The sequence below is a fragment of the Geotrypetes seraphini genome, chromosome 6 (genome assembly GCF_902459505.1).
Source record: "Geotrypetes seraphini chromosome 6, aGeoSer1.1, whole genome shotgun sequence".
Taxonomy (NCBI): Eukaryota; Metazoa; Chordata; class Amphibia; order Gymnophiona; family Dermophiidae; genus Geotrypetes; species Geotrypetes seraphini.
The window spans coordinates 30254712-30326800 of record NC_047089.1 but is presented as its reverse complement, the minus strand read 5'-3'; the positions used below and the strand labels follow the sequence as shown (position 1 = coordinate 30326800).

Genomic DNA, 72089 nt, shown 5'->3' with positions numbered 1-72089 from the left:
TTACCGGTGCCTAACTATAATGCCTAGTGAGGCCTAAGTTAATCAAACCTCTTCTCCACCCCTAACCATGCCTAATTTTCAGGTAGGTGCTCTTAGGTGTTGGAGGGTGCCTCCGCTTACCCCCTATTTTACAAAGCCGCGCGGTAATGGCCCTGAAGCCCATAGAGATTTAAAGGGCTTTGGGGCTGTTGCCGTTCGGCAGACGCACGCGCGGCTTTGTAAAAGAGGGGGTTAGTCATCGCTAGGCATCCTAAGAGTTCAGTGCCAAACTCTTAATTGCTCATTTTAATTTTAATTTTTCATTTTGTTTTTGATTGGCGGAAAACTGGCATGGACCAATTAAGCCAATGAAAAAAAACAAAAAAAAACAGCTGCGCACAGATTCTGAAGTTAGGCATCATTAGGCATCCTTGATTAGGGCACCTAAGGGTCACACACGCAAATTTGAACGTGCTTCCAATTCGTGCATGCAATTTAATTCAATAATGAGCCAATTAGCACCGATAGCCGGGATTTTGGAACAAGAAATTCTTAGTGCTAATTGGAATAAAAATTTACACACATATTTTTAGATGCAAGTCCAAAAAAGGGGCGTGACCATGGGAAATTCATGGGAGGATTAGGGGTGTTCCTGTAATTTACACACAGTGTTATAGAATAAGAGGGAGGGGGATTTGTGCTTAATTTAGGCCTAAGGATTTACACCACATTTCAGTTGGTGTAAGTCAGGAGTGTCCATCCTGCGGCCCAAGGGCCACATACAGCCCCGTGAAGTATTTTGTGTGGCCCCTGTTGAGGGTGATGCAGTGTTTTTCTCTGCTGCCCCCGGGTGTTAACCGTCTTGCCGGCTCCCTCCTCTCTCTTGCTGCAGCATTTGTGCGGCCCCAGAATAATGTTTTGGGGCCATTGCGGCCCAGGGAAGCCAAAAGGTTGGACACCCCTGGTGTAAGTGATCGCGCCTAATGATAGGTGTGATTCCCGTAGCCAAGTGCTATTCTATAGAAAGCGCCTAATTATGAGCGCCATTTATAGAACAGCGCTGAGCAGGAAAATGGACCTCAAACACCAAACACTACCAATAGGTTAGTGTCTTAACAGGGTATGAATCTTATCATTGGTCCAATAAACCTTATTAGATTTATAATTTTGCAATTTTTTTTCTTTTGTTTCTTATTTCAGTTTCTTATTATATATTATTTATAATACAACTCTACATTGTGCAAAAAAAACAAACCCCACTTATTGTTGCTTCTTCAAGGACTCATCTTTACTATGAAATGTGATCTAATCTACAATTTGTGAGTCGCTCTATGCCCATAGAGGTTCAAGGCAATATAAAATTCAAATGATGGTACAAGGAAAGAAGAATTAAGGAGTGAGGAGATGGTAAACAGGAGGAGGAGAGGAAGATGGTGAAGAGACTTCTACAGGGAAGAGATGTGTAGACATTGGAAGTACAGATTACTTTGGATGAGGGGGAGATCTTTGAGTTGGAACAAGCTACTGATTGTCAATGGAGAAAATTGTCTCAAAGAGAAGAGTCTTTCATTTCTTTAAAAATCTGAGATAACAAAATCTGAGATTTTGATTAGCTCAATGACGTTGACATATGTTTAATTGGCTGACGCCATCGCATTTTGAACTGCACTCCAGAAAGCAACACACATCGCCATTTGCTATCTTTTGAGATCTAAGATGGATGCTTTAATGTGACTAAACTAGACAACTGACCCACTCGTCTTCTTTCTCCTCCATAGTGATTCCTCTGTCCTATTAATCTCTTTCTCCTCAACAACACATTTCCGGTCCTATTAACTCTCCTCTTCCCCCCTCTTAAATTCAATCAATTTGTACCTCGCTTAATCTATTATAAACCGCATAGAACTTAACGGTATTGCGGTATATAAGCTGTTATTATTATTATTATTAATAAACTATCACAATGCTTAAAATGGATAAAGATGGCTTCCAAGTGAAGATTCATAATATTAAGAACCTTTATTGCCTTTCTCCTCATCATTTGTGCCTTCTTGCATATATATTTTTGAAGGGGCCATTAAAGAGTTAGTGCTGATGATTCCATGTTGTTTGAAGATTTCCTAGTATAGATGAGTCCCTGAAGAAGCAGCAATTTGTGAAACGGTTGAGCCTCCATCGAACAAGTTAAGTGCTTTTTTTTGCACAATATGGAGTTGTATTATAAATAATATACTGTATAATTATAAATTGAAATAAGAAGCAAAAATAAAAATATTGCAAAATTATAAATCCAACAAGGTTTTTTGGACCAATGCTAAGATTCATACCCCATTAAGACACTCACTCTTCCTTGTAACAATATTTGCTTAAAGGTTGAAACACTAAGGGCTCCTTTTACGAAGGTGTGCTACGGGTTTTACCGCACGCACCGGATTAGTGCGCGCTAGCCAAAAATCTGCCACCTGCTGAAGAGGAGGCGGTAGCGGCTAGCACGCGCCGCATTTCAGCACACGCTATTCCACACGTTAAGGCCCTAATTCTCAGTATTGGTTCACATTTGTGTTTTTTTGAGTGGGTTTTGATCTTCACCTTTAGGTTGGCCTGATATTATAGGCAGATTTTATAGAATGTAGTCCTTAGCGGCAACCTTGGGGGTATTTCATAGTGTTCTCAGAAACCCTTATCCGTGTCCTGTATAAGTTCATCCATTGTGTAACTGACTCAGGTAGGGAATTGCACAGGGCAGATAGGGTAGGGGACTATAAAGGGAATAACAAACAGATATGGGTGTTTTACAAGTGGGTTGTAGTTACGACTTAAAAGCAGCTTCAAAAAAGTAGGCTTTTAGCATGGATTTGAATATGGAGTCTGATGTACCGAGTCAGGCAGTTCGTTCCAGGCATACGGTGCAGCAAAGTAGAAAAGACAGAGTTGGCAGTTGGCAGTAGAGGAGAAGGGTACAGACAAGAAAGACCTACCCGATAAACAGAGTTCCCGGGGGCGAGTATAAGGAGAGACAAGAGAGGAGAGATACTGAGGAGCTGCAGCGTGAATACATATGTATGTCAATAAGAGAAGTTTGAACTGCTTGCGGAAACAGGGAGCCAATGAACTGATTTGAGGACAGGGGGCAACGTGAGCATAACGACACTGGCAGAATATGAGGCATAGTGCAGTATATCATATAATGCAAAAACTGGGGATTGCCAAGGCATCGTTAGCATCAAAATTGTCAAGTATAATGATCTTTGACAGAGCCTTAGGGCCATAATCATCCATAAATAACTCTGGGGCCCTTTTACTAAGATTCGCTAAGCCCTAAAGCAGGCTTAGAGAGTCAGAAAAGGAAACTAGCATGACGAAGTAGGAAAATTACTGCAAGACACTTTAATCTTGTGCTATTTATATTTTGAATTATTTGTGGGGAAGGGATGTGGCGTGGGTTAACCCGGGAGTCCTTAGCACCTCTTAAACAGCTCATTAGACTTAATAGCACCTCCAAGATGACGACCTAAGTTATGCATTCCAAGGTAGTCTGTCATATCCAATTATTTTTGATACCCTCGACAGTGATGTTCTGCAGTTCAAAAATATTTGTCCTGTCATAGAGCAAATGTCTTCTAATAAATCTATTAAAAAAAAAAAATCTGTTTCAGGTTGGGTCAGAAATTAAAGCATTCCAAACCTGAAACCACCACTCCTGAGAAAATGGCAACTGGGAGGGGGGAGCACAAGCCATTTTTATCTTAAATATGCTACAGAAAATGAATAATACCCAGCGGCTCAGTTTGAAACTGCTCGAGAAAATAAAGATGACATGAAGAGTTGGACTGAGCAGCTGCTTACAATGCAGACATGCATAGATGCATGGAGTGAAAAATTGGTATTCTGGAGACTTCAACACAACAGGCTTTTGCTAATGCAAAGCATACTGATTCTCTGTACAGAGAAATGGAAGACCTTGCAAACAGAAATAAATAAATTACAACAGGACTATAGATAGGGCTACAAGAGGGCTGCAAAGGTGCTAATATGAGCAATTATTTAGAAACCTTCTTGCCACATTTGAAATTGAGGGGCTTTTTTTTTTAAAAAAAAACAACTTTATTAATTTTTCAAGCCAACAAAAGTGCAGAACAATATATATACAATTATTAATCCACCACAGTAAGCACTTATAATCTGTCAATAATAATACATAAAGAATAACCCCCCCCTCCCTTCCCTTCTATAACCTGTAGACATAGAACATAACAAAGCAAAGATATACCCCACCCCTCCCAACCTCCCACCCTACCCTGGATGTGTGTGTAATTCCACAAAAAACTAAAGATAAAAGACAATTATAACGAAGTAATAAAAGACGTCAATGGGCCCCAAATGAAATTAAATAACGTGCTATGCCCCAACATATCAGCATTCATTTTCTCGTACCTGTAGCAGAGGCATAAATTTGCCCACCAAAAAGGAAAATTAAGGCGATCACAATTTTTCCAATTACGAGTAACCATCTGTATGGCTGCCCCGGTCCTAATAAGGCGTAGCCGGCTTTCATATCGGTCCAAAGGGGGTTTAAGATGTAATAATGTCCCACATATGACCACATCATATATCAGTGGGATCGATGACTCCAGTACAGTGTTAATCTGTCCTTACCATAAGAACATAAGAATAGTCATATTGTGTCAGACCAGTGGTCCATCTAGCCCAATATCATGTTTCCAACAGTGGCCAAGCCAGGTCACAAGTACCTGTCAGAAACCTCCCTAATCCTTTTTCTTTCTTACAAGCTCTGTCTATTAACCTTTCTTACCTCCTCTTATAAACTTGTCAATTCTTATTCTATAGACCCTAGACAACCCCTCATATATTCCCCTCACTCTCTGCCCCCTCCCCAATAAATATTACCAGCAGGTGACATCAGCTCAACTAGTGTTAGATCACACCAGATGAATCTGGTGTTCTTCTAAATAAAACAAACAAATAAAAAAAACAAACCAAAGGAAATAAGTATTTTATGATGTGCTTTCAAAGGTAACCCTTCTTCAGATCAGAAATAAGCAAATGTTGACAAATATCAGTATATATAAGGAAAGCATTTCAGGAATAGTTTCACAGGAAGAGGGATGGGTGGGTGGGTGGGTGACCAGGAGGCAGAGAGATAGCAAAACAGTTTAAAATGTCTTTGTAATGGGAAAGAAAGCTCTTTGTAAAGTCCTGTTTGGTAGGTGTCAAAATATTTCATCAGTTTAATTTCAGAGGTCTTACATTCTTGGATTATCTTAAAGTTCCCTTTTAGAATTCTTACCATAAAATCATTGGTGCAGTGGTCAATTTTTCCAAAAGTGTCGTCCAACAGAGGTGACATCCTGGTTGGTAGGTAGTTGTTGAAAACGGATTTATTTGGCAAATTTGTAAATTGATATTCTGTCTTAATGTAAAGTTATAATTTTGACCTTTCTTTTTAAAAAAAAAATTATTTATTTATCACATTTTCCATAAACATACCAAGTATCCACTTGTACAGAAAGATGGAGTTATCTAAAGAACACAAACAAAACACAAAATTTTTGTTTAGTTTAACCACAATCAAAAAGAAATATAACTTAACTCCAGCTCAAGTCCAGAAATCATAGATCCAAGAAGTAAAAACAGCGAGCACTAAACGTGAATCATTAGAATATAAAGAAAGGAAAACAGGAAATACAATCAGCTGAAAAGTATCCAACTTAAATAAATGAGCTCTCATGATGTCCCTGCATTCAGGTGCGCAGCCGACAAAAAGGTTGTCAGTTGAGTAGGGTCAAAGAAAACATATTTTTGCTTTTGATATAGTATCACACATTTGCATGGGTGTCGTAAGAAGAAAGAAGCTCCAAGAGCAATAACACCCAGCTTTAAAATCAAAAATTCACGACGTCGCTTTTGGGTATCTCGTGCCAGGTCAGGAAACATTTGTCTTTTGTGTCCCAAGAATTCTTTTAATTTATTTTTAAAGTAAAGTCTTAATAACCATTGTTTATCTGGTGCCAGGGCAACTGTAAGGAGTAAAGCTGCTGGTGTCGCCATTTCCCTGTCTGACTGATCCAAGATTGTCGAAATGTCTAATGACTTTTGGTCCTTTGGTAATTCCTGTGATTTTGAATGTTGTCCTTCTTCCCTTTGTATAGGCAAATAGTAGTCCTGGGTAAACGGCGGCAGCAGTTCCTCTGAAATTCCCAATATTTCTACCATATATTGTTTCAACATATCTCGCGGAGATATTGTAGCCACTCTGGGAAAATTGATTAGTCTGAGATTATTATTGCGAGAAATATTATCCAATGCTTCCAATTTCCTTCTCAAATTTATATTGTCTTTCATCAACGTTTCTGTAAGCTGTTTGGTGACTGTATTTGAGTTTTTTAGTTCTTGCATATCAGTCTGTAAGCTTGTAATGTGTACTTCAAGGGTATTTAATTTTTGTTCGACTTGGCACAATTGAGGCTTAATAGATTTTGCCAGATCTGCCACTAGATCCCAAATTGCTTCTAGGGTTATTTCTTGGGGCTTATCTATAGTGGTATATTTTTCAGGCACAATTTTACTCAATTCAACTGACCTCTCCTCTTGTAGGTGTCCCTCCTGCATGCTGTAATCCCTCTTGTTGGTAACAACCTCAGGCACCTTAGGGCTCTCCAAACAGGAGTCCTGCTCCAACTCCAAGCTCCCCTCTCTGATATCCAAAGCCTCACAGGAGGGGAGCTCACCGCCTTCCGATAGCTCCTCCTCTCGTGGGGAGCTGGCAGTCCGAGGTAGAGGAGGAGGTGCTCTAGCGTCGGGGCTAAGGGAGATCTCAAGTCCCTGGGAGACCACCTGCAGCTCGCCACCAAGTGCTTCCATCGGGTGTGCCGACACCACAACGGATACTGCCTGCATCCGGCGGAGAAGTTCATCGATGCTGCCGACTCTGACAGGGTCGGGGCGCCACGAGGCTGCAGCGGCGCTTCGGCCCCTTCTTTTCGGCATACTGGCAGAAAGAAAAGTTCGTCGAGGAAACAGGTAACTCCTGTGCTCTCCCGAAAATCTGAGCCAGGACGCTCAGCTAACCGTCCCTGCGGCCATCTTGGATCCAATTTTGACCTTTCCTGAATGTATTTCTATGTTGTTGTTTTTTCCATTGATTATAGAGTCCTCTTTGTTGTGAACCGCCTAGAACTATGTGGTGTGGCGGTATATAAAAATAAAGTTATTATTATTATATCTATGTAAATTGATTCTGGTCTTTAGCATCTGGCCTGCTTCACCAATATAGCATCCCTCTTTGCACTTTTTGCACTGAATGATGTATACCTCATTAGTAGATGAATCCCTTTATGCTGAATGCTTTTCCCATATGAGTGACTGTGGGATCCTTTGAGGTGTGCTCGCACAGTTTGCAGTTTGCCACACCGTAAGGATGCGTGCCATTCTCTTCTTTGTGGGTTTAGGTGGGGGAGCTTGCTTTTTACCAATATTTGTTTAAGATTAGATGGCTGACAGAAGGCCTTATAATAATTCTTCTTGTTCACTGTAACTTTTGTAAACTCTTTTGCACCAATTGTTGGGATTAAGCGGTTTATAAGCAAATAAATTCCAATACAACAGAGACACAGCCAGTCTGGTTTTCAGGATACCCGCAATGATTATGCACAGTGACGTAGAAAGGGTGAGTGAAAAGCTGTCTGGACCCCCCGGACATGTCTGGAGAAAATCCAGACATCTGGTAACCCTAGTTAGTACCATCTTTGAATATTGTGAAGCTGTTAGTCGCAAAACAATGTTTTCAGTGCAGCGACCAGCGTGCCGGAATACCCTTTCCTTGGAATTAAGACAAGTGTCCACTTTATGGCAGCTCAAGAAGGGATTAAAAACGGCATTGTTTGAGCGTCGTTTTGTCAAGTAAAGCGAGCTGCAAGCAGTTTGAGGACAGGTTTTCTGTTGAGTTGTTAGTTTTAAGGCATTTTGTGTGTTTTGTCGTTGACTGTTTGTGTTTGTTGTTAAGGGGGGAGGGGTTTGCTCTATAAATTTGTGTGTTCTTTTTGTGCCTTTATCATGTTTTATTATGTATGTAAGATTTTTGTTACCTGCTTGGAATTGTGGATTTGCAGGTTATAAGTATTTAAATAAAGCATAGAAATCTGATTAACACCTGCAATATGCAAACTCCCATAAAACGTTTTATGCGGAGAAACAGCTCACGCTATTTCTCAGGCAGCGTGGCGTGTGCTGGAGTGAGTAACTGTATCTTGGCACGGTGGGAATTGTGATGCTCTTTTGAACTACGGGGAACAGTGGTAGATCTATCATCTCCATTCAGTTTCCCGTTGGTAGCAATGCATCAATTGAATGAGTTTTCTTGTGTAGTAAAATAGATGTTATCTGGGTGTCATTTGCTGGGCATTTTAACAGCAACCATCTTTGACTTTGTATTAGCAGGCATAGATGCTTCTTTGGAGTATGCATACAGTTTAATAACATAGACTGAATATCAGTAAAAAATAAAAAAGAGGAAACTAACTTTTTAATAACTGTCTGCTTTACTCTGTACATGCATTTAGAAGAGCGAATTGATTTTCCGTGGTATAAATTGTCATTCAAAATACTGTCATTGTCAGGAGATTCTATTTTTTTATTTGCCAACTAACTGTCTGCAGTGAAGATAATCACTTTAGAAAGAAATATTAAAACTTGGAACCTTTTCCAAAAGTATGTCACCTAACCAACCATGCTATTGTGTGAAGATGTGAAATTTAAAAGATGTGTACTGATACTAATTTTTCTCAACTTATATAATTTTATCAGCCGGAACGCTTCTTGCGATCTGCTGACAGGAAATGGTTGCTAATACTAGGGTTGCCGGATTTTACTATAGTAAAATCCGGGCCCCCCTAGACCCGCCCCCTAGACCCACCCAGTTCTACCCATCCCCGCCCATTTATGATCTAGTCCCGCCCCCAATCTCACCCTAGCCCCTCACTATCTATTCTTATTGGGTAGGAGGAAATCTGCGCATGCACGGATTTCCTCCTGCCCGATACAATTTAGGGCTCCTTTTATGAAGGCGCGTAATACCGCACGCTAAACTGACGGCCGCGCTAACCGCTACCGCCTCCTCTTGAGCAGGTGGTAGTTTTTAGGCTAGCACGGGGGTTAACGCGTGATGAAAAATCGCGAGCGCTGAAGCTGCTAACGTGGCTTCATAAAAGGAGCCCATAGAGGAGATTTTTCAAAACCCGGACAAAGTGTAATGTTTTATCAGCCGGAACGCATCTTGCGATAAAATGTAAAATGTGAGTCCTCAGGAGATTTTTTTGTAGTAATTTCATTTTACCCCTTTGAAGTAAATGGTTGCTGGCTACCTATTTGCAGATTATGTTTAATTAATTTCTGCATCTAATGTCGATCAGCTATCAGTTATTAAGATTACAGTTTGCACCAGTAACCACTAAAAACAATGACTCAGGACTTGAGTAGATGATGCAGACAAACAGACAGAAAGGATGTCTTGGTTTCCAATTTGAGTCAGTGGTTACCTCACTTCTGGATCGCTTATGCCTACTGTATGCACATATAGTATGATACTATTGCGATGTACACTCTCGTAACCTCGTGCTTAGACCACTGCAATCTACTTCTAACAGGTCTCCCGCTGAACTGCATCTCCCCCCTCACCTCAAATCACTTCACAGACTCCCTATCTGCTTTCACAGTTCAGGCTACTGGCGTCAATATTTTAAAAAGAGATAGAGCAGCTTTTAAACTAGAAACTGAGAGAAGGCTGACAGTCATTCAAAAGAGCATGATTCGGGAAAATGTATCTTTAAAAGATATCATCATAAAAGGGAAGACAGAGCATCCTAATAGTGAAATTGCAATACAGGCCACAGTGGGCCAGGTTTCCTTAAGTGCAGAGTAGGCTGATTTTAAAGATTGCAAATTATCTATGCCAACTGCTAAGCAAATTGTAGATAGATATGACAAGCACTGTTTGAAATGTCTATATGTAAATGCCAGAAGTCTAAGAAAAGAGATGGGAGAGTTAGGATATATTGTACTGAATGAAAAGATAGATATAATAGGCATCTCTGAGACCTGGTGAAAGGAAGATAACCAATGGGACAGTATCATACTGGGTTACAAGTTATATTGTAGTGTTAGGGTGGATTGAATTGGTGGAGGCATAGCGTTATATGTTGAGGGCCTTGAATCAAACAGACTAAAAATTATACAGAAACAGAAACACATTTTGGAATTCCTATGGGTAGAAATTCCATGAGAGATCACTGGAGAAGGACATCATGTTTATGAAGATCAAAGGAACCAGGTGAAGAGGGCAACCTGCAATCAGATGGCTGGACACATTGAAAACAACCATGGGGATAACGCTGGAGGACCTTTCCGGACTAGTACAAAACTGATTTCTTTTTAAATCTGTAATTCATCAAGTTGCCAGAACTCGACCATGAGTCGATGGCATCTAATAACAACAAGGGGGGAAAGGGATAGTGATAGGAATGTACTTCTGTCCACCTGACTAGGATGAAGAGAGAAATGCTAAAATGTTATCAAAAAAATTAGGGAGGCTAACAAAATAATAATGGGTACCACAGTAATAATGGGTGATTTCAATTACTATATCTAGTTAGAGAGGCATATATCTCCAATCATATACAATAAAGGTCTTTATATATGCTGAATCTTTAAACTCAGACTATCAGGACAACATTGACCCTAATAGTCCCTTAACAGTGAGGAGCACCCAAAACCCAAATTTATTTTGGAGAAAAAAGGGGGCTTCAGTTAAAGGGCTTCATGGGTCCCCCAAAAAACTTCAATATGGTGCTTCTACTCACAAAATTCCATTTGTTCAATATCAAACAGTTCCACAACAGGTCAGTTTTCCAACAGCCTGATGTTTTTTTCAATATTGGTGTGCTCATGTGTTATCACAAAAACACCAACACTATTTATGGCAAAAATAAGGAAAGGTACCTAGCTTCACACGCCAATGTCAGCAATCAGCTGGTAGATCTATTTCTTATTCAGTACCGTGTAGGCTTACCCCAATATTGACTAGGTAAATGTATCATCAGGACATGCTAGGGAAATAAAATTCCTTGATGTAATCAAGGATGCTTTATGGAGCATCTGGTTCAGAAATCGACAAGAGGTGAAGCAATTCTAGATCTACTATAGTTCTTAGTGGAGCACATGATTTGGTGAGGGAGGTAATGGTGCTGGGGCCCCTTGATAACAGTGATCATAAAATGATCAGATTTGATATAATCCCTGGAATAAGTTTACACAGGAAATCTAATACAACAGCACTTAACTTTAAAAAGGAGACTATGATAACAAGAGGCGAATGGTAAAAAAGAAGCATAGAGGTGCAGCTACAAAGGTCAAAAATATACATCAGGCATGGCTGTTATTTAAAAAAAAAAAAAAAAATACCATCCTGGAAGCCCAGACTAGATAAATTCCATGTATTAAAAAATGAGGAAGGAAGACCAAACGGCAGCCAGTGTGGTTAACGAGTGAGGTGAAGGAAGCTATTAGAGCTGAAAAAGAATCCTTCAGATAGTGGAAGAAGGATTCGACTGAAAATAATTGTAAACAACACAAGGAATGTCAAGTCAAATGCAAGGCACTAATAAAGAAGGTGAAGAGAGATCTTGAAAAGAAGATTGCACCAAAAGCAAAAACAAACAGTAAAAATGTTTTTAGATATATTAAAAGCAAGAAACCGGGAAGAGAATCATTTGTACTGCTAGATCAATGTTTCTCAACCTGTGGTACACATACCCCAGGGGGTACGCGGGCCACCTGTTGGGGGTACATGTGCTAGCTGCCACCTCAGATCTCTCCCTGCCTGCCCGCCCCCCCCCCCACTGGCTACCGCCACCGCTTCCTCCCTGAACCACCCCCGAAGCCAACCTTGCCACCCGACATGCTCCATTCACGCCCCCTCCCCCACCACTGCAGCAACAACAAGAACAGGATGGGCCAGGCGTGTGCAGTGACTTCACACGACCAGCCCACAAGCCTTCCACCCGACATCAATTCTGATATCGGAGAGAAGGTTCCGGGCTAGCCAATTACTGCATGGCCTTCTCTCCGAAGTCAGAATTGACAACAAGGGGGAAGGCTTGTGGGCTGGCCGCGTGCAGTCGCTGCATGCGCCTGGCCCATCCCATTCCTGTTGTTGCAGCAGCAGCAGCAGAGGGAGGGGTGGGAATGAAGTGTGTCAGGTGGCAGGATTGGCTTCAGGGGTGGGACAGGGAGGAATCGGCGGTGGTGGTGGCTTCAGGGGGGCAGGGAGGGAGAGAGGAAGAAAACATTTGACTCATGGAGGGACAGAGATGTTGGTTGGGGAAAGGAATGAGGTCTGGAGGAGAGGAAGCATGCAGGAGGCAGAAAGAAATAAATAAATATTGAATGCACAGTCAAAAGGAAATGCAACCAGAGACTCATGAAATCACCAAACAAAGGTAGAAAAATGATTTTATTTTCAATTTAGTGATCAAAATGTGTCAGTTTTGAGAATTTTTATCTGCTGTCTATATTTTGCTGTATATTTGTCTATTTTTTCTATAGTTGTTACTGATTGAATATTTTAAAGTCATCTGCTTTGACCTCTTTGATAAAACCCCGAATATAAATGATAATTAACATTTTCTCTGCTTACAGTGTGCTTTGTATTTTTTTAAATTTGGGGGTTAACCATTATTACATTACATTAGAGATTTCTATTCCGCCATTGCCTTGCAGTTCAAGACGGATTACAAAAGAATTACAATAAAGGTATTACATGAAGAAGATATCTGGTAATTTCTAGAGGAGATACGAACTAGCTGAGATTGCTTTGGGGAATCGGGAAGGTATTAGGGTACTAGAAATTCCAGGTAGGTAAATAGCAAATTACACAAAATTTAAAGGTAGTTGTTGATTTTTACACATGAAATTGTACCATTTTTTCACTAGAGCTTTTAAAAATTATGACATCTCCAAAATTGACATATCCTAGTACTTTATTCTCAGTGTTATCTTGCTTTAAGTATTTGAGCAAATTAGTTTAACTCGTGCATTCTCAGGATCTTGAGTTCCAAAAAGCTGCTGCTATTTAGTCTGACAGATGAACAATATAGACACAAAGTCAACTAATGCAATTAAAAGCAGGAAAAAGCAAAGCAAATAATGTAATCAAGGGATCAATAACAATGTATTACCTTAATGAAGATCTCAAAATCCCAAACCATAAGTGCAGAGTTTCAAAGTACAGAAATCTTTTTGAATATAAAGTATTGTTTAATGGAACACTTGTCTCTGTCTCTACTGCGAACCGTGTAGTGTTTTTCACTGAATACTTCTTAACTCTAAGAAAATGCAGAATCTCCCAAAATACTAAGGATGGGCACAATTCCCCCAAAGCATTTGGAACCAGCTGAAAAGTGCCTTCTTCAAATGCAGCTAAAAGAACACATGTAGGAACTAGGACTGTACCGAACATATATATTCAATTGAATTTGGCCCTGAATATGTTGGAGTCCTTTTACTAAGGTGCACTAACCCATTTAGCGCGCACTAAATGCTAAGGAGCTCATTATATTAATTATATTCACCTGGCTTTTCTCCAAAACGTAAAGCTATCTATTTAAACTGTAAAGCTAGCTATCCTCTTCATAACCTCTAATTTCTTATTATGTCCTTCCCTCATTTATTGAATTTACCTGTAAACCATGCCAAGCTCTATCTTTATGGAGATGATGCGGTATACAAACTTAAGGTTTAGTGTAGTTTAGTTTCTCTTCCTCTCTCTCTCTCTCTTTTTTCTCTCTCTCTCTTCCTCTCTCTCTCTTTGTCTCTCTTTTTTTCTCTCTCTCTTTTCTTTTTTCTCTCTTCCTCTCTTTTTTTCTCTCTCTTACTCTCTCTCTTTTTTCTCTCGCTCTCTTCTTCTCTTTTTTCTCTCTCTCTCTTCCTCTTTTTTTCTCTCTCTCTCTTCCTCTCTTTATTTTCTCTCTCTCTTTTCTATCTCTCTCTCCCTCTTCTCTTTTTTCTCTCTCTTCCTCTCTTTTTTTCTCTCCCTTCCTCTCTTTTTTTTCTCTCTCTTCTCTTTTTTTTCTCTCTCTTCCTCTTTTTTTTTCTCTCTCTCTCTCTCTCTTTTTTTCTCTTTCTCATTCTCATTAAAAGGCGTCATGTATGCAGGTAAATTAGGAAAATCCCTTTTCTTCAAATTCACTGAGCTTTGGCATAACCTCCCTGCCCTGCTGCGGAACCTAGGCTCATTCCAATTATTCCGAAAGCATCTGAAAACCTGGCTTTTCTCCAAAACGTAAAGCTATCTATTTAAAACGTAAAGCTATCTATCCTCTTCATAACCTCTAATTTCTTATTATGTCCTTCCCTCATTTATTGAATTACCTGTAAACCGTGTCGAGCTCTATCTTTATGGAGATGATGCGGTATACAAACTTAAGGTTTAGTTTAGTTTAGCATTTAGTGCGCGCTAATCTTTAGCACGTGCTAAATCAGTTTGCGCGCCTTTAAGAACATAAGAACATAAGATTTGCCGCTGCTGGGTCAAACCAGTGGTCCATCGTGCCCAGCAGTCTGCTCACGCGGCAGCCCTTAGGTCAAAGACCAGTGCCCTATTGAGTCTAGCCCTGCCTGCGTATGTTCTGTTCCAGCAGGAATTTATCCAACCTTTTCTTGAATCCCTGAAGGGTGCTTTCCCATATAACTGCCTCTGGAAGAGCGCTCCAGATTTCTACCACTCTCTGGGTGAAGAAGAACTTCCTTACGTTTGTACGGAGTCTATCCCCCTTGGCCAAATAATGATTTAAATTTGAATTTGAATAATCCGGGACTGTGCTAAATTCTGTTGAAATAAAGTTGATTTCTGATTTCACATTTTTTTTTATAATTTATTATGTTAAATTTCAATGCCCGTTATGCATATTCAGTATTTGTATCCGGTTGTATCCAGTTAGTGAAGAACCTTCAACTGTGCATTATGAGAAAATAAGGTCTTCTATTATCTCAGTGGCAGGAGTACTTAACCTGAAAGGATCCCTTCGATTGTTACCTGAACAACAAAAATTTAAGAAAGTTTTAAAAACAACTTTATTTGTAGAGGCCTTTTGTATTTGTAGAGGCCCAGGTACATAAGATAGATTGTGAGCCTGCTGGGACAGACAGGGGAAAATGCTTGAGTGCCTGCAAAATTAATGTAAAACCGTTCTGAACTCTCCTGGGAGAATGATATAGAAAATCAAAATAAATAAATGATTTAAGCATGAATTTTATGATTGTAATATATACTGTATTTATGTTTTATGTTATTTGATAGTTAAGCATGTATCTTTGTGAACCGCTTAGGTGTAAGCAGGTTAAAAGAATTTTTAAATAAATAAATAACCCCTCCTTTTTCAAAACTGCGATGGTGTTTGTTAGCGCAGGCCAGCGTGCTGAATGCTCTGCATTGCTACTGACGCTCCTAGGAACTTTATGAGTGTCGGGAGTAGCGGGGGGGAAGTAAATAAATATTATTTTTCATTATTCATATTCAGCCGAATAGTAAAATGTGTTACTCAGTACAGCTCTGCAAGGAATTATTTCTGCAGGATCTCTGCAAGTAGTACTTTATAAAAATTCAGAAAAGAGGAAGAAAAGCCAAGCCAGAAGTTGGACTTAAGCTTCAATTCTTAGGGCAAAGGTCCAGGGTCCCTAAAGTTAAAAAAAAAAAAAAAAAATTAAGTTCAATGTTTTTTTATTGGTTTTGTTAATAAACAGTAGTACAAATATTTGCCAGAGTCTGTAAAAGATAATGAGCCATTATCAAAAGAAAAGAAAAAAGAACGAGGATAAACAAGAGATGACAATCAAAAACAAGAAATTTGAGTCTTACAATTTTCCGATATACTATACATTGCAAACATATCAGTATATATACATACAGAAATCATGTGTGTTTAAGCATATTTTCACAATAAAAAGAAAATTAAAAAAGCCAGAAGATGAATTGGACATTCAGGCCCTCTTTTACTAAGGTGTGCTAATCAATTAGCATGCACTAATAGATTTAGTGTGCTAAACGCTAATGCATATATGTTAGTCTATGGAGTGGAGATAGGTTATAGAGCTAGTCAGGCACTTCCTCTCTCTCTCTTTTTTTTCTCTCTCTCTCTTCCTCTCTCTCTCTTTGTCTCTCTTTTTTTCTCTCTCTCTTTTCTTTTTTCTCTCTTCCTCTCTTTTTTTCTCTCTCTTTCTCTCTCTTTTTTCTCTCGCTCTCTTCTTCTCTTTTTTCTCTCTCTCTTCCTCTTTTTTTTTCTCTCTCTTCCTCTCTTTATTTTCTCTCTCTCTTTTCTATCTCTCTCTCCCTCTTCTCTTTTTTCTCTCTCTTCCTCTCTTTTTTTTTCTCCCTTCCTCTCTTTTTTTTTCTCTCTCTTCTTCTCTTTTTTTTTCTCTCTCTTCCTCTTTTTTTTCTCTCTCTCTTTCTCTCTCTCTCTTTTTTTGTCTCTTTCTCATTCTCATTAAAAGGCGGCACTGCTCAGGCAATGGGCCTGATGGGCCGCCGCGGGAGCGGACCGCTGGGTGAGATGGACCTCTGGTCTGCCTCAGCGGAGGCAACTCCTTATGTTCTTATGTTTAGCGTGCGTTAATTTGATTAGCGCGTGCTAATCAGTTAGCGCACCTTAGTAAAAGAGGGGGTCAGACTTAAGCATAAGAATGAGCCTTGGGAAGACTGTCCGGTGTTTTGTTTGATTTGGAAGGTCTATTGTGAGTTAGAAAGGATATGAGCGGCCTCTTGGCGGTCTCCGGCTCCCTCTTGAAGGTGAAGAGGAGGAGGGGGCTGGGGAGGGAAGATGTCGGCCGCCGCCTACCTTACGCACCGTCAGAAAGTGCTGCGGCTCTACAAGAAGGCCCAGCGGCACCTGGAGTCCTGGGTGATTTTCAAGGATCAATATCGCTTCGAGGCCTGTTTGTTGCGAGCTCGATTTGATGAGCATAAAAATGAAAAAGATATGGTTAAAGCCACTATGCTGTTGAAAGCAGCGGAGGAAGAATTCTGGGACCGTCAACATCCTCAGCCCTACATCTTCCCCGATTCTCCAGGAGGCACGTCCTATGAGAGATACGATTGCTACAAGGCGCCTGAATGGTGTTTGGATCTCTGGCACCCTTCTGAGAAAGCAATGTATCCTGATTATTTTGCTAAAAGGGAGCAATGGAAAAAACTGCGAGCTGCGAGCTGGGACAGGGAGATTCAGCAGCTTCAGGAAGAAACTCCAGCAGATGGACCTAAAACAGAAGTTTTACCTCCTGCTCGCAGGAAGGAGGATTTACCTCCACTCTGGTGGGAATATGTGACTCGTCCTCGTGAACGTCCATCTTAGAACCAATCCACCATACAGAATTTGGACTCTGAGCTGCACTGTGTTTATAAGCAGTAGAAAAAGTACCCCTTACATGTTCAATGTGCTAATGTATAAGATGGCTGGAGATATTGCCAAAGGATGTATACTGTACAATAAAGCACACTATCTATTAAGTCAAAAAAAAAAAAATAAAAAAAAAAAAAAGAAAGGATATGAGACCATAAATATATAAAAATGAAGGTAGAGAAAGACCATATCAAGGGACAAGGGATATTGTTTCAAATGAATACGCATCAGTAGTTATACCCTGTACTTTTCAGAACACTAGCAAACCTCTCTATTCCCCAGTTTTATATTATCATGGTGCAATTTAACTGACCAGGGTTAGCGTGAAACATAAAGGCTGGTTTAATTTTAACACGTAATCTCTTCTGGGGTCTTTTACAAAACCGCGGTAGCAATGCTGCTGCTGCTGCTGTAAATGCACCGAAACCCATTCAATTCCTATTGGGTTTTTAGTGCGTTTACTGCGGCAGCATCGCTCCCACAGCTTCGTAAAAGCGGCCTTTTGTTAGTAAAGTTCATTGGCTTAGGTTAAAATTCCAGATACAGTTTGTTGTTTGGTGTGGACATTCCTCGAGAGAGAAAACCAACTCTCCAAATATCTCCCAAAATGATTAGGTAAGTATCCAGTACAAAGGTGGTCGAAAACAGGATTAGTCAACTCTAATAACCTTCAATTTTACTGTTGGAAAAGATGATCCTTCCAATACACTTGGGATCTGGCTAGGTACCTGGGTCCTGGGTTGGCCCTGTTGGAAACAGGATACTGGATTTGATGGACCTTTAGTCTGTCCCAGTATGGCAATTCATATGTTTTTATGTGAGCCAAGTATAGGCCAATCAAGGCATTGTGACATCACTGATGAGTTTGACTCTTAGGCATTGGTGGAATGAGCCTTTATGACATCACAATCTCAGGTCTGGAATGTTGCTACTCTTTGGGTTTCTGCCAGGTACTTGGGACCTGGGTTGGCCACTGTTGGAAACAGGATACTGGGCTTGATGGACCCAGTATGGCAATGCTTATGTTCTTAAATACCTCATGTACGTAGTAAAGAGTAATTTTGATGAATAGCTGGGGGATACAACTTCAAACAATTGAAAAAGGGGTACATTGAATTTTCTGTTCCACTAAGAGCCAATATAGACCTTGGGATATACCCAGAAAGTCAAGTTTTCAGGATATCCCCAATGAAGGGGGTGGGACTTGCATACTTCTTTTTTTGTGTGGTTTGCACAGTTAAAGCAGTTTCCATATTTTAGACAGGTACTTATTTTGTACCTGGGGAAATGAAGTGTTAAGTGACTTGCCCAGGGTTACGAGGAGCTGCGGTGGGAACTGAACTCACAACCTCACGGTGCTGAGGCAGCTGCTCTAACCACTAGGCCACTTCTCCAATAAATCTATATGAGATCAATTTGCATACCGTGGAGGTAGTCCATGCATATCTATCTCATGCATATTCATTGTGGATAGCCAGAAAACCTGGCTGACTGGGTGTGCCCCGAGGACCGGTGAGAAACCCTGCCCCTGAGAACTGGCATAACTGGTAGTTCCTTCCTATTTCTCCTACTGTAAACCGCGTCGAGCTCTACGAACGTGGAGATGATGCGGTATACAAACCTAAGGTTTAGTGTAGTTTAGTTTCTCTTCCTCTCTCTCTCTCTTTTTTCTCTCTCTCTCTTCCTCTCTCTCTCTTTGTCTCTCTTTTTTTCTCTCTCTCTTTTCTTTTTTCTCTCTTCCTCTCTTTTTTTCTCTCTCTTCCTCTCTCTCTTTTTTCTCTCGCTCTCTTCTTCTCTTTTTTCTCTCTCTCTCTTCCTCTTTTTTTCTCTCTCTCTCTTCTTCTCTTTATTTTCTCTCTCTCTTTTCTATCTCTCTCTCCCTCTTCTCTTTTTTCTCTCTCTTCCTCTCTTTTTTTCTCTCCCTTCCTCTCTTTTTTTTCTCTCTCTTCTCTTTTTTTTTCTCTCTCTTCCTCTTTTTTTTTCTCTCTCTCTCTCTCTTTTTTTCTCTTTCTCATTCTCATTAAAAGGCGTCATGTATGCAGGTAAATTAGGAAAATCCCTTTTCTTCAAATTCACTGAGCTTTGGCATAACCTCCCTGCCCTGCTGCGGAACCTAGGCTCATTCCAATTATTCCGAAAGCATCTGAAAACCTGGCTTTTCTCCAAAACGTAAAGCTATCTATTTAAAACGTAAAGCTATCTATCCTCTTCATAACCTCTAATTTCTTATTATGTCCTTCCCTCATTTATTGAATTACCTGTAAACCGTGTTGAGCTCTACGAATGTGGAGATGATGCGGTATACAAACCTAAGGATTAGATTAGATTAGAACATAATCTAGGACGCATGGAGATATATTTTGAAAAGCTAAAACGATCTTAATTTTATTTTCCCCTATGATTCCTCTTCTCTCACCACTAGTCTGTCTTCCTGACGTCTCATTTTTATGATAGGTAAAAGGACCCCATAATAAATATGGTGCACCTGTTCAGATCAAAGGGAATCTGTTTTTCTGTATAACAGGTGGTGTCATTTCAAGTTTTTATGGGTCTCTGTTTGCAATGGGTGCTATAAATGTACTATAAAATCAATGGTTTGATGAATTAATACTTGCATACTTTCATTATTTTATAAATATTAATATATAAGCATGACTGTACAACTATATTTGCTTCATAGGCAATATTGTTCATATAAGCATACTTTTGCATAGATTTGCTAATAAAGCATTTGATGGACATAACGCACACAAAGAAGACAGCTGTGCTGTGATAAAGCTTTTTGCTGTAGAGAGAAACCGATGCTATCATGTGCCTTTGTCTTAACGAAAGAACCCATACTATTTTTAATCATGTTGGCAGTGTTCTTACAAAAATTGGGCTAATTACAAGTTACATTTTCTTCTTTTAATGAAATATGCTGCAGAGACATTTTGTGAGTAGTCATGTTTGATGGAAATACATTTTTTTGTTGCTAGGGGTGATATGTACAAATGACTCCAGTATGTTTGGTGTAGGCTTCCCTTTAACAACTGCACCATTTATAAATGTGGGATTTATAAATGTGGAGATTTATAAATGTGAGATGGACATAATATCTGCAAAAAAAAAAAGAGGAAAATCTTGACAGGTTAATTTTTGTAAGACAATTTTGAAAATATACTTTCACTTTCGAGGCACGTGTGAAATTCAAGTTTGGTTGTTTTTGCTTCAAGGTACCTTATTGGCTTAGCCCCTAAATACATGACAGACCTCTTCTCTTTCACAACCAACAGACACAAGCGAAGCTCACACCCGAACTTTTGTTTCTCCACCGATTAGAGGTTGTAAATTTAAAAGTCATCACCAACATCTTTTCGCATATCAAGTAGCATCATGGGGTAAAGACCGTGCCTACTACCTATGGGGGATTCAGGAAACGCCTACAAACACATCTGTTCCTGAAATACTTAGGAAACCAACCTGTACAATCTTAGCCCTCAACAAACGATCTCTAGAACTATCAACCACTAAGTCTGTACTTGGTTTATTCCATTCAATCTGTAACATTTCTAATCATTGTAAACCGCATAGAACTTCACGGTCCTGCGGTATATAGTAACATAACATAGTAGATGACGGCAGATAAAGACCCGAATGGTCAATCCAGTCTGCCCAACCTGATTCAATTTAAATTTTTTTAATTTTTTCTTCTTAGCTATTTCTGGGCAAGAATCCAAAGCTCTACCCGGTACTGTGCTTGGGTTCCTACTGCCGAAATTTCCGTTAAAACTTACTCCAGCCCATCTACACCCTCCCAGCCATTGAAGCCCTCCCCAGCCCATCCCCCACCAAATGGCCATATACCAAATGGCCATATTGTTATTGATGCAAGGACTGTGCTGTAAAACCACTTGTAGATGTTTTAACAATGAGGACACTTTTGGAAAACTCCCATATTATTTTTTGATGACAGAGCTCATTAAAAGTTTCATAAGTAACAATAAAGTCTTACCCTCCCCACCCCCTTTTTATCAACTAAATGCTGATCTGCCTATCCTATTCCTATGAGTGGCTCGGCATTTAGCTCGCACTGCTTGGCGGCATAGCTTGATAAAAGGGGGGTTAGTTTAAAAAAAGTCACAATCTTCTAGCGAGATTCTGGTTTTAAAAAAAATGAAAATACAAATTACCAATCAAAACATTCAACTGAGGTGGTTTTTCACAACAAGAACGAATGAAGACCAGGCACGTGATTCGATTTCACTCACTGACGCGATGAAATGTGGGTCATTTATAAGTTGTCTGATCTGTGGACCTTTTGCAGTCCAATGTTTTGGATGTAAAACCACAGTTGGAAATATGTAAACACTCGGTGACGGGTCAAAAGCACGCGAGGACAAAGGCGTGCCGACAACCGAGCGTGGACAACTGAACGCAAGGCTTAATTGCGCTGAAGAAAACCCGTATTTTAAAGGGCTCTGAAGGAGGGTGTGGGGGGGAACCCCCCCACTCTACTTAATAGGGATCGCGCTGCCTCACGCTGCCATGATGGGGGGTGTAACCCCCACATTATACTGAAAACTTAACTTTTTCCCTTAAAAACAGGGAAAAAGTTAAGTTTCCAGTATAATGAGGGGGGTTACAACTCCCACACCCCCCACAACGCCAGCACGATCTTTATTAAGTAAAGTGGGGGTGGGGTTCCCCACCAACACCCCCGTCGGAGCCCTTTAAAATACGGTTTTTCTTCGGCACAATGAAGTCCTGCGCTCAGTTGTCCGCGCTCGGTTGTCAGCGTGCCTTTGTCCTCGCGCGCTTTAGACTATGAACCAAACACTCTCTCTATCCCCCTCTTTTACTAAGGTGCGCTAACCGATTAGCGCACGTGTAAAATGCTAACACGTCCGTAGACTAACATGCACGCGTTAGCGTTTAGCCTGCGCTAATCGGTTAGCACACCTTAGTAAAAGAGGGCCTATATGTGCTAACTTGTACACAAAAACATAAACTAGGTAACAGAAGACAACGTTGAAAAGCCCGTTAGAATTTAAATCTATGTGCAACTGTTTTAAACGGATCAGGTTGAGAAACCTACAAAATACAAATTTATGTCGTCTAAGGAAACCATTTATTTATTTATTTAATTTGTTTTCTATCCCGTTGACCCCCCCAAAAGCTCAGAACGGGTTACAGGTTAAACATACACAGAGGGGCATAATCACAACAAACGTCTCAAGTCCGTTTTGGGCCTTGGGTGCCAGTTACCCAAAGTCAGCAGCATCCAAAGCCTATTCTTGAAAAAGATGTCCCCCCAGTTTTGTTTTGTCCCTCCAGTTTTTAAATTCGTCTACTTCTGTGTCCAGCCATTTGATCGTCCAGACCACTGCTACGTCTATCTTTACACTACATTCTTGTCCAAAAAAGTCCCAAACGCCTAGAACAAGACCTTTTGGACGTGGGAGGGGGCCAGCAAAGTGATAGACTGGCCACCCAGACATGGCAACAGAGTAATGGGGCACTGTTGTGAACTTCGTAAAAAGGGTGGCACATAAACTTCTCACCATAACTCCCTTGCAAGTCATGGTGAGCCCCCCAAAACCTACTATACCCACCTGTCTACAACCCCAATAGCCCTTATGCCTGCAGGTTGGCGCTTATATGGCAGTTCAGTAGGGTTTTTGGTTTTTTTTTGGGTGGACTCACATTTTCCATCATGAATGCAGTGGTTAAAGTAGCTTATGGGCCTGGGTCCTCCTTTTTATGGTTCACTAGTCCCCTCCCCCCCACTGTCCCCTCCCTCCCCCCCCCCCCCCCCGACTACATAAGCCACCTCTGTGGAGCTCTGCTAGGCTTTCCTATGCTAGGTTCTGATGTTCTGGAGGCAGGTATATACGTTTTTATTCCACACTTCTTTAAATCTTCACCAGCTCGAGCAGCTTCTCTGGCCTGCTGCTCGTGCCAGCATTGGCATTCTCTCTGACGTCACTTCCTGGCCTCAGGACCAGGAAGTGATTTCAGAGGGGAGCCAGGCCGGCATGAGCAGCAGGTCTGAGAAGTTGCTACGCTAGTGAATATTTAAAGAGGTACCAAGATGGTGTCGAGGGTGGTCCGTCCCCCCTTACTATGCCCCTGTTCCCGGCATTTAGTTGTGATGTTATAGAATAATGTGACGTTATAGAATAATGTCATCGTTGGGCTCCAGCATTGCACTAGATTGTAGTACCGAAATTTAGGCGTGAAAATTGTGCTAAGTTAGCGTTCTACGAAGAGCACTCTTTGCAGCATAGTAGTTTAGCATGGATTATCCCGGTGCCTAAATTTTGGGTGCCATTTTACTGAATTTCCCTCTTATTGTATTATTTTAACAACACATATAAAATTGTCATGCTGAGAGTTACCTGAATCCAGATTATATAATAATCTGAACTGTAGTTGTCTAGCTATTCTGTCATTTCTCGTATTCATTACAGTTGACTTGGATTCTAACCATAAACCTGCCAAATCGTATTCAGATGATCCGAGATGAACCTAATCTCTCTTCCATCGCCTATTTGAGAAGAGAATTTACACATATCCTGGAGTCTTTTTCTTTCCCTGTGTAACTCATTGAAGCAAAGACTGCTGTAGTAAATAAATCTCTCTGTACTGTTCACTTGCAGTCATAGAATAGAAGGCCATTTAAATGAGTATGTCCCTTCAGACAAAACCTTCACCATCTGTTCCATTCTCTAATTACAAATGCAAAAAAAAATGAACATAACTCAAAATTGCACCATAACAAAATAAATGGCTTAATTTCTTGTTTTCTTCAGCCTATACTGAATGCATCTGTTATGTTTCTGGATATCCCAGATGTGGGGTGAGGAGGTTTCTTCTGCACGATATAGGGAAATTGCCAATAAGATGCAGTGATTTTAATTTAAGATAATTAGGATCCTGCCGTAATAGAGTTCTTTTATATTTGGTATAGACCAGGTGGTACAGAAGCTTTCGCTATCCTGTTCAAAATCCTGCGAACGTTAATTTCATGAAAGGATGCCTAGCTGTACCTCTAACCACTGACCGCGAGATGAGGAGGAATTGGAATAGACCACTGAAATCTCTTACACACTGAGAGACCCTTTTATTAATTCAAAAATGGCCTAACACAGGGGTGTCCAACCTTTTGGCTTCCCTGGGCCGCATTGGCCGAAAAAATGTTTCTGGGGCCGTGCAAACGCTGCAGCACGACAGAGGAGGGAGCCAGCAAGTCGGTAAACACCCAGGGACAGCAGAGGAAAACACTGCATTGCCCTTGACCGGAGCTGCACAAAATACTTCAGGGGGCCGCAAGCGGCCCTCGGGCCATAGGTTGGACACCCCTGGCCTAACACATGTATGTCATGCTAAAGCACTCTATGTTAGTTTGTCAAAAGATTGCAGCTAATTTATGTTTGCGTTTTGGAGGGGAGGGGGGGTGTCAACAGTGGAGAATGAGTACGGATGCGCTCATTAGCTAGCGGGTGTATTTCACTGAGGGCAGCAATGGGGGGGCATATGCGCAGGTATTATTCCTTGACGTATTTTAAATAACATACAGTAGAATCTCAGTTATCTGGTACCCAGGGGAATTGGTGGATACCGGATAACTATTTTTCTAGAAATAATATATTATTGTTGTTGAGTTGTATAGAGCAAGTCTACAAGCTATGCGCACCTTTTATAGAATCGTGCCAAGTGCCAGTGTGTCGCCTAATTTTTAGGCGCATCCATTTAGGTCAGCTAAAACAGGCCTAAGTGCCTGCTCTTAAGCTGTGCACAGACCAGGCATATTCTGTAACAGTGCGATGTGCCATGCCCCTCCCCTGTCCACCACCCCCCACCCCCGTTTTCTAATTTATGCACCAAAACTAGTGCATACTTTTTATCGCATCAGACTTTCAAAATTGTGCGCTGTATATAGCGTTTTCTCTCATAACCTCCCTCCAGCTCACTCTTCTACACTTCTCCCTCCGTATTCGCTGTGATAGGGGATTAACAGAACCGCAAATACAGAAAAAATGTGAATAACTTTTTCATATGTTATTCGCTGTTTTCTATGAAAAACCATCGTGAATATGGTGAAACCGCAAATAACATGGTGGGAGATCTGGCCTGTTCCTGATGGAGAGGCAAAACAAGGTGAAGAAGGTGCTGGGAATCGGTGATTTTTTTTACTGTAAACGCTTGGAATCAGCGATTTCTTTATGCAAGCTAGTGTAATTTGGGGGGAGGAGCCAGCAAGCTAAAAACCACGAATAAACGAAACCGCGATTGCTGAATCTGTGAATACGGAGGGAGAAGTGTACATTTTTTCAACATACTCATGTCCCCTCACTGTAAACACATACCACCCCACAGTGGCTTAGTAAAGGGGGGCAATCCATCCCGTGTGCCATGTTGGCAGGGGTGCTGACACCCCAGCTCCTCTCCATCCCCCCACCTCTTCCCATTCTTCCCTTCCACGTGCACGCCCCCCTTCCCTTCCCCATACCTCTAGTTGAGGAACTTGTTTGCGGTGGTCAACAATGTGCTCTTTGTGACCCTGTCAGCTCTCCCACCTATCACTTCCGGGTGCCGCGCTCAGGAGGTGACATCAGAGGGAGAGCCGATGGGGTCATGAGGAGCATATTGTTGACTGCCGCGAGCAACAATTTCAATCAGAGGTACGGGGAAAGGGAAGGGGGCGTGTGCGGCAGGTGGGATCAAGAAAGGAGCAGGGGGCATGCACGGCAGGCGGGATCAGGGAAGGAGTGGGGGAGGGGTGGAGATGAGGGTGGGGGATGGGTGCCACTGCTCCCGGTGCCTCTCACCTTCGCTACGCCACTGTCACCCCAAATATGTATTCACAATGAAAACACACCTTGGATATACATCAGCAGATAGGTACCACTCCCCTCACACATACAACCTTTCATTCTCCGCATATTTACGAATGTTTTTATTTTCCTTTTAGAATTATTTAACACCCCCCCCTTTTTTTTTTTTTTAACAAAACTGCAACGTCAAGAGAGGTTTTGGATATCTCAGTAGGCTGAGAGGAACTATTTTCTGAAAATTTACCATTCACCAAAGTGAGATTAATATGAGTGATATCATTGTTATTAATGGACTAGCCTTTAACCTAACTTGTTGATGATCAGTCTTTATTATAAAGAAGTATGCTTCTGTTTGTTCTTTCTTTCTTCTGGAATTGATTTTTAATAATAGGTCTTATCCCTTCAACAAGTTCTGAGAAATAGAGGGGATAATACTCGTGTACTGCTTTTTCTGTGTGGTTTACACAATCAAAGTGGTTTACATTTTTTTCGACAGGTACTTATTTTGTGCTTGGGGCAATGAAGCGTTAACCTGCCTAAGGCCAATAGATTACAAAGAAATATGAATGTATGTTGGTTCTTGATCCTCGGTATGTGTCACATTAGGATAAAAACTTATAATGATAAATCTTGAACTGTAACTATTTCAAATTTAACTTGTAAACTGTATCCTATATAATAAAACCTTAGAGCGCTCATGCGCTCTTGAAATTTTGTGATCTCTGCCGCCGTGATTTCTGATCCGTGGCAGCCAATCTGGTGGCAGGGAAAATTCTCCCCTTCTCCCGCCCTCACTTATCAATCGCTGGAGGAAGCGCAGGTAAGCTCTCTCCCTGCCCGCGTCCTCGCCACCCCGATTGGTGCTGGCGGAGGCTGCTGGGAGGAGGGCTTCGTGGAGCGCCACCGCACGCCAAAACCTTCACAGTCTCCTTAGCGTCCTCGCCACCCCGATTGCCGCTTCTGCGACGCAGGCGGTGATAGGAAAGGGTAAAGGAGCCGAGTCAGCGGGGGTTGGGCTGGGAGGGAAGAGAAGCGGTCTGCCTCGGGTTTTTCAAGGCCTGGCTTCTTCGGGCAGCAGCAGCGTTTACAATTTGATGCTGTTGCCGGCTTTAGGTCTTCCTCTCTGGCGGGTCCTGCCTACTTTCTGTTTCAGGAAGATGACCCGACAGAGAGGAAGACCTGAAGCCGGCAACAGCAATGAATTGTGAATGCTGATGCTGCTGCTGCCCGATGAAGTTCAAGGAGGAAAGGGAGCAGAGGGGGAGAGAATGGCTTGGAAGGAAGAAGAGATGGCAGGGCATGGAGGGAAGTAGGAATGTATGCCAGACCAAGGGAAAAGGAAAGGGGAAAGGAAGGAGGAGATGCCATATGGAACAGAGAGAGAGAGGGCGGACACTGGGGCGGAAAGAGAAGAGAGGGCAGTGAATGGAAGGGGCAAGACAGAGGGTGAACAGTAGATAGAAGGGGTAGAGAGAGGGAGACAGACACTGAATGGAAGTGTGAGGGAGAGGAGGGACAGCCACTGAATGGAAGTCTGAGGGACAGGGGGAGCAGATGTTGGAAGGAAGTGGGGAGGAGAAAGAAAAAAGGGCACATGCAGGATTGAGGGAAGAGGATAGAGTTAGAAATAAAGATAGACAGGGGGCCAGGGAGAGACAGACAGAAAGAATGACAGACAGACAGCATCCAAGGAGAGAGAGACAAATAAAAAAAAAACCACAGACATGTACTCTAGCACTCGTTAATGTAACGGGCTTAAACACTAGTATTATATATTTGGTATTAGATCCCTAGCATGTGTCGAATTAGGATAAAAATGTATTTTTAAAAAATCTTGTACTGTATCTATGGCAAATTGTAACCTGTATACTTTGGAGGAAAGGTGGGAGAGGGGAGATATGATAGAGACGTTTAAATTCAAAATGCAATCAAAATGTTATTAGACAAGTGGTGGAAATACCACATGAAAAACCATTTATACTCAGTGGAGAAAAAGCCTTAACCATCAACACTCTACGGACGGCAACCCAATGAGTTTTTTAGCCAGTCCTGTTCTGTATCATAGGCAAATAAACTCCACTAATTTTCCAAATGTAGTTTTCCAAAATAGGAAAAAAACACCACTGTGCACAGGGAACAAAGAAAAATAACAAGAGACACAGTTCACTTATCTTCGTAGATGTTCACTCAGAACATTTCATGTTCCGTCCAGCGAGTTGATCGTCCTACTATAGCAATTCTCATGCTGGTCTGAAGAATCAGGAACTAGCTTTTACCATCCAACAAGGCTCTTGTTTCACTATTCAGTGGCTGCGTCAGAGAAATTTTGCATTCTCTCCTGCTCCGTCTACACAAGGCTCAGAATGGCATTAGGATTCAAACTACCGGTTTCATGAGATCATATCCATTAGACTTTGTTCAATCAAAAAACTAATTTCATTTCTAATAAAAAGCACACCATTCTAACTTCTGATTAAGCCCATTAGGCCAAATGGTTCTAAGGTAAAAAATGGATCTCTGTTCACTTTGATGCAGCAATGTCTTTTCATCACCCGTTTAAATACCTACGTAATATAAATGTGCATGAGTCAAGTCTCTTTCATTTGAGGCAGACTTGGATATTGTTGCTCTCACATAGACATCGTTCAGTGATTCCCATGGATGGCTCACAAATATACCAGGCTATAATCCTTTTAGGAAGGACAGAAATGGTCGAAAAGGTGAGGGTGTAGCTCTCTATGTAAAAACCAATATCCAAGCAACTGAAATGCAGGGGATCTGGTGAAAGGAAGAAGCGATATGGATTGTTTTGAAAAGAGAAGAAGAAACTTCCATCTACGTGGGTGCTGTTTACAGATCTCCAATTCAATTGCAGAAAATTGATAAAGATCTTGTTGCAGATATCCAAAAGTTGGGGGGGGGGGGGGGGGAGAAAAGACAGGTGCCATTGCTGGGTGATTTCAACCTGCGGGATGTGGATTGGAATGTTTTGTCTGTGGAATCAGGAAGAAGTAGAGAGATAATGGATGCCCTTCAAGGGGCTCTGCTCAGACAAATGGCAACAGAACTGATGAGGAAAAAAATGATACTGGATCTGGTGCTCACAAATGGAGAAGGTGTCTCAAATGTCCGAGTGGGTGCCCGGCTGGGTGGTAACGATTATCAAACAGTTTGGTCTGATATAACAGCTAAAGTGGAAGGTGACCACACAATACTCAAAGTCCTAGATTTCAAGCGTGCAGATTTTAGTAAAATGGAGGAGTACCCGAAGAAAGAGCTGTTAGGATGGGAGGACATAAGAGCAGTGGAAAAACAGTGGTCTGAGCTGAAAGGAGCAATAAAAATGGCTACTGACCTTAATGTGAGGAAAATAAATAAAAACAAGAGAAAAGGAAACCAATATGGCTCTCTAATCCCATGGAACCTCTCACAACGAGCGTTTGTGGTCATTGCTTTCCAGTTACTTTTCAGTGGCAATTTTATTTTTTGCCTAGTTTTTTTGTTTAGTCTCACTTCCTGTTGCCTTGCTAAGAAGTGTATTGCTAATATTGTTATTTCTATTGCTATCTTTACTACCATGACCTCCTGTCTTTTGCTGGGGTTGGCCACTAAGTGTCCTGTATACTTATGCCACCCCATCTTCTAGTTTAAACACCTAGAAACATATTACCTGAATTTCTCAGCCAGGATTATAAGATGCAGCTCATCATTACCATATAGTCTCTTATGTTTCCATGTATTTCCCCATCCAATATAGGGCTAGATTCACAAAGCAAACCAATTGTGTACCGATCCGTTTGCGACCCCTTTACTATCAAATTTCCACCTGGCCTGATTCACTTACCTCTCCTGCGATCCGCTTCGAATCCGTGCATGCAAATGAGGTGAAATACATGCAAATTGGACAGTGATGCAATTCAAGACACCAAATTTCTGATCCGACTGGGCTGGCCGATCACCTGAAGAAGCGACTACTGGGGACCAGTCGAAAACATCTTTCCGACTGGAAGCCCTGCTCTCTGCCCTGCAATCTCTCCTGCCTGCTCACCCAGAATGCTGCCCTGCTTCTGATCTCTGCTGCTCGCCCTCATGCCACCCTGCTCTGCCTCGATCTTTCCTGAATCTCTCCTGGCGCATCGCTGCCCTTCCCCGCCCAGATAGCCCGTGGTTTTAACCCGTGGGTTTAAAGCGGGTTAAAACCACAGGCTCGCAGAGCTATAAACTAAAGTTTTAAGTTAAAAAAAAGTTTTTAAGTAACAGGATTCCTCCTTTTCAGACACAATACACACAAAACGCATCCCGATCTGCTCGGCTCCGAAGCTTGCACATATGGGCTTTGAAATCAGCACGGTGCACTGCCCTGAACACGTCTGCCCCGACTGCCTGTGCAAGCCTGTGGGTTTAACCCGAAGCGGGTTAAACCCACGGGCTGCAAAAGTAAAAAAAAAAAAAAAAAAATCACAGCTGGGACGGGTCTGCGCATGCGCACTGATCGTGAGCCGTGCAGCCAGATGAGTACGTTCCTCTGATCGCCCCCATCTGCATATTTTTGTTTCCTGAATTGGTCGGACCTGCCCGGATCGGGCAGGTTAGTGAATCCTGGCCATAGTCTTTTGGTTTTCCATGTATTTCCTCATCCTCCTATGCTGTGAGCCACCTATTGAAGATCTCAGTGTTTAGCACTCTTTCCTCTCCTTTTTCATAAAGTAGGCGGTACTTCCAAGAAAGCTACAGTCTTTACAAAAGGTTTTAATCCCTCCCCCAGCTCCTGAAAAGCTTTCTGCGCTGAAAGTGGGGTATTGCTGGCTAGGTCACTTGTTCCCAAGTGGATAACAATATCAGCTTTAGAATTCTTACCCCCCTCTTTTACAAAGCCGCGTGGCAACAGCCCCGAAGCCCTTTAAATCTCTATGAGCTTCGGGGCCGTTACCGGAGCATCCCATGCTAAACGGCTTCAAAAAAAGAGGCTCTTAATTTCTTCCCTAATTATAGCCAGTATTTGTTTGGTACTCCTGGTAGCTGAGGATCCTGGGAGACACTTCACTATTTTAGACTCCTTGACTTGTGTTCCAAGGCTAATGTTTCTGACGATGGAATCCCCTGACAGCATTAATTTTCTGAATTGAGCTTTCTTATTTTTCTTCTGGGAGTGCTTTTCTTCATGAGTTTCTGGTTCCATCTCAATTCTTTCCTGAACATTGCAATGCTCTAAGGCAGGGGTGCCCACACTTTTTTGACTCGCGAGCTACTTTTAAAATGACCAAGTCAAAATGATCTACCAACAATAAAATTTTTAAAAAAACACAACGCACACTGTACGCATAGAATTGTTAATTATCATTCCTATTCCGGGGTTTTTTCAAAGAGGTCAAAGCAGATGACTCTATGCAATGTCACCTCAGTAACAACCATACAAAAATACAACCATACAAAAATCGAGGTGTTTTTTATTTTTTATTTTTCCACTGGCACAGATATTTTGCATACCCACCCCCTCCCTTTTTACTAAACCACAATAGCAGTTTTTAGCGCAGGGAGCTGCGCTGAATGCCCAGCACTGCTCTCGACGCTCATAGGCTCCCTGCGCTAAAAACCACTATTGCGGTTTAGTAAAAGGGGACCATATTGTAAAATATAGACAGCAGATATAAATTCAGACATTTTTTGATCACTAAATTTAAAATAAAATCATTTTTCCTACCTTGTCTGGTGATTTCATGAGTCTCTGGTTGCACTTTCTTCTTCTGACTGTGCATCCAATCTTTCTTTCAGCCTGTAAACTTCCTTTCCTCCACACCTCATTCCCTCCCCCAACTTTTTCTTCCTCTCTCCCTGACCTTTCTTTCTTTCTCTCTTCATGCCCCCTTTCTTTTTTTCTGTTTCTCTTCTTTCCTTCTGTTTCCCTGCCTGCCCCCTTTCTTTCTTTCTCCCTGCCCTTCCCCAAGCCACTGCCACTGCCGCTGCCATCATGGAACAGGACCCAAACGCCACTAATGGATAACAGGCCCCAAAGCCGCCGCCGCCGCCGCCTCATGCTCTCCCTGCTTCGGGCCAACCAGCATTCCTCTTCCCGACGTCAATTCTGTCGTCGGAGAGGAAGTTCCGCCCAGCCAGGCAGTGATTGGCTGGCCCAAACTTCCTCTCCGACGGCAGAATTGACGTCGGGGAGAGGAAGACTGATCGGCCCGATAGATCACCAAGGCAAAGTGAGTCCTGGATGATCGACTCACTTTGCTTTGGCGAGCTACCGGTCGATCGCGATCGACCTATTGGGCACCCCTGCTCTAATGGAACAAAAGAATTCTGTAGGTGAAATTGTGAGGGTGGTTGTTTCTGGGTCAAATATCGCAGTCTACCTAACCCTACTGTGATCCATTTAGTCCTAGATTGCTTTATTCTTTGAGGCAGTGGTGGTAAATTGGTATGATTACTTGGAGGGATGGAAGCCGTTTTGATTGCCTTCAATTCCTGCTTAAGTTTACAGAGCTCCTTCTTAATACTAGAAAGCTTAGGACAGATGGGGCAAGCCCCAAGTCTCCAGACGGTGTGCCTTGAAACTAAAGCTCTCTTTTGCAAAGGCGCGCCAAGTGTTTTAGCGCGGATTTAGCGCGCACTAAATCAACGCGTGCACTAACCGCTAATGCGTCCATAGGATAACATGCACACGTTAGCGTGCAGCGCGTGTTTAGCGCGTGCTAAAAAGCTTAGCGCACCTTTGTAAAAGAGGGGGGTAAGTCATCACAATGATTGCACAATAAAAGTCATCCTGATTGGTTGTTATTGGAACTGGCTGTGAAGTATTCTTGATTATTGGGGTGTCTGTATATCAGTAGCAACCAAGCAGATGGGAACCAAAGTTCTCAAAAAGTAAAGGAAAAGAGGGGTTATTTTTCACTTTTTTTTTTTTTTTTAACTAGCTTGAAGGGAAAGGGAAAGTATTAGATTCTATACTTAAAATAAAATTAGGGATATACAATTCAGGATTACGGTACTTAGCTATGCTATGTTAGTCTAAGCCATGGGTGTCCAACCTTTTGGCTTCCCTGGGCCGCATTGGCTGAAAAAATGTTTCTGGGGCCGCACGAACACGCAAACGCTGCAGCAAGACAGAGGAGGGAGCCGGCAAGACAGTAAACACCCGGGGGCAGCAGAGGAAAACACTGCATTGCTTTCGACCGGGGCCACACAAAATACTTCACGGGGCCGCATGCGGCCCTCGGGCCACAGGTTGGACACCCCTGGTCTAAGCTGTGTGCACAGGTAAAACAAAGTTTGAATTTTTTTTTTTTTTTTAGAAAGCACAGACATTCACAGCAACAGAACAGATAACATAGTCCAACAACAGCAACAAAAATCTTAGGGCTCCTTTTACTAAGGTACGCTAGCGTTTTTAGCGCACGCAGGATAGTACCGCGTGCTACGCGGGTAGAACTAATGCCAGCTCAATGCTGGCGTTAAGGTCTAGCACGTGCAGCAATTCAGCGCGCATTATTCCACGCGTTAATGCCCTAACGCAGCTTAGTAAAAGGAGCCCTAAGTGTCTTGGGGTTTTTTGACCTATTCCTGGGGTTATTTGGGGGCGCTGATTCAGAACATTGGATTGGATAGATTGCATTAGCTCTGGTTTCTTAGAAATGGTTGAATTCTTTTATCACTATTTAAAAGATCTCTTCTGCAGAATCGGGATGTCATAACAAGCTTTCTTTTTTGAATGAGAAATGTATATATTTAAATTACCCACATTTTTTGGGGTGTGTATAAGGTTTTGAATAAAGACGATTCATGCATTGAATACAAAGCTTCCTGCTTCCAACTTTTTAAAAAGGTATGGGGGAGATTCGAAGGGAGTGGAAGGCGTCCGGTGGCAGGAGGGAGTGGGCATCCTTCCTGCCATTTTTTGGGGTTCGGGAGGGACAGTGGCTCGAGGGTGCCTGGCGCGGGGGGGGGGGGGGGCATCCCTCCTGCCAATTTTCTCTTGTGCCGTGTTTGTCGGGGATCGTGTGGGAGGGCCGCCAACGGTGGTGGGGGACTTTTTTCATTTTTTTTAATGGGACAGATATTTTGCGTAATACATGCAAAATATCTGTGCCAGTGGAAAAAAAAAAATAAAAAACACCTCGATGATCTTAACATCCTCTCTTTAACCATTTAAACCATTTAAACCATTTAGTTGGTGATGACCTAGCCTTCACACCTCTCCAACATCAATTTTACCCAAAACACCACAAGAATTCACTTAAATAATCTTAATAAACTTCAGTTGGAGCAGGCCTTGTAATGACGGCAAGACCTGCAGCTTGGTTCAATGCAGTATTACAGGCAAGCCTTTCTTCTTACTCAAACACTGCACTGAAATTGTTTTATATTTCCCTATTCATTAAAATTCTTCTCCTTAAACCCCCATTAGTTCTCACCCCATAACCCAAAATCCTCTCCCCACCAAAACCCACACTTCAGACCACAGCAGCCCGCCTCTTTTACCTCCAACCAAACAATAGTCCTCTTTCTCTCACCTCACAACCTACATTTCTCTCACCCTCACAACCTACATTTCCTGCTACATCACTCATTCACTCTTCCCATCTCAGCCTACATCTTTCTAAACCTCTTCATTCTTACACACCACCCTTTCACCCCTCCCATTCTCTTTCTTCCATCTCCCCACCCCACCCCCTTTCTCCCAGCAACCTAAATCCTGTTAATGTGTTACTCAGCTCAGGTAAATAGCCTCTTCGTTAATCAAGAAGCTTCACTTATTGTTATTTAATACAAGTCCCATTTTTGTTAGTAGGTCTATTTATTGTTAAAATGCTTTATATAACAATAATATACATAAAGGTACAATAATAGAATATAGTAACACACATTAATAAATTTGGCAAATAATGTAAGAAATGCAACAAAGCAAAACAAAAGGAGACCAAGAAAAAAAATATTTGCACAAAGAGCCTTTAAAAATTTCCTTCATCAGGTCAGTACTGAATAATAATGCTTTCAAACTGTTTCCATGGAGATATCTGTTGGTCAGTTAAGAAGGATGAAGATCTGTAGAGAACAGAAAGGCAATAGATGCAGCAATGTAAATCTTGTAGTAGATCATTTTAAAACGGACCATGTATATAAAAAGTAAGGGACACTCTTACAGGAACCAGTGAATGTTCAAAAACAACATGGAGGTTAGGGATATAACACCAATCAAAATAATCCCCCCTCACTAATCAAAAAAAACTGAGAATACCAGTAAGAATGAAAGCGAAAGCCTTAGGATATGGCTGAGCAAATAATAAGCCCTACCAACCTCCAACCACATCATCGGCATAAAAAACTTTCATTCAATGGTATGTCAAACGTGACAATTGCCAATGTTCAAATTTCAAAATCAGTGCAATTCAGCTACAATTTACCACTGCACAAGTGGTAACATGTGTTCAAAAAAATGGGATCATTCATGTCAGAGGGTATTTCCGTATGTGCATACTTCCGGCCTATATTGTATCAGCTGCTGGAAGAAGATGACGAAGGGAACCTCGTCTTTTGGTAAACGCCGCAACAAGACGCACCCTTTGTGCCGTCAGTGTGGATCCCAAGGCTTACCATCTCCAGAAGTCTACCTGTGGTAAATGTGGATATCCAGACAAGCGCAAAAGAAAGTATAATTGGAGTGCTAAAGCCAAAAGGCGCAATACCACGGATACAGGCCGCATGAGGCACCTGAAAGTTGTCTACCGCAGATTCAGGAATAGATTCCGTGAGGGAACAACACCCAAACCTAAGAGAGCATCTACAGCAGCATCCGGTTCTTCTTAAAGAATGTGTTTTTTAGGGATTAAAATAAATAAAAGGAAAAAAAAAAGGAATGATGTCAGAGGAAGAGCTGACGCTAGAGCAACAGCAACTTGAGCATTGCTGGGACAGACAGGGAAAATGCATGAAACCCAGCTTGGGTCGGAGGGCAATTAAGGGCTCCTTTTCCAAAGCTGCGCTAGCGTTTTTAGCGCGTGCTAAATATTTCTTAAAACTAGCTTAAAAACTTTCTTAAAACTAGCTACGGTGACCACTCTTACCACAACTTCTGGCAACATGTGCGTGGCAACTCGTGTGCGTGTCTAAGGGGTCCTTTTACAAAGGCGCGGTAACGGTTTAACACGCGGCATACCGCGTGTTAAACCGCCTGCCGCGCTAGTACCTAACGCCTCCATTGACGAGGCGTTAGGATTTTAGACTGCCGCGGGGGTTAGCGCGTGATGAAATGTCCGACGCGCTAACTCCCGTAGCGCGCCTTGATAAAAGGAGCCCTAAGTGCTTTGAAAATGAGCCCCCTTGGACATCTATCTGTCAATTAATGTTGCCTTTGACATGCCGAAGTTGTGCCTACCTCTAGGTCCACTTTATAGAATTGCCTCTGATTTATGATTGCAGTACCCAGTCATCAGAGTTGGGATGTATGTATACCAAATCCTTGAGTCAAGAATTATTGCTGCAATGACCAAGGAACAGTGCTGTAAAATGAGAGAAAATCCCAGCCAATTTCAAATGAAAATTCATAGCAATATAGTTCCAGTGTTGATTGAGCTGAATCTGCAAGCTGGTTTCCTTCCCCCCCCCCCCCCCCACAAAAAAAAAAAAAAAAAAAAAAAGAAAACCAACAAGAATAATTATTCCATATTGAATTTTCTAAAAATAGATGCAAAGAGGAATCAAACATAATGTTGTTAGGTGAAACAGAGTGAAATGCTGTGAACAGAATTTCGGATGTTCTAGATAAACATCTGTGTGCAATAGTAAACAGATGTTGTTTATGGTTTGTATTTAGCTATTTAAGGGATATGCTCAACTTCTTTCGTATGGCCATGAAGTCCACCATGCAATAGAAATGAGATATTTAAACTTCCTAGTGAACTCTACCATTTTTATGTGTTTTTTTTTTTTAGAAGATCTACTAATTTTTATTTTTTTTTTTTAACTTCAAAATTTTTTATTGAGTTTAGTATAGAAAGTACAATAAATGTTAACAAGGCAAGAAACATGCATACCGTACCAATGCAAAGATTCACAAAATATTATCTACATAATCAGGGCAGGATTAAGCAATAGGCCAAGTAGGCACGTGCCTAGGGCCCAAAATGGTCAGGGGGGCCCGATGAAGAAGGGCATCAACATTGTTTTTTCCAAATGGCGATGGGCCCTTCCAGCATCGATCGGCAATGTGCCCCCCCCCCCCCCCCATCGACGGAAAGTAAGACAAGCAAGCAACATGGGTAAGAAAGGCAACGGGAACTGTAATTGTGCAAGCGGTGCTGCCTTGCCCAAAGCTTCCCTCTGACGCAGCTTCCTGTTTCCGCCTGGGCGCATAGTGGGGTGGTACGGATAGGCACGTGAGTGCACTTGTGTGCCTAGGGGCCCTCGACGAATTAATCCTGCCCTGTACATAATGTAATACAGCAGGAAGCTCTATTAATTTGAAGGTAGCCACTTCAAGTCTGATTATTTAGAAATAACTTCCTATCAGAAAATGTTGTTTAATTGATACTTGTTTACCTCCACTCCAATGCTATCTCATTGCATATACTCCCTTTGGGCTCCTTTTACAAAGGTGCGCTAGCATTTGTAGCGCACGTAGCGGATTAGCGCGTGCTATGGCGTGCGCTACCCGAAAAACTACCGCCTGCTCAAGAGGAGGTGGTAGCAGCTAGCGCGCGTTATTCCATGTGTTAAGGCCCTAATGCACCTTTGTAAAAGGTGCCCTTTGTCTTCCGTTCTACATCTACTTGATTTTAACCCCCTGTGATTAAATCCTATCTACCCTAGTGTTTGTTCTTTTCTTTTCTTTTTTTTAAGTTCAGTAAATTTTTTTTAACATTTTCCAAATATAACCAATCATGACAACGTAGTTCACAAATGAATTTGCAAAACGGATTAATGCAATAATCAGTGGTGTCTTCAGCTAATCCAAAATGCTGCCGTTAAACTGATTCATAACGGCAAAAAATATGATCATGTCACTCCCTTTCTGATCAAATCCCACTGGCTCCCAGTTAATCACCGCATTACTTTTAAAATCTTACTTTTAGTATTTAAAACTTTGTCTACTAATGAACCTCAATTCATTAATAATTTACTTATCCCTCATAATACATCGCGTTCCCTTCGGTCCACTAATCAAAAACTTATAGCAGTCCCCTCCTTAAAATTTATTGGAACTCGTCAACATGATACGTTCTCAGTAATGGCTCCGCAACTATGGAATACCTTGCCTCAACATATAAGAGAAGAGAATGATCTGAGTCGTTTTAAAAGTAACTTAAAGAGCTTTCTTTTTAAAGATGCTTTTAATCTTTAATTTTGTTCAAAGTTTATTTTAGCTTTCCATTCATGTTCTCTTCTTTTTTCTAAAAGATTGAATTGTAGTTCTGCCCTTTCTCACCCTATGTATCTATTAGTCTGTAAGTCCGTCAGTCTAACCTATTATTTTAAAAACTAGTCTTTAAGCCCGTAACATTAACGGGTGCTAGAATAGATGTGTATGTCTGTCATTCTTTCTTTCTTTCTCTCTCCTTGGCCGCTGTCTTTTTTCCTTTCCTCGGCTGTCCACCACCACCTCTTGCCTGCTCCCCCTGTCCTAAAGCAGCCCTTCTCCATTCATTTTACCTCCCCCCTGTCCAGCAGCACCTCTTCCCTGCTCGCTAATACCTGCTCCCAAACCGCGGCTGCTTCCGTTGCGTGGTCCTCTTAGAGTGAGTGAAGGCAGGAAGGGGGAATCACCGGCGTGTTCTCCTCCTCCTTACGTCTGTGGTCGCCATTTCAAACTCTGCATGTGCAATAGGAGCCAGAAAACTGCCACAGGCTTGTTCTACTGGCACGGAGCTACGGATCATGGACGCAGGGATCATGAAGTTTGAAGTGCGCATACGCGCTTAGGGTTTTATTATAGTAGATTAAATGGTGTATTTATCGCATGCCTATACTTTTTATTAAAATTGTACTTCACTTAGTAAATTAAATAAGCGATTCATCAAACCAAAATCAAACCTGAAACTTGAATACAGATAATGATAACACTAAGGCCCTCTTTTACTAAGGTGCGCTAAGCGTTTTAATACGCTTTTAGCGCACGCGAAATCAACACGTGCACTAACTGCTAATGCGCCCATAGGATAACATGCACACGCTAGCATTTAGCGCGTGTCTGGTGTGCGCTAATATTTACCACGCGCTAAAAAGCATAGCGCACCTTAGTAAAAGAGGGGGTAAAAATAAAAACACACATTAATACAAGAAAGCTAACAGCATGGATGTACATTACCCTAAAGGAAAATTATATTCATTTTAAATGCGACATATCACTATGGGCTCCTTTTACTAAGGTGCGTTAGGGCATTGACACGCGGAATAGCGCGCGCTAGACCTTAACGCCAGCATTGAGCTGGCGTTAGTTCTAGCCGCATAGCGCGCAGTGTAGCACGCGGCAATATCCTGCGTGTGCTAAAAACGCTAGCGCACCTTAGTAAAAGGAGCCCTATATTTTATGAGAGGGTTCTATATTTTTTCTTCTTGGGTCACCAGGCCGCCCAGTGGTATAAATTGCTGACTGGATTTATTAAAAAGAAATCTGCAACCATTCTTTCAAACTTAACAGTTCCCCCCCCCCCCTCTCTTTTACTAAGGCGCGCTAACCGATTAGCGCGCACTAAACGCTAACACGTCCATAGACTAACATGCACGCGTTAGCGTTTAGTGCATGCTAAATCGATTAGCGCGTGCTAACCTTAGTAAAAGAGGGCCTTAGACTTACTAAATTCTACCATTCCATGTATTCAACTCTTGAAAAGTCCTTCCAGTGAGCCAAGTTGAGTAAGATTCGTACAAGTTTGGCCTGTTCATCTGTAATTGACGTAGTCATGCAGAGTCGGCCCAACAAAATGATTTTTTATGGTCAACGGCTCTTTAACATTGATCAGTGAACATATGAAATCCCAAACTCTTTGCCAATAGAACTCTAGTAAATCACATTGGAAGCGTAAATGAACCAAAGTACCCATCTCCTTACTCCAAGACCAACACTTATTTGATTCATTGGGTCTTATTTTACTCAGTTTATAAGGTGTCCATATTGCCTTATGTAAAATACAATATATACCCTGTTTCCCCGATGGTAAGACACTGTCTTATTTTTTTTGGAAGGCCAAAATATGCTCTAGGGCTTATTTTCGGGGGGATGCCTTATTTACCCATGAAGAAGACTACAGTACACAGTTATTGTTGAAAAAAAACAGAATTTTATTACCTGTATTGGATGTTCTGGCCGTGAACAAACTCCTGCAGTCTCCGTTAGGGAGGGATGAGGGAAGCTGCCTGTGTTTCCTTGCGCGGAGTCACGTGCGCGCGCTGCAGTCCTGTCACTTCCTCCTCTTCACTTCATGACGAGGCGCGGCACGCAGCCATGGAGGCAAATACGGTAGACGGAGGGACCACACGGAGTCACCCACCATACCACCCGATTTGGGTAAGCGCAGGTATCGGTGGGTGGCTTATTTGCGGGGGGGGGGTGCCTTATTTTACATTTTTTTCTAAAAAGGGGGGGATGTCTTATTTGATGGCCCTGCCTTATCATCGGGGAAACACGGTAGATTGAGTAGTGATGGAAGATTTCAAAGCTTTATGTAGTGTTTGTTCTTTATATTTGTATTGGTTTAATATGCATTATGTTCAGTACTTTTTGCAGTGAAATAACTTTGAAACATCAATATTTTAACAGCGCATTTTATTTAATCTGCCAAGCATTAGCTCCTCTTTTCTGGACAGCTTAGAGAACTGTTCGCTGATGCAAAGGACATATGAATTATTAAAGGTGATGTGTCTACACCTAAATCTCTTTTGCACTCCTGGAGCAAACGCTTTCAACAAAAGTCCACAGAGAGGCCTCACAGATCTGCAACAGAGCAGACAAGCAAAAGCAGATACAAATCCAATGTATAAAATAGATTTTATTTTAAATTTAAAAATATCAAAAAAATGTTCTTTCTTTAAAATACCCACCATGAACCACGTGTCGCTCATGTGCTATCAATGCTAAACATTACCAACCCCCAACCCAAAGGAATTAAAAACTTGAAAGATTAAAATAGTATATAACATATAATATATAGAATTGCCTCGGATTTATGATTGCAGTATGGGAGCTGCATAATCTATTTTATATATCACATATGAACAAATTACTAAAACCCATATCACACTTTAACAGCAAAAATCAATGAATGATAAGTCCCACAAGGGGTGGGCTAATTATTGGGGGAGTGACTACAATGTCCCCTGCAGTTGCCACACAGAAAAATCATTTACCACACATTCATTTGGAATTATTACATTGTGATTGGGCCAAGTGGTCATCACCCGTCAATCCATCAGGCACTTCTGTTCTTCATTCTCACTCATACACTTCTAAAACCTGACCAGGCTCCTCTAAGCTTTTCCCTGGTCACCACTGGGTTCTCCACACCCTCCCTGGATTTCTGGGGTTTAAGGCAGCTTCTGGTACCATTGGCAGCTTCTGGTACCATTACTGGTCTATCTGTTGGTCCCCACCAGTTCCTCTACTGGTCACTCGCCAGTCACCTTTGGCCAGTGCTCTCTGGTTCTTCACTAACTTCCGGGTCTTCAGGCTGCTTCTGGTACCATTACCACCGGTCCCTCTGCCGGCCACTCACCAGTCATCTTTGGCCAGTGCTCTCTGGTTCTTCGGGCTGCTTCCTTCTGGGTCTTCTAGCTGCTCCCAGTATCATCACCAGTCTCTCTGCTGGTTGTCACCGGCCCCGCTGGTCCCTCCGTCAGTCACTCGCCAGTCCCTACCAGCCTAGGACCTCGGACTCCTCTGCCTACTTCCCTCCAGTCCTCTGGCCCCTTCCTCCAGTCCATTATAGTCTATGGACGCATTAGCGTTTAGCGTGCCCTAAAACGGTTAGCACGCCTTAGTAAAAGGGCCCCTAAGTCTCATAATGCCACTTATGCATTTCTTCCTATCACTAACATATCTAATAAATGTCTTGCTCCCCCATTTTACCATGTCGGCTTTTTTTTTTCTCTTCCATTTGCATCTTTGCTTTCCTGACTACTCGACCAGCCTCTCTTAAGTTTTCCAGATATTTTTGCCTGTCTTCCTCTTTTTGCAATATTTGGTAGTTTATAAAAGCTGACCTCTTTATCCTTACCTTCTCAGCTACTGCTTTTGAGAATAAGAGCAGCCTTCTTTTCGTCACACTTTTACATACTTTCCTTACAAAATGGTTTATTGTCCTTCCACTAGCTCCTTTCAGTTTTACCCACTGCTTCCAGAAGTTCCCATCCAGATAACTCCTTGATGTAATCCCATCTGAACAAAATTAGTTCTTTTAAAGTTTAGAACCTTTGCTTTTGAATGAGCCCTCTCTACACATGTCTCAATATTAAACCACAAAGAAGAAAGACTTCTCATAGTGAAGGTCACAATTGAAGGTTTGAGTGAAGTTCAAATACTATAAAGTACACTTTAGCATACACTCAGATATGTGTAATCCAACCAAGAGCCATAGCTCCTATAGCCGAACCCACCGTCCCATCACTGTGTATGACTGTTAAGTGAAGAAATAAGGTAATCTTCTGAACTATATAACTAAATTTTTCAATGGCAATAGAGGATAAAAAATCCTACTTAGCTTAAATGTATGTTAATAGGTCCCGACATGGGCCATATTTCGTGGTCTTTTTCAAGGAACCCACGAAAGAGAGGTGGTAAGTTCAAATGCCAAAGAAAAGCAGGGTGATGTAGACAAAAGGATAATTCATAGATTGAAGAAACAACTTTGTGGCGTGATGCCGAAATTTCTAATACTTCAATACTCAATACTCTATTGCCACTGAAAAATTTAGTTATATAGTTCAGAAGATTACCTTATTTCTTCACTTAACAGTCATACACAGTGATGGGACGGTGGGTTCGGCTATAGGAGCTATGGCTCTTGGTTGGATTACACATATCTGAGTGTATGCTAAAGTGTACTTTATAAGAACATAAGAAGTTGCCCCCGCTGAGTCAGACCAGAGGTCCATCTTGCTCAGCGGTCCGCTCCCGCGGCGGCCCATCAGGCCTAGTGCCTGAACAGTGATCCCTGATTAATTTTATAACTTACCTCTAATCCCATTCCTATAATCTACCTCTACTCTTATCTGTACCCCTCAATCCCTTTGAACTTCACTCAAACCTTCAATTATGACCTTCACTCTGAGAAGTCTTTCTTCTTTGTGCTACATATGTTATTTTGATCTCTCAGCTCTTAAAAGTTTTCTTTGAACGATCATTCTCACCCTTACTTATTTCTGACTTAGTCAATATTAAACCACACCATATGGTGATCACTGGATCTGTCTGTGAAGGAGGCCTATATATCACACTAATGTACACATCCCCCTCTGTATTCGCAAATTCCATATCTACGGATACGCTTATTCACGGTTTTAAAACTAAAAAAGCATTTTCATTTTTCAGGCTATTTTAAGCCCTGTAAGCCCCCCCCCCCCACCCCTTAAGCCTTACCTAGTGGTCTAGTGGGTTTTAAGGCAGGAACAATCTTCCCACGCTCTTTCCCCGTGCAGATCGCTCACAGGAAATGGCTCGAGAGACTACGGGAGCTCAAGGCAGCCATTTCCTGTGAGCGATCTGCACTGGGAAGGAGCGTGGGAAGATTGCTCCTGCCTTAAAACCCACTAGACCACTAGGTAAGGCTTAAGGGGGGGCTTTCAGGTCTTAAAATAGCTGGGGGAAGTGGGGGTTAGGGGCATAACCGGTCTGAATATTATTCGCGGTTTTTAAATATTCGCGGGCCTGCTCTGCCCCTAACCCCCATGAATACGGAGGGGGAAGTTTAGATACATTTTCCATTCCCTCTTTTCAGATTGATTCACAGTACCTCTTCCTTACTCTATAGATCCGGCAATTGTGTGGCTTTTAACATGTAATGCCACTCTCCCTCCAACCCTATCTTTCCTGAACAGATTATAACCCGGTCTAACTATATCCTAGTCATGGTTCTCCGTGAACCACGTCTCCGTAATAGCCACAAAATCTAAATCAGCCTCTTCCATCACAGCCTTGTTTCCCATACTTTGAGCATTCGTTGATATTGCTTTCCAAACATTGCCCCTTTTCCCCCTGTGTGTAAAGAAGTACTTAATGATCCACTTACCTGATGATTATATACTTACCGGGGACCTTTCAGTATAGCCCGTCTGCTGCTGAAGACACGTCTTCCCTTTTTTGATAGGTGCATGCCATCTCTGCTCACCAGCCCTTGGAAAATCATCCCATGGTCCAGGAAGCCTAAACACTCCTGATGACACCATCTGAGCAATCCAGTTTCGAAATCACTGCTGTATTGCAATGTAGGTTACCCTGCACCAACCTTCCCCTAGAAAACAACAAAGCCACAAACCCCAACACAAAAAATGCATTTCTTTTTCTATAAGAGCAAAGCATGGCTGGTCTGAAGCAAAGTCAACATATAACTAGAAGATTTTTTTGAAGGAAAAAAAAAAATAATCCAGATGTGACCCTCCAATCCTTTATGTGTAGATGATGTACAGTAATTTACTCATAAAATCATCCTAACTACGGTATATCAAGATTAAAGTAAATTAATCAGCAGTAGGCAAACTAGCAAATCGCCTTTAGCATTGTCTCCAGAAGGCATCTGTTAAATGGCCAGCTGTCATTTAACTTGCCTAGTATATTACCTTAATCAGCTATGTAAATAATACACTGGTTATACAGTAAACACATAACTCACGCCATATTTACATCTCCAGGCTATTTATGTCTTATTTAGAGTTGGTTTACTTGTTAAACAGAAATTCATACTTAATATGATGTCTATATTTCTGCTACAATCATAAAATTACATTTAGTCCACTTTAAGCTCTTTTTTTTTTTTTTCTTTCTTTACAATGCTGCTGCTTCTCACAGTGGAATTGCGAACCATTATTCATTGTGCAGTATCATAAATTGTCAGCAATATACAGAACCGATTTCACAAGGATTCTCTACAAATAAAAGATGACTGATAATTGCAACACGCCTTGACACGGGCAGTGCTAGGGCAGGGCCGGGAAAAAGTTAGGGCAGAGCTAGTCAGGTTCATGCAGGGGTCTTATTAATATGTAGTGAAGAGATTGAGAACACGGAGAGGGACTGACTAAAGCAGGGATCTCAAAGTCCCTCCTTGAGGGCCGTAATCCAGTCGGGTTTTCAGGATTTCCCCAATGAATATGCATTGAAAGCAGTGCATGCACATAGATCTCATGCATATTCATTGCGGAAATCCTGAAAACCCAACTGGATTGCGGCCCTCAAGGAGGGACTTTGAGACCCCTGGACTAAAGTGACTGTATACTGGAAATGTGTCTGAAGAAATGCTTTGAAAGACTCTTGTAAACAGTGGTGTGGTAAGGGGTGGCGGGGGAGGGCAGATTGCCCCGGGCGCCATCTTGGTGCATATTGTTTGAAAACAGCAGAGAGCTAACCCCCCTCCCTTTTACAAAACCGCAGAAGCATTTTTTAGCGCAGGCCGGCACGCTGAGTGCTCTATGCTGCTCCCGACGCTTATAGAGTTCCTATGAGCGTCAGGAGCAGCGCAGAGCATTCAGCGCGCCGGCCTATGCTATGCGGTTTTGTACGAAGGGGGTGGGGTAAATGAAGAAAAGTAACTGCCAGACCGCAAGCACGATGATCGCTTGAAAAACCGACAGTCGTGACTTCATCATTTGAGCTTCGAGTGACATAGCTGGTTTGATCTCTTTCAGAATTGATTTGGTTAGTTCTTCTTGGCGATCCACGGCACGTTTAAAATCCTTCTCTGGCATCAAAGATGAAATTAGTCCACTTTTAAAGGTAATATATAAAAATAAAACATAACAAATGAAATAAGGAGACACCTTTCTATTTGACTGTCTCTTTATTTCTATATTTGACATTCTTTCTAACATTTTGCTCCATACAAACAAATGCATTATCAGCAAATAACAGGCATTACCACAACTTACTATTTTGACCCATTTTCAGGCTTGCCTGGTTATTTAAACATCATGGAGGTGATTATGAACTATCCAAAGCCTACAGCATAAAAATCGCCCCCTGATATTTTCTATGGATACTTTTTCCGATCAAATCCATATAAATTATCCCCCTTTTATCAAGCCACATTAGGGTTTTTATCGTAGCCCGCAGTGGTATAAGCTCCAACGCTCATGGAATTCCTATGAGCATCGAAGCTTTTACCGCTGCGACTGGTGATAAAAAAAACCCTATTATAGTTTCATTAAAGGGGGGCATGTTTGTACAGTACTTATCTTCTGACCTAATCTAGCCTTAGAAATACCCCCATTATAATGTAGGTAAAAGTGGACAAGATAATGAACAAGATACATCCTTTTATGTATGTCCAGTATGGACAACTTTCAGATAGGTGGTTGACTTCAACATAAGAATAGCCTTACTGGGTCAGACCAATGGTCCATCAAGCCCAGTAGCCCGTTCACACGGTGGCCAATCCAGATCACTAGTACTTGGCCAAAACCCAAGGTGTCGCAACATTCCATGCTACCGATCCAGGGCAAGCAGTGCCTTCCCCCATGTCTTTGTCAATAACAGACTATGGACTTTTCCTCCATGAATTTGTCCAAACCTTTCTTAAAACCAGCTATGCTATCCGTTCTTATCATAACCTCTGGCAATGCGTTCCAGAGCTTTACTATTATTTGAGTGAAAAAAAATTTCCTCCAATTAGTTTTAAAAGTATTTTCCTGTAACTTCATCGAGTGTCCCCCTAGTCTTTGTCATTTTTGACGGAGTGAAAAATTGATCCATTTTTACCCGTTCTACTCCACTCAGGATTTTGTAGACTTCAATCATATCTCCCTTCAGCCGTCTCTTTTCCAAGCTGAAGAGCCCTAACCGTTTTAGTCTTTCCTCATACGAGAGGAGTTCCATCCCCTTTATCATCTTGGTTGCTTTTTTTTTTAACCTTTTCTAGTGCCACTATATCTTTCTTGAGATAAGGAGACCAGAATTGATCGCAATACTCCAGATAAGGTTACACCATGGAGCAATACAGGGGCATTATAACATTCTTAGTCTTGTCAACCATCCCTTTCTTTTTTTTTTTCTTTTTTTCTTTTTTTTTTTTTATTTATTTATAAAATTTAAACATTTATTATCAAGCATAATCTTGTACAGAAAGTGAGATCAAGAAAACATAGTATTATTTACTCTCCAACCTGAAAGTAATTCAAAATAATAAATAAAAGAAGATATTCATCATAACTTAATCACACACTAGTCCTCAAATTAGGATCCAAGGTTAATAATAAGAGTAGAAATTAAATTAAAGAAAAAAACATTTTAACAAGAAAGATCGCTTAAACTGCTACTGGGAAGTGAGCTAATTATTATCACAATGGTACTGATGGTTCTACAAATTCAAGATGTTTCGCAGAAAGGAAAGCAGTCAAGTGAGCTGGTTCTACAAATACATATTTCAAAGAACGGTATCTTATGACACATTTACAAGGGTACCTAAGAAAAAATAAACCCCCTATATTAGTCACTCCTGATTTTAACATTAAGAATTCCCTTCTTCTCTTCTGAGTCTCTCTCGAGACATCAGGAAATATCTGGATGTGGAAACCATCCCTTTCTTAATAATTCCTAGCATCCTGTTTGCTTTTTTGGCCGCCACCGCACATTGGGTGGAAGGTTTCATCGTATTGTCTACAATGATACCCAGATCCTTTTCTTGGGCGCTAATCCCCAAGGTTAACCCTAGCATCCAGCAACTGTGATTCAGATTATTCTTTCCAATGTGCATCACTTTGCATTTGTCATTTTTTTTCTGCTGAAATACCTTTAGAAATTGCTATTCTTAAAATGAAAGTAAATACATTGAGATAGAATTTTATTTTCCAAAACTCTGTATCCATTAAAAAAAAAAAAATGCACACATTTTAAATATCTAAGAAAGCCTGTGATTCCTTTAGCATTGGGCTCATCCACCATTCAGATGGATTGCGGTCTGAATTGACTGTCTTAGTGAAGCTTTTGTCAAAATTTATTGATTATGTTTCACCACCATGTGTTTCAGCACTGCAAGGCATTTATGAGATACTATGAATCTCCTAAATAAGATCAATGATGTTCAACAGTGCAGGAATCATTGATGGTCATGATGGATGGATGCCGCTTGTGTACCTGAATCTGCTATCAAGACAGACTCAGCAGAGTTTTATATTATCTGTTCAATAAGTTGAACTTTAAGAAACCATGCACAAATAACCATCTCACTGTATAACACACAATATTACCGTTCAATAATCATTTTTATTTTCTGAAATTGGGTTTGATATTGAAGCCGCATGGTCCCACCGCTTAAAGATGAGAATATTTAAGATTGGGCCATAAGTGTTACCTACAATATTCAGTTTCATTCAAATCATAAAAAGGGAACTACAGAAAAACATTTTTGAAAAAAAAATAAAAATAATAAAATCAGAAAGAAGGTATTAGAAAGAAATAAATGAAAGTGTAGAACATGTACGAGGGGCCGCTGAAAAGTTCTCAGCCCAAGAAGAGAAAGATGTGGAGCCATAAAACTTATAAGTTATTCCACACTTTTTGTGACACTTTTCGTTTCAGTGATATCAAATGAAATGAAAAGTGTGAAGAAAAGCATGGAATAACTTGTAAGTTTTATGGCTCCACATCTTTCTCTTCTTGCTTGGGCTGAGAACTTTTCAGCAGCCCCTCCTATTGTGATGTCATAATGCTTTATTCCACCAATGTCTACGAGCCACCCTCATCCATGATGTCACAATGGCTCGGTTTCCCTATACTGGTGCCCATTCACTAGATGCATTTGCCTCATTGAAACAAAAAGTATCAAGAAAAATGTGGACTAACTTGTAAGTTTCATGACTCCACATCATTCTCTTCTTGGTTGGACTGAGAACTTTTCAGCGGCCCCTTGTAATAGAGTTTTGACTGAAACTGAGCCAAAGGGCTGCTGAAATTGGTAGAATATTCAACAAATGGCACAGAACAAGGACAAGAAATGAAACATATGACATCGGGATAGATATAAGAGATCTGAAAATGGAATGGGTAGTACAAGGGGGTGCAGCCCAATTGTTTCAGATCACTGATTGAACTATATCCACGTCATTCTCTTCTTAGTTGAGCTGAGAACTTTTCAGCACCCCTTCATGGTTAAAAAATACAGTGTGATTATAAAAGAGTCCCCTGCCACAGAATACCCAGCAAAATAGCATCAGAATATTGAATGGATTGAAAGACAATCACACGCAAGTAGAAGTTATAGAAGGAAGATTAGCACATCTGCTTTTTTGAACTTGTAGGAAATGACAAAGGGCATTGGATCCAAAGTTCAGGAAGGAGAAAAATGTAGAAATCTTTTTAGAAAATGGCACAGCAAAGCACATGGGAAATTATTTTGGGGAGAATAAAATACAGAGAAAAGATCAACGCATAGAAATATTGCATAACCTTATTTCACCTGTATAAGTACTAGATCATGGGTGACTTTTGTAAAATATAATAGGTTTTTGGGTGGGTCAAGCTTATATTTTGATTAGTACACAATAAATCAGTCCAGGACAGAATTAAAGTTATGAGCCAAATGATTTACTTAAAAGAAAGTCTTTGAACCAAAGGGTTGAACAATCTGAATCTCAACTTCCCCAAGTCCAATATGATTCACAATCACCCCTTCCACATCCCCTCCCTCCCCCCCCCCCCAAATGGTGCTAGGACTCTGTGGTGCTTTTGATTGTTTGATGCTATGTTTGCTACACAACGTTATGAATTTTATAGTATGTTATGAACTTTGAGCTTTTATGAACTTTTGATGTTATTTATATACTTTTTTTATCTAATAGGAGTGTCTACAGTCTTAGCATTTTTGATGTTTTTTGATGTTTTTTTGCACTCAGCACTTTCAAGCACATTTTCTTCACATTGTGATGTTTTTTGGGAGTTTTTTTTATTTTTAACTAGTTAATTAAGATCCTTTCCCTGAATTTCAAGTTTTTTTCCCCCACCTCAGCACTTCTTCACTTTAGCACTTCTGGTCACTTTAAAAGGACTTAATGATGTATGAGGCGATTATCATTTGGACTGAGGTTCTGGTGCTAGTCACCTATGAGAAATAGCCTGAGCCTATGTGTCGTATGCTTCCTATTTAAGGCTCATACCCAGTGGCGTACTAAGGGGGGGGGAGGGGCGGTCCGCCCCGGGTGCCAGCCATGAGGGGGTGTTCCCGACCTTGCCGTTCATTCCCCCCCCACCACCCCCGAAGGACTGCTCGCCCCACTGACCTTCCTGCACCACCTGTGAAGCAGCCCGCAGCAGGATCGCGACTTCAGCGATACCTGAGCTGCTTGGGCGCTGCTTCCTGCGCCGCGGTCCCGCCCCTCCTCTGACGTCAGAGGAGGGGCGGGAACGCGGCGCAGGAAGCAGCGCCTAAGCAGCGCAGAGATCGCTGACGTCGGGATCCTGCTGCGGCTGCTTCATAGGTGGTGCAGGAAGGTCAGTGGGGCAAGCGGTCCTTCGGGGGTGGTGGTGGGGGGACTGAACGGCAAGGCCGGGAGCATAGGTAGTGCTGCTTCATAGTGGTGCGGGGAGGCCAGGGGGCGAGCGGTCCTTCGGGGTGGGGCGGGCGGGCAGGCAGGCAGGCTTTCAAGGAGGAGGGGGGTGACAGACAGGCAGGAAGGCCTTCAAGGGGGGACAGGCCTTCAAGGGGGGGGACAGGCAGGCCTTCAAGGGGGGGGGGACAGGCCTTTGGGGGGGGGTGCAGACCTTCAAGGGGGAGGGACAGGCCTTCAAGGGGGGGCAGGCAGGCCTTCAAGGGGGGGACAGGTCTACAAGGGGGGGGGACAGGCCTTCAAGGGGGGAACAGGCCTTCGGGGGGGGTGCAGGCCTTCGGGAGGGGTGCAGGCCTTCAAGGGGGGTGCAGGCCTTCAAGGGGGGGACAGGCCTACAAGGGGGTGGGACAGGCCTTCAAGGGGGGTGCAGACCTTCGGGGGGGTGCAGACCTTCAAGGGGGTGCAGACCTTCAAGGGGGGACAGGCCTTCAGGGGGGTGCAGGCCTTCAGGGGGGGGGTGCAGACCTTCAAGGGGGGGGGACAGGCCTTCAAGGGGGGGACAGGAAGGCAGGCCTACAAGGGGGGGAGGACAGGCCTTCGGGGGGGGGTGCAGGCCTTCGGGGGGTGCAGACCTTCAAGGGGGGGACAGGCCTTCAAGGGGGGGACAGGCCTACAAGGGGGGGACAGGCCTTCAAGGAGGTGGGACAGGCCTTCAAGGGGGGTGCAGGCCTTTGGGGGGACCCTGGTTTAGAAGTACACGGAGGGAAGGGGGTGTTCAAAGAGACGTGCATATGCCAAACTTTGGGGGGGAGGAAGAAATAATGGGTCTGAAAATAGAGGAGAGGGAGAGAGATGATGGACCATGGGATTTAGGGAGGGAAGGAACAGAAAGGGAGAGAAATTGGACACAAGGGATGGTGTGGAGGAGGGATAGAGATACTGGATAGGAGGGTAATTGGGAAAAGAAAGGGAGAGATTGTGGACTCGGGTGGTGGGGAAGGAGGGAGAGATGCCGGATGAAAGGGTAGTTAAGAAAAGGTGGATCTGTGGAGGGAGATGAAAAAAAGGAAAGATACCAGACTTCCTGGGGAGGGAAGGGAAATGGAAAGGGAGGACAGAGTTGGCAGATGGATGGTTAGCATGCAGAAAGAAGAAAGAAGGAGACCCCAAGTTATCAGAAGAAAACCAGAGCCTTGGACCAACAAGATTTGAAATATAACCAGACAACAAAAGGTAGAAAAATTAATTTTATTTTCTGTTTTGTGATTATAATATGTCAGATTTGAAATGTGTATCCTGCCAGAGCTGGTGTTGGACTGCAAACGTGAGCTAGGATTTAACAGAGAGAGGAAAAGTCCTTTTTGTTTCTTTATTTTATTTACACCACAGCGCAAGTGTGATTAGGAGAAGCCAAAGGGGGTGAAAAAGCTATAAAACCCCAGGAGTTTTGAAAAAAATCACCCAACTGGGCAGGAAAATCGAATTGAAAAACCAATTCAATAGGCTGAATCGAATCAAAATTTTTTTTCCTGAATCTGGCAGCATTAGTTTGCGCTACTGTCTTAGACTTTAGGACCTGGGATTGGGGAGAGATGGCATCCTCAGTACTTTATAATGCAAGTGAAACGAGGATTTGGTCAGACTTTTGAAGGGTCTGCAGAAAAAAAATATTGTATAGGCCGGGGACATGAGACAGCAGGAAATGGGAACTTTTCTTCCTTCTATTTTTGTGAATGGAAAGGCTGAGGATGTCAGAGAGTTCAGTTAAAATATGTGCTTTATAAGAAAATATAATAATGTGTTTTATAAAGTTTATAGCATAGCTGGCCTACCCAGTGAGGTATTCCTAGTGGTGGTGGTGGCAGCGTGTCAATGTGTTGAGAGGAAGAGGTGGTCTGGGAAATTCTGCTGAGCAAACTCCGGGCCCATTTCCACCCCCCAGTTAGTCCACTCCACTCAACTGGTTCACACACTGAGTGGGTCTTTGGGTGTTGTTTTGGGATCTCTTCCAGTGGTTTATCAGTATCTCCTTCTGGTCCAAGGAAGGAAACTTTGTTATCCTTAGCATTGACCTACAGAATATGTTTGTAACAGCGCTGCTTGTGTGGCATTAGGCTATGTAGTGATCGAAAGAAAAAAACAGACCTTTGCACATTTTTGCACTATATGGTGGGTGTATGAGGAGATTCACATTTCCTGCACAGCTAAGTCCATGTGAAGTTACCTTGTGCTGTATTTGACATCTATCAAGGTCTCTGTTTGAAAGGAAAGATCTAAACTTAAAAATGAAGTGGCCAGAAGTTATGGTAAAAGCAGATAGTGTAGCTGGTTTTAAGAAAGATTTGGACAAATTCCTGGAGGAAAAGTCCATAATCTGTTATTAAGACATGGGGGAAGTGTCTGCTTGCCCTGGATCGGTAGCATGGAATGTTGCTACTCTTTGGGTTTTGACCAGGTATTAGTGTCCTGGATTGGCTACCATGAGAATGGGCTACTGGGCATGATGGACCATTGGTCTGACCCAGTTAGGCTATTCTTATGTTATGTTCTCATCTGTAGGGGCCTTTGTTTTCACTTCTTATTTTAATGTATTTTTTTTCTGGGAACTTATCAGTGTTTTTTATAATGGGAACAAAAATGGAAGAGAATTAATGTGTATGGGATGAGGGGGTAACTAATTTCTTCAGCTAAATAATTCAATCCACCTCAACCAGACATAGGAGAACTCACGCACCATTCACACACCCTCCAACCAAAAACGTCAAAAGAAAAAAACTGTTCGACAACCTCCTAGCCATTCGAGCTGCAACACTCGACCCCCAACTCTACAACCTATTGACCTCGACCACAGACTACAAAACCATCAAAAAAGAAATAAAAACCCTTCTATTCAAAAAACACATAAAACCGAACTAACACAATCAGAACTGTCCCAAGCATCACCTGCAACTACTCTATATGTACTTCTGATGTCATGACAATTCAGACATAATTTATGTTATGTTATGTTTGGAATATAAGAAAATTTTCACTGCCTGTTTCTATTCTGACCATTTATTTCGTTTCATGGTCATTACAAAAAAATATTTTTTTACATTGGGGGGGGGGTGTCAAAAAATGATGGGCCCCGGGTGCCACATACCCTAGGTACGCCACTGCTCATACCAATGTCCTTTAGTGACTTGTGTTATTATTTCTTATTAATTTATTCATATTGATAATTTATTTAAGTGACCAGCTGTTTAGTTAGTTTCTTATACATTGTTAGTTTTTCATATATTCCCTTCAGGGATAGGGATCGCTTAGCTAATTCTTATTTATTATTACAGCATCTATCATGACAGACTAGGGTTACCATATGGATCCAGAAAAAGGTGGATGGATTGAAACATCCGGGTTTTACTTCCATTGTTTTCAATGGAAGTAAAACCCAGATGTCTGAATCCGCCCTCCTTTTTCTGGAGCCATATGGTAACCCTAATCATGACCTCCCCTTCTAGTCCATCATCCAACATCTTACCTCATCTTATCCTTGTCTCTGCTGCCAGCGCCCTGAGGCTGAAACAAAAAAAATAGCAGCTTTGGGCCTTGGGGCCTGTACATGCTCACTCTGGCCCCGATGCAGTAAAGACAGCGATCTCCGCTAAACCCGCTTTAACGGATTTAGCGATGATCGCTTTTGCTGACCTGATGCCGAATACGGCTCACCGCATGATTTTCTGCACGATCGCCCATTTCCCGATCCGACCATGCAAATAAGCTCATTTTCATTGAAATGCCATATAAACTAGTGGAGCGATTGATGCGCTAACATAGCTTCCCAATGTACTAAAATAAAGCGATTGCTTTTAGCGATCCAAAAACTGGTTAGCAACTGGTCTAACCTTTTTTTTTTTTTTTTTTTTAAATGGCCACAGATGCTGTGTATGTTACACATGCACAATACTGCCCTTATCTTCTGCAGACTCAATAATAAAACAAAACCCCTCACATACCCTTTGTGATATATGCTCAGGAAGGGGACACATAGGGGAAGTAGGCGATTACAAAACTAAAAGGTAAAAAAAGCATTTTGTCTGATAGGCATTTGTGAGATTTACCCCCTCTTTTACTAAGGTGTGCTAACCAATTAGTGCGCACTAATCGAATTAGCGTGTGTTAAATGCTAGCACATCCATAGACTAATATGCACACGTTAGCGATAAGTGTGTGCTAAATTGATTAGCGCGCTAATTGGTTAGCGTGCCTTAGTAAAAGAGAGCCTAAGTGAGCCAGTGTATAGGCTGGAGAAGATCGATTTTCAAAAAGTTAGGATGCCTAACTTTCAGAGATTGGATAATAAGGGGTTCATAATAAATTTTAAAAAAGTCTAAAAAGTGGCCTAAATGGCTACTTGGACGATCAAAAAGCCTGATCTTCCAAGTACCCATAATCAAAGCTGGTTTTAGACGTATCTAAAAGCAGCTTAGGCCTTTCCCCTGCCACTAAACGCACAGAGAGAAAAGAGGCGTGTTTAGAGCAGGGGAAAGGGTGGGCAGTGGGCGGGAGGAGGGCCGACCTACACCTAGGTGTACAGCAGGTATAACCAAAACCTTAGACAGGTTGCCTAGTCGGCACTTATATGTTTTGGCTTAGACAATGTCAAAACAGGTCTAAGTGCCGAAAAAGGGGCTGCTGAGCTGATCGTGGCCCCAGCAACTTGCCTACCCCCTACAGCAATGATCACACGGCAGGAGAGATGCCTCATCTCCCCTACCGCGATGCCATCACTCCTCTACCCGAACTGCTGCGACCCGCGGTAGGAGAGATGCCCTATCTCTCCTGCCACGGGTTGCAGCAGTTCAGGTAGAGGAGTGATGGCATCGCGGTAGGGGAGATGAGGCATCTCTCCTGCCACGATACATCACCCCCTCTCCCCGACAACATCGGGGCAAGAGGGAACTCAAGCCCTCCTGCCACGCGATCCCAAACCCCTCCCGAATCCGATCCAGCCAGGAGGGAGCCCAAGCCCTCCTGGCCTCTCACCCCCCACCCCCTACAAGATCAGGCAGGAGGGAGCCCAACCCCTCCTGCCCAGGCGGACCCCCCTATCCCCCCTACCCCACTACAATACGGGCAGGAGGGATCCCAGGCTCTCCTGCCCTCGACACAACCCCCCCCAACCCCCCGATCGACCCATGTGTCTAAGGCCCCACCCACAGGAGGGGCCTAAGACTCCCGGGCTTATTCTGGTTGGCCCAGGCGCCTTAGGCCCCACCTGTGGGCAGCGTTTCAGGCACCTGGGACAATCCGGCCCCATTCCGGAGCCGGCTGGCCTGCCGGACGGCGGGCTTGGCACCCGTCCAGCCTGCCAACATTTAATAGGTATGGGGGGTGGGATTGGGATTGGGGGGTCGGCGGGGAGGTCACGGGTCAGCGGGGGAGGCGATCGGGTGTTCGGGGGGGGGTCGTTGGGGGGGTTGTTTCGAGGGCAGTTGGGCCTGGGATCCTTCCTGCCCGTATTGTAGTGGGGTTGGGGGATAGGGGGTATGCCTGGGCAGGAGGGCTTGGGTTCCCTCCTGCCTGAACGTAATCGGGGGGGGGGGATTGTGGGGCAAGAGGGCTTGGGCTCCCTCTTGCCACGATCTTCATTGGGGGGTTCAGAGGTGCCGCCAGGCAAGAGGGCTTGGACTCCCTCTTGCCCCAATGTCATGGGGGGGGGGGGGATTCTGTAACCGGTGTTGTTTTTGACAGACACTGGTTACAGAATCCAGCTTTTAGGCGAAGGACTGGCTCCTCCTTCACCTAAAAGCCCTTGTGTTGGATGTTTGGGGCTTAGGCATTTTTTAGGTTCATTATGGGTTATAAGCTTAGACGTAGTGTGGTGGTCTTGGCGTTTAAACAGCTGAATGTAGAGGCAGGCCATTATTTAAAAAAAACCTCCTTTTGGACGTTTTTTTTGATTATGGACATTTTCCCTGCTTCTTCTTTCAAAGTTTAAGGCCTTAGGCCAAAAAGGGACTTAGACGGTCTATATTTTTTTAAAAGTACCATCTCTGAGAGCCTAAATTTAGGAAACTTGCATCAGACGGTGTCCTAAAGGGGCAGATCAAGGGGCAGGGCCAAGGCAAGGAAATTACACCCCTTTTACAAAGTCACATTAGGCTTTTTTATCGCCAGCCACGGTGGTATTAGCTCCGGCACTCATAGGAATTCTATGAGTTTTGAAACTAATACCATTGTGCCCGGCAATAAAAAAAAAGCCTACACGACTTGGTAAAAGGGGGCCTGTTAGCTTCTTAGTTTTTATTTCTAGCATTGGGTACCCATCACAGATGCTTTAGCTTAAGAGAATCTGTAGCCAACATAAATTCAGGCACCTATACTTAAAATTAAGAAGATGGAAGGTTAATTTTATAAACTTTTCTATGCATTTTACCTTGTTAGGCTCAGCTTAGGCTTTTGCTTACTTTCCAATATAAGTGAACCTTTATAAAATTACTCTCAAGATAAATATATTTAGAACATAAGAACATAAGAATTACCTTACTGGGTCAGACCAATGGTCCATCAAGCCCAATAGCCCGTTCTCATGGTGGCCAATCCAGGTCACTAGTACCTGGCCAAAACCCAAGGTGTAGCAATATTCCATGCTACCAATCCAGGGCAAGCAGTGGCTTCCCTCATGTCTTTCTCAATAACAAACCATGGGCTTTTCCTCCAGGAACTTGTCCAAACCTTTCTTAAAACCAGCTACACTATCTGCTCTTATCACATCCTCTGGCAACGCATTCCAGAGCTTAACTATTTTCTGAGTGAAAAAATATTTCCTCTTATTGGTTTTAAAAGTATTTCCTTGTAACTTCATCGAGTGTCCCCTAGTCTTTGTCATTTTTGACGGAGCAAAAAATCGATCCACTTGTACCCGTTCTACTTCACTCAGGATTTTGTAGACTTCAATTATATCTCCCCTCAGCCGTCTCTTTTCCAAGCTGAAGAGCCCTAACTGTTTTAGTCTTTCCTCATACGAGAGGAGTTCCATCCCCTTTACCATCTTGGTCGCTCTTTTTTGAACCTTTTCTAGCGCCACTATATCTTTCTTGAGATAAGGAGACCAGAATTGAACGCAATACTCCAAATGAGGTCGCACCATGGAGCGATACAAGGGCATTATGACATTCTTAGTCTTGTTATCCATCCCTTTTTTAAAATAATTCCCAGCATCCTGTTTGCTTTTTTTGACCGCCACCACACATTGGGCAGAAGATATCATCGTATTGTCTACGATGACACCCAGATCCTTTGCTTGGGCGCTAATCCCCAAGGTGGACCCTAGCATCTGGTAACTGCGATTCAGGTTATTCTTCCCAATGTGCATCACTTTGCATTTGTCCACCTTAAATTTTATCTGCCACTTGGATGCTCAGTCTTCCAATTTCCTAAGGTCCACCTGTAATTTTTCACAATCCGGTACTTTAAGGGCCAGTTTCTCTAATGGGAGCCTAGAAAGATAGGCGACTAAAGTTTGGTGCATATTGCATGGCAATTACACTTAGGTGCCCATTACAGAATCACGCTTAAAAGTTAGGCACCTGTAATGTAGGCCAGGGTTTAAGAGGCCTACATTATAGGCGCCTAAATCCTTCAAAAAATTGCACCAAACGACGCCTAAGATTTTCTCCACTCCTAAACATGCCTACTTTGGTGTTAGGCAATACTATGCCCCATGTGATATGTGCCTATCTTTCGTAGAATCACCCTTAAGAAGATAGGTGCCTCTCTCCCAATTAAATTTTTTTTTTTTTTTTCAATTATGAGCTTGTTAAAGCTGATTATTGAAGCCAGTTTACTAAGTTACAGCCCCTTTGATCAAGCTGCGCTAGAAGTTTTTGTGTAAGCTGGGGTAGTAAATGCTTCGATGCTCATAGAATTCCAATGTGCGTCAGAGCACTCGCTGGTCTGGGCTAAAAATTTCTAGCGCAGCTTGGTAAAAGGGGGGGCAAATTAAGTGCCTAATTATCTGGGCTTCTAACTTTAGACACCTCGTATGGATTCCCCCTCCAACTTTCTTATCACAAGCTTCTAACTTAGGAAATGAGGCGGTTACAATCAAAATGGTCTACATACGAGTGTACATTACATTAACAACTTATATTCCGCCTTAACCTTGCAGTTCTAGGCGGATTACAGAAGAGTTAAGATGGACATTACTAGGAGAGTTACAGGGCAGGAACTAATTACAGGAGTATAGATAAATTATGGATACTGCGTTAATTTATCCTGACAAATTTTCTGAATAGCAGTGTTTTTATTTCCCTCCGAAAGGTTTTGTAGCCAGGCATTCTTATCAGTAAGTTGGAGAGGTGATGGTCAAGTTTCGCTGCCTGGGTTGCTAGTAGGCCATCGTGCATCTTCTTGCTTAATTTGCCTTTGAATGGGGTGGTGTGTGAGTGAACGGGGTCTGAGTTCTTCTTAGCCTGGTTGAGTTGTTCTGGATGAGGCGATCGTTCAGGTAGGTGGAGGCAGTACCATTTAGACCATTTGGACCATTTAAAAATGATGCTGAACATTTCATGAAGAGTGATCTAGAGGATTGACACTATTGATAGCAATTAATTAGTGCAGTGAGATAAAGGAAAATAAGCTTGACATACTGGAAGAGCAGCTAATGAAAGAGAATATACACTGAATGATGTTGGCAGGCGACAGACTGAAAAAGTTGGAGGACAGAGGTGGAGTAAAGAAAAGTATGCTGTGACTGAAGGATATAGTCTTGAAATGTTGATATAAGAAGTAGAACTGAGGGGATATAAAGTAGAAATATGAATGTAGGTATTTATTTTGTACCTGGGGCAACAGAGAGTCACACGGAGCTGCAGTGGGGATTTAAAGAGGCACTTAGGGCTGGATTCTGTAAAAGGCAGCTAAATTGGTTGGCGCCTAGTAAAATGGTACCAGCTGCATGTCAATCATGCTTACGCACCATTTCCAGAATCGTGCCTATCAGCACCTAAGCGAAAACTTAGGCAGCTGTAATGTAGACCAGAGATTTAAATGCCTACACTATTGACGCCTGAGGGCTAAATTCACTAAACTTACCTTTCCTGGGCGATCCATGACCGAGTCTTCCTGGGCGATCGATTCAGCAAGCCTCCTCATGCAAATTAATGCAATCGGAGGCACGCCCCACAGCAACTGCACGGATCGCTGCTGAGCGATCCAGACGCATGCGCAGACCATCTTCTCTGCCTGTAGATGGTCTGCGCATGCTCTCCGTGGCATAAACTTCTCATTTGGGCTCTGAGTTTCAATTAACTTCTTGACAAAACTAGAGAGCTTCCCTCTGTGTGCCACGCTGTATGCACGGCGGGCTTTCTCCTCCCGAAGCGAGACGGCACTGATCTATCCCTGCGCTGGAAATGGCAGCTCCTGTAGGAGCAGCCCACCTCGTTCCCGACTTCATCGGCCTTCTTGCTTGCAGATAGCCTTGGTCTGCGTTTACCTGAGTGCGGCAGCTGCAGTCGCAGCCGCTCGGGCTATCTAAAGACAGACATCCTGTAGCATAACTGCACTTCTCCCACGGCGGATGACAGGGATCTGCGGGGTCGGCGGTGCCGGCGCTGACGGGGATGAGTGACCACAGGCAGGGGGGGACGAGCACGGCCCATGGTTTTAACCTGCGGGTTTAAAGCGAGGCTGAACTGCGGCATGTTCTTGAATAGAACAGACCACACCGTAATACAGCCCCACTTTAAACCCGCGGGTTAAAACCATGGGTTTGCACTGCAATGAAGGGTGGCAGAGAGCAGGAGAGTTGGAGCGGTAAGAGTCGGGCCAGGAGCAGGAGAGTCGGGGCAGGAGAGTTGGGCCACTGTTTTCAGGGGACCATAGTAGAGAGCAGGAGAGTCGGGGCGGTAAGAGTCAGGCCAGGAGCAGGAGAGTCGGGGCAGGAGAGTTGGGCCACTGTTTTCAGGGGACCATAGGAGAGAGCAGGAGAGTCGGGGCGGCTTCTTGGGCAGGAGAGTCATCAGGGAGGTGAGGTACTGGTCCTCAGCAGTCGCTTCTTTATTGATCGGCCAGCCAAGTCGGTGATCCTGAAAAATGTATAGTGAATCGCTGACTTCCTACATTTGCATGCCGTTTCTCCTCATTTGCATGCGTGTATTGGATCGGATCAGAGGATGATCAGTACACAGGTTAGTGAATTGGGTCAGAGGGAAATCGGGTCGCAAAGGGGTCGCAAACCGATCGGTACACAATTGGTTTGCTTAGTGAATCTAGCCCTAAGTCCCGCTCTACCTCTACACATGCCCACTTAGGAGTTTGGCGCTGCTGAGCACCATACGATAGAATCGTGTAGGCGCCTAACGGCCAATTACATTTTTTTTTTTTTTTCAATTATGAGCTTGTTAAAACTCATAATTGAAGCTATTTAGGTCATTTTGCCAATTAAGTTAGGCCCCTAAATCAGTGATTTAGGCACCTCTTATGGAATCTGGCGCTTAACCCTGACTGAATGTCGGCCCCCTAGAATAACAATTGACTCTGGAGATAAAACTGAATGAGAATAGTCTGAAATGCAAGAACTGGACCAGTTAAAAATGATGCTGAGCATTTCATGAAGAGTGATCTAGAGGATTGACACTATTGATAGCAATTAATTAGTGCAGTGAGATAAAGGAAAATAAGCTTGACATACTGGAAGAGCAGCTAATGAAAGAGAATATACACTGAGTGATGTTGGCAGGCGACAGACTGAAAAAGTTGGAGGACAGAGGTGGAGTAAAGAAAAGTGTGCAGTGACTGAAGGATATATTCTTGAAATGTTGATATAAGAAGTAGAACTGAGGAGATATAAAGTAGAAATATGAATGTTTGAGAGAGATATGCTTAAGTATTACAAAGAAAATACCACTGCTTGCCCTGGATTGGTAGCATGGAATGTTGCTACTCTGGGGATTCCGGAATCTTGCTATTCTTTGAGATGCTGGAATGTTGCTACTCTTTGGGTTTTGGCCAGGTACTAGGGACCTGGATTGGCCACCATGAGAACAGGCTGATGGACCATTGGGCTGACCCAGTAAGGCTATTCTTATGTTCTTACGTGAGCCAAGTATAGGACAATTAAGCCATTGTAACATCACTGATGAGGTTGGTTCTGAGGCACTGTGGAATGAGGCATTATGACATCACAATCTCAGCTCTGGAATGTTGCTCTCGTTGGGATTCCGGAATCTTGCTATTCTTTGAGATGCTGGAAGGTTGCTACTCCTTGGGTTTTGGCCAGGTACTAGGGACCTGGATTGGCCATCGTGAGAACAGGCTACTAGGCTTGATGGACCATTGGTCTGACCCAGTAAGGCTATTCTTATGTTCTTATGTAGTAGACTGCTCTTTTTTTGGGTAAAATGGTTACTTAGGACCCTATGCAATAAAGCTGAACTAACAAACATTTTATATACTATCAGTAGCACTGTTAGATAGGCTGATGATAAAACAATGTTATTGCACAAATAAACAACCACCAGAATTATCTAGAAGCAAACTATGTATTCAACCAATGGACGCACTGCAGGCTCAACTAAAAATAGGAGCGTTAAAATCTCAACGCATATCATATGCACGTGCACTTAGGCGTAATGGGTTACAGTTCAACCATCAGTCCTACTGGGTCAGATCAAGGATCGATCTAACCCAGTATCCCGTTTCCAATAGTGGTCAGACCAGGATACAAAAATCCCAAAATGTAGCAACTTAACCCCTAAGATATGCTGTGGATTTTCCTAGGCCTGCTTAATAATTCTTTATGGACTTTTCTTCCAGGAATTTGTCTAAGGGGTCCTTTTACCAAGCTTCGGTATGCTCTAACAGATGACTGCCACAGCTTAAAATGGCTTTCCTTGGGGAGCACTGAAGCATCCAATGGTACTTTTAGGCCCTGATTCTGTATAGGATGCCCGGTAGGGCATGTTACAGACGCCGGTTAGAGAATCGGTTTAGAGTAGACGCGGCTGCTATACTTATCGCGGCAAGGGATCTCCCTGCCGCGATAAGTATAGCGGCCGTGTCTACTTACAATGTAGGCCAGCATTTTGTTGGCCTACATTGTGAGCATCTCTTCCTCTACTAGGGAGACGCGTAGGGCCGCCTAGGTTCACCTAAGGCCTTTAGGCAAGCTTGCGGGCCTCCCTAGGCTTCTGGAGGTGCCTTCAAAATAGGCGGCCTGCCTATGGAGCATTTTTTTTTTTAAACGTGCATCCCAATTGGCTGATTAGACAGCTGTATGACACCTACAGCTGCCTAAAATCGGGACACACTTTGCAGAATCAGGGCCTTAATGGGCACATGCTATTGGTACACTAAAAAATAAAAATTCACTGAGGGGGTATGTTTGGGGATAGAGAATAGGTGTGTCTATGCTAATTAGTTAGTGCAGACAGGCTGCCATGTGCTAACTGATTAGTGCATGATTAGCACATGAACCCTTACCACCCATAAAATAGGTGGCAGGAAGGGCTTATGTACTAATTTTTATTAATGGCTATGTGCTAATGACATTAGTACATGTAAAGTACATTAATAAATGCAAAGTTCACTGGATATTTTAAAGAAAAGCGTCGCCACTCTTTAAGACCTCAGCGGTGCACCCTTAGCGCAAATTTGCCGCACAAGTTAGCACACTGCACCATCTTCATTGGTCTCGTATTACTTTCACTAATTTCACTTATTTCAATATCTATTCTCTTGAATTTAAACCCTGACTTAGCCTAATGATGCGGGTGTGTACAACTTTTCGTTTAAATGATGTCATAAATGATGCACATTGGTAGTTTCTTAAGCCCATGTGTCAGCATCTATTGATTTGAATTAAGAACCTGCCGCTAGATGAGCTCAGTTTTAACAAGTAAGTGTGGAGTTTGGGGAAAAATCTTTAAAAAAAAAAAATCTTTTTTGATTTTCAAAGTTTGACAGTGCAATACAATTAATTGAACACAAAATACTGCATAAAATGCACTATTAACTACACAAGTAATACATAAAACAATCATTTTCTCTCACCCTTCTCCCAATTATTAATACAATAAGACATATGATATGATTACAATATTATAAAAATCTTTTAATGCCTCAGTTCATATTACATTAGTGGTTTGCTTAAGTCATTCATTTGATTTTTGTTTTTTTCAGATTGTGGCACAGAATCACAGAGCCCCTATCAGCGACCTCTGATGAAGCCACATATGACGGCGAAACAGGTCCCGTCGGGTATGAGGCATCATTAAGCTAAATGCAGGCTTTAATTTTTAATTTATTATTATTATTATTTTTTTTTTTTTAAATAATGGCTGCTTGTCACATCCTGTATTATAAATTACTTTGAGGAAGGACTGTTTTTGTTTAATAAAAAGGAAAAAAGTTACAGTTTTAAAATTAAACAAGTAAAGTTGATGTAGAAAGATGTTTTGTAGGCTCGATGAAAGATATTGGAACTTACTATACAAAGGGCTCCTTTTACAAAGGTGCGCTAGGGCCTTAAAGCGCGGAATAGCACGCGCTAGCCGCTACTCCTCCCTCTTGAGCAGGCGGTAGTTTTTCGGGTAGCACGTGCTATTCTGGTGCGTGAGTTAAAAACGCTAGTGCACCTTTGTAAAAGGAGCCTTTAGATCCTATCAGTTAATAGTAGGGCTATGCAGGTTTATGAGATCCTTTCCCTCCTTTGAATTTTTGAATTTAGGTTTATTTATTTCATTTTGAAATCTTCCGTTCGATTGCCTTCTGGACAGACACCCAAATTCTTAGTAGGCAAATAGTAAATCTTATTTGATGGAGGAATATTATCAATTATCAATAGGAAATTTCAAATTCTCTTGAAGATATTTCTTGAACAAATCCAATGGGGGTCACCCCCCACTGCCTCAGGAAAATTCAGAATTTCGAGGTTCAAACTTCTATTAAAATTTTCAGTCTGTTCCATGCTATGACACATGTTTATATTATCCTTCACAACTGCAGCCATGCTAATTTTTGACTGTCTTAATCTCAGCCTGAAACTGCTACGTAGACTGTAAGAACTCTTGCTAAAACCGTGAAAGAGATTCAACTTTACTTATTAAGCCGGATTTGATGGCTGTGTTCTGAATGGTCTGTAGTTGTTTTATCATGTTGTTTGGGCATGGTAAGTAGAGGCTGTTGCAGTAATCTAAGGTACTAAGTATAAGGGATTGTACAAAGAACACTACAGGATCATTGTACAATCCCTTAAACTTAGTACCTTAGATAACTGCAACAGCCTCTACCTACCATGCCCAAACAACATGTTAAAACAACTACAAACCGTTCAGAACACAGCCATCAGACTCATCTACTCACTTAGCAAATTTGACCACATCACCGCCGCCTATGTAGACTCTCACTGGCTACCGATAAAAGCAAGAACTCAATTCAAATTCTATTGTCTACTATTTAAAGTAACCCATGGCACTGCCCCCAGTTACCTAAACAACCGCCTATACCGTTACCTCTCACCCAGAACAAGGAGAACTCAGAACCTATTCACCTTTCCCCCTCACAATGGTACCTGACGTAAGAAACTATACGAGAATCTTCTAGCGACACAGGCAGCGAAAACTGACCCTACCATCACCAAACTGATGATCAAAACAACAGACATTAAAGTGTTTCGAAAAGAAATCAAAACATTTCTATTCAAAAAACACTTCCCTACTTACTAACCTCCTCCCTAGTCGCACATGCTTTCTCCCCCGTGAATACCACATTAGTCAACTCCCCGAACCATACCGCCAATATGTTCTCAGACTCCTAAATAAGCACCTCCATCTGTATCCAATAAACTTCTTCCTTCAATGTTAGGTAATTTTCTTCTGTTACCCGAATGTATTGTTACTCTCCACTGTATTCCGTAATTACTTGAATGTTTGTTATGTAATTCCCTCAGAAAAATCCAGATATCTTCTAATTTGTAATTCTCTACCGTATCATGTAACTTACATGAATCTTTGTTATGTAATTCTCTCGGAAATCTTTGTTATGTAATTCTCTCGGAAATGTCCAGATCTCTTCTAATTTGTAATCCGCTTAGAACCGCAAGGCACAGGCGGAATAGAAATCACTAATGTAATGTAATGTAATTTGTACAAAGCTGCACTACTGAGCAGCACATGCTAAATGCCGAGCTGCCCTTAGGAACAGAATGGGTGGTTCGGCACTTAGCGTGCATTGATCAGCAGCGCAACTTTGTAACAGGACCTGTAAGTTAGACATTTCCTGGGTAGATTACTCAGTTGAAGCATCCATCTTTTGAATGGTTTTCCAAAGAGTCTCCAGCGATAACTCCGTGGGAGAAGCAGCAGGAACCTTTTCCACAATGATCTTCATTATGTCTACCGTCTCTGCAAACATGCTCCCTTCAATTCTGGGACCTTTGCACAGCAACATCCAACTGTTTGGAGCCTGTAAACCACACTCACTTCTCAGCGTGACACTGTGGAGAGCTGAATTTCAGAGGGGACAACATTGTGTCTTGCCCAAATGAGCCAGAGGCTCCTTCCTCTGACATCAGTGCTAGCTTTTTACCTCAGTTTTTTTTTTCTTGTAGATTTCAGACTACATATCTGTCAATCAATGGCTGGATTAACAAAAAAACAAACAAACCCAAGACAGAACAGAGTCCTGAAATTCAAGCGAGGACAGCATATCAAGGAGTAGGCGATGGATCAGTTTAGAAAGCAGTAACTATGTCAAGAATGATAAGGATTCTATAAAGGTCCTTAGAGCAAGACAGAAACAGGCCACTTGACACGTTAGCAATGGTCGTTTCTGTAAAATGTAGAGGGTGGAATCCAGAGAGTAATGGATCAAGAATAGCATGAAATGAAAGACAGTGAAAGTAAACAACACGTTCAAGAGGCTTGGATGCAAGTGGTATGGGAAGAAGATGGGATGATAGTTAAATGGTAGGCAAGGCCTACAGTAGTGGTGCTTTTTGAGGAGGAGTATAACCTCAGCATGTTTGAAAGCTTTAGGAATAATTGCCGTGAAATGACAGGAAGAATGACAGTAGGGGGAGACAGAGCTGAGTAAATGGGTGGAAATTAGATCAGAGGGACAGGCAGCATGTTTAGAGGAGCAGAGCAGATCTGTGGTTTTCTCTTCCATGATTTTAGAAAAGGATCTGAGGGTGGCAAGGGGTTGAAGGAATGTTGAAAGAATGAAGTGGGGGAACAGGGGATAGAAGTGACCTGGTGAACAACTCAAGATTAACTTTGAACTGTGTCATGGAAGTTCTCAGTCATAGTCTGGGCAGAAAATGAAGAGGAGTTTGAAGGATTAGTGTAGCAAGGGAAGGTAAAGGTCGGAGTCAAGAGAGTTTGTCAGATGCTTATTCCTGAGTATATCACATAACAATCCAGTCAATATTAAGTCCATGTTTTTAAATGCTGGCCACAGTGGGCAATGCAGGACCATGTCCAGCAACCAGCATTCAATATCCATATTCTAAATGTGCTGGCTGCTGGAGGTTATATTCAACCAAAACCCTCATAAGCCAATATTCAGCTGGGATCTGCATAAGACATTTATGTAGACTATTGGCCAAGAAACACGTAAGTGATGCAGGTGCCCTCACCATTCTTGATTCCCTCCTCCCTACCTCATGATCCTGATCCCCTTTCCTCTACCTTTGATGATATAAAGGCCCAACAAAGCCTCCTCCTTCCTGACCAAGTCTCCCACCTCTTTCTTTTCTGCTGTCCTAAATTTAACTTCTTAATTAATTGGTTAGATGTCAGAATATGACAGCCAACCAGTTAAGTACTTGCTCCTCCCTGGCTCCACTCAAGCTTTTCCCACAGACTGCCATGGCCCTAACTAGACAGTGCAGGAATAGTAAGGGGAGAATTCATCAAGCAGTGTTAGGGCCTACGGGCAGACGTTAGGTCCTTAATCCATGCTAAATGCTAAGAAGCCCACTATGGACTTAGAATATTGCTTGGAATATTAGGGCTGAATGTTATTCTTATTTGTTGTTCAGTGTATCACTTCTGTTTTCATATGAAAGAGATACATCCTTCTATGCATTCTTCTCTAGGTCGGCTGGTTCCACTGCCAATATGGAATCCTTAGGGTGTCTATTATATTTTTTCCTATAATTCTCAAAGCTATTCATTATGATCTCTGGTTCCTTTCTTGAAGGTTCTGCCATTTCTTCTTTATCCTCCTTTTTCCAACTAAATAGTCTTTTATACAAAATGTTTTGAAAGCTAGTTAGATTCTCCAATCATTTTTCATTAGTCAGGTGTTTTCAGGGTTTTTTTTTTTTTTTTCCTTCACTTAATTAAAAAATTAATTGACTCGTTTGTCATTGTTATTCTTTCCCTGAACCCATATTGACTGTTCTCTATTAAAGTAAAGTGTTCTAAATTAGTTACTAATTTTAAATGAGTTGTTAATTAAAGGTCTTAAATATTATGTCAGAGAACACACATGGATAATTGAAATAGGTAAAAGGAGTTTGAACCTCAAAGTTAGAGAATTATGTATTGATTCACAACAGCAGCTAAGTGAAACATACGTCATTTTTTTTCTTCTTGAATCAAGGGCATAGCCAGTGGAGGTGAGCACGAGTGAGGATGGCGGAGGGCAGGAGGAGTAGGTCCAATTTTATTTTTAACATCCACCTTTACTTTTACCCATGGAGCGAACACCGTCCTGGACCCCTGAAGAAGGCCTGTGAAGCCGAAACAATGACTGTGTTGGGTCTGCAGCTATCTACAACTTTTATCGTACCAAGCAGCCTTATGGGGCAAAGACCTAGGAAAACTAATCACACACTCAAACAACTATAGCGAATTTAGGAGACACCTAAAAACATACCTGTTCTTGAATTACATAGGTAACGAACAAGGACAATAGCCCCCTTCGTAATTCCACCCATATCTGATCTTGCAAACTGTTAACCTCTAATCTCTAAACTATGAATGTCCCAATCAATTAATGAAACTTTTCTAACTCATTGAAAATAGCACGGAACTTCCCGGTCCGGCAGTACATAAACTGTTGTTATTATTAATGTTGTTAATATCAGATGGTCACTGTTATACTCTGTAATTCGCTGACTGTACAGTTTCACCTCACTGTAAACCGCCTAGAAGTCGCAAGATTGTTGGCGGTATATAAGAATAAAGTTATTATTATCTATTGTGGATGAACGAGCATAAGAATATTGGGCTCCTTTTACTAAGGTGCGCTAGCATTTTTAGCGTACGCAGGATAATACCGCACGCTACGCGGCTAGAACTAATGCCAGCTCAATGCTGGCGTTAAGGTTTAGCGCGCACTATTTCGCACGTTAATGCCCTAACGCAGCTTAGGAAAAGGAGCCCATTGTGTTCCACAGGATCTTTTTTTCCTTTAATAACTTGGAGTGAAATATGCCTTCCCCCCCCCGGCCCCCCCCCCCCCCCCGAGCAACTTAGGGCTTTCCTTGATATGAAGAAGTTAGTATCTGGGACAACCTGACCTTTAGATCTTTATTGGAATAGATGTATAAGCGATAATGCTGTTAAGTTTTGTATGTTTTATTCACCTTTATTTATGGTTCTCTTAACCTTTTCTTAGGATTTCTCCCCAATAATTGTGCTCTAATGAAGATATGGAAAAATTGTATTTCTTTTGAATGTTTTCTTCTTTATCTATATTACTTGAACAAGTTTATTCTTGTGTAAAGTTATGGAATAACTAATAATAAAAAAGTCACGCCTAACAGTGCCTAAGAGGACTTAGGTGTCGCCAGGTGTCCTAGACGTAGGCACCGCTCAATTTGGCCAGCTTTTCACGTGCCTAATTTGGCTGCACCTAAGTTAGACGCCTAACAACGCCTAAGTCAACCACACTTATTCTCTGCCCATAACAACACTTACTTTTTAAAATAGGCATTGGTAGGCATCCCTAGGTGTTGGATGGTACCTCCACTTAGGCGTTGCTAGGTGTCCTAGACGTAGGCACCTCTCAATTTGGCCAGCTTTTCACGTGCCTAATTTGGCTGCACCTATGTTGGATGCTTAACAATGCCTAAGTCAACCACACCTATTCTCTGCCCATAGCAACACTTTTTAACATAGGCATTGTTAGGCATCCCTAGGTGTTGGATGGTACCTCCACTTAGACGTTGCTAGGTGTCCTAAGAGTTCGGCTCTGAACTCTTAAATTACTTCATTTTGTTTATTTAAGTTTTTGATTGGCTGAAAACTGGCAAGGTCAATTACCACGCCAATTAAAAAAATAAGTTTGGCACAGATCCCGAACTTAGACATAGCTGAGTAGCTGCGATTAGGGCACCTAGTGGCACCTAAATAGAGCACCACTTATAGAATATGGCCAACAGTGACAAAGTCTTTGCTAAAGTCCAAATAAACCATATCTAGGAAGAAAGGAAAGATGCTTCACATGGGAGAAGAGGGGTGAGAAGGAGAAGTGTTGACACATGACAGAGAGGGGAGGGAGAGATGTTAGGACGTTGGGTGGAGGTTCAGGAAAGATGGTGCATGGGGAGAGAAGAAGAAATGGATTTAGGGGTGGAGAAGAGGGTTAGATGTTAGATATGATGGTTGAAGGGAGGAAGGGAGAGATGCTGCTTGGGGGGTATATTTGACCCAGGGAACAAGGGAGGGGTAGAGAGATGGTATATAGTGGTAGAGAGGCAGAAATGTTGCAGTAGAAGGGAGGAAAGGAGAGAATGCTGCATGAAGGAATGGAAAGAGTAATGACGGGCCCAGGGCAGAAGGGAGGGAGAGATAGTTTAGTCATGGGGTGGATGAGAGGGAGGGAGAGATACACAGAACGTGGTGAAGGGAGAAAGAGGGAGATATTGGATCTAGGAGCAGAAGAGAGAGAGATGGAGTGATCGAGAGAAAATGGGAGTGAGGTAAGAGAAAGGGATAAATGCTAGACCATGGAGGTGAGGGAAGGAGGGAAGAGAAAAGGAACAGGGAGATGTCAGGCTATGAAGGTGGGGAAGAGAGGAAGAGGGAGCAGATGCTGCACTAGAAGGGAAGACGGAAGGAAGATTGTGGGAATGGTGGAACCCTATTGGAGAGGCCAGGAGGAGGAGGAAAGGGATGGCAAGGAAATGAATGAGAGGATAGTGATTACAGAGGGTAGAAATATGGTAATGGGGAGTAGATTAAAGATGAAAGGAAATGTATGGCTGAGGAAGGAGTTAAAGGGGGAATGGGAGAGCTAGTGGGTGAAGGAAGAAGATAGAAATCTGATAGGTAGCTGAAAAGTAAAAAGGAGGAGAAAAGTGAGAAAAAGACAGAAAAGAGGAACTAGACTGGAAATAGGAGAAAAGCCAAATGGACAGCAACAGGTTGAAGAAATATTAGCAGACAACAGGCAGGACCTCAAAAAAGAGAAAGTGGAACCAACATGATGGCAAGATAAAGGGCTCCTTTTATCAAGGTGCGGTAGGCGGTTAATGCGCGGAATATCGCGCGTTCAACCGCCTGCCGCGCTAGTCGCTAACGCCTCCATTGACGAGGCGTTAGTTTTTAGGCTTGCCGCGGGGGTTAGCGCATGATGAAATGTCTGACGCGCTAACCCCCGTACCGTGCCTTGATAAAAGGAGCCCAAAATGTCCAGACAACAAAGGTAGGAAAAAAAGCATTTTATTTTGAATGTTTTAATGGAATATGTTAGCTTTGGGAAATTTGCACAGCAAATCTCTTTGCATTTTGTTCAGGAGACAAGGAAGTGTATTTCTGTTTATATATCTCCAATGTTACAGTACATGCTAAGATCAATTTATGCATAAATAATTTTCTTTCTTTTTTTTTTTTAATTTCTGCAGGATACGTGAGTTACTTTTCATATGCAACCACCAATTGGTGCCAATTAAACCAAATTAACACCAATTTAAGCAAATAATTGACTGTTAACTCCAATTTACAAACAATTGTTACATTAAGGCCTTCTTTTACTACGGTGCACTACGTGTTATAGCGTGCGTTTAGTGGCCGCTAAATCAACGTATGCATTAACCGCTAACGGGTCCATAGCGTGCGCATGTTTAGCGCACGCTAATATTTACCGCATGCCAAAAAAGAGTAAAAGAGGGGGTAAGTTGCTTGTGCGATTGATATTCTATAAA

The 72089-nt window shown here is 42.3% G+C and overlaps 1 protein-coding gene and 1 pseudogene across 1 annotated transcript; both read left to right on the top strand.

The window, feature by feature from the left end:
• The first annotated feature begins 16804 nt into the window (after positions 1 to 16804).
• Positions 16805 to 17516, top strand: LOC117362751 (NADH dehydrogenase [ubiquinone] 1 beta subcomplex subunit 9-like). The gene has a single exon (XM_033949657.1). It carries the CDS (start codon positions 16866 to 16868, stop codon positions 17394 to 17396), a length of 531 nt encoding a protein of 176 aa, XP_033805548.1. The 5' UTR covers positions 16805 to 16865; the 3' UTR covers positions 17397 to 17516.
• An 18259-nt stretch (positions 17517 to 35775) lies between these two features.
• Positions 35776 to 36070, top strand: LOC117363197 (annotated as a pseudogene).
• Positions 36071 to 72089: the final 36019 nt, after the last annotated feature.

What these genes read in the sequence shown, in the direction of transcription:
- LOC117362751 (XM_033949657.1), top strand. Translation starts at nt 16,866, where the DNA reads ATGTCGGCCGCCGCCTACCTTACGCACCGTCAGAAAGTGCTGCGGCTC.